A 57,259-nucleotide genomic window follows, 5' to 3' on the forward strand; every position below is an offset into this window, starting at 1 on the left:
GGCAGCTCAAAACAACACACATTTCTTATCACAGTGTTTATGAGTGAGGAGTCCAGGCACAGCTTAGCAGGTCCTCTGCTCAGGGGCCCCCCTGAGGCTGTAATCTGGGTGTCTGATAGGCTGGACGAGGGAAGAAGCTGTTGTTGGCAGAATTTCAGTTCCACGGACTGAAGGACTGAGGGCCTCAATTTCCACTGTCTCTTGACAAGAGGCTGCCCTCGGTGCCCTGCCCTTTGGGCATGTGGACCCTCTAAGTTCAGTGCAGTGAGTAGGAGCAGACATGTGAGCACTGGAGTGCTTTAGAGAGGTATTCCTGGATAAAAAGCACTGATGTCTAAAGACGGAATTATCGTTCTCAACAGAGCAACATCGGTACTGAGAAGGCAAATTCATTATCTACTGGTACATACTTCTATGCCTGCAATAGCTATTTTTGTCTCAATTTTTTTCTTTTCTTTTCTTTTCTTTTATTATTATTATACTTTAAGTTTTAGGGTACATGTGTACAATGTGCAGGTTAGTTACATATGTATACATGTGCCATGCTGGTGTGCTGCACCCATTAACTCGTCATTTAGCATTAGGTATATCTCCTAATGCTATCCCTCCCCCCTCCCCCCACCCCACAACAGTCCCCAGAGTGTGATGTTCCCCTTCCTGTGTCCATGTGTTCTCATTGTTCAATTCCCACCTATGAGTGAGAATATGCAGTGTTTGGTTTTTTGTTCTTGCGATAGTTTACTGAGAATGATGATTTCCAATTTCATCCATGTCCCTACAAAGGACATGAACTCATCATTTTTTATGGCTGCATAGTATTCCATGGTGTATATGTGCCACATTTTCTTAATCCAGTCTATCATTGTTGGACATTTGGGTTGGTTCCAAGTCTTTGCTGTTGTGAATAGTGCCACAATAAACATATGTGTGCATGTGTCTTTATAGCAGCATGATTTATAATCCTTTGGGTATATACCCAGTAATGGATTCTTTAGCTTCCCAGCTGCTAGAAGTGGAACAGTTATCTTTGCGAATGAAAATGACTAACCCCTCCTGACAATTCCAACTCCCTCCCAACCAAGGCTCAATATTTCTCATTTGTTTTAATTTCAAAGGAATATATATGATTGTAAGACCAGGCACCCATGGCTCACACCTTTAATCCCAGCACTTTGGAAGGTTGAGGCGGGCAGATCACCTGAGGTCAGGAGTTCGAGACCGGCCTAGCCAAAAGGGTGAAACCCCACCTCTACTAAAAATACAAAAAATTAGCCGGGTGTGGTGGTGCATGCCTGTAATCCCAGCTTACTCAAGAGGCTGAGGCAGAAGAATTACTTGAACCCGGGGGACACAGGTCACAGTGAGTCAATGTTGCTCCACTACACTCCAGCCTAAGGAACAGAGTGAGACTCTCTCAAAATATATATATATGATCATAAAATGACTTCAATACAACTGTCAATACAACAGTGTAAGGCATATTGTTAAAGAAAAAAGTGCTAAACCAAATATAATATGTACCTTATGGTGGGAAAGAAAAAGAGAGAATAAGAAGCTGTATTTCTACTTGGTTTGGTATGCATAAATATATCTGGAAGGGTGAATAAAGAAACCAACAAAGCATATTATAGGGGTGAGGGTGGAGAAGCGACCCAGATGTTTTCAAATCTTTCATTTGTTATATTTTTTTGAAGAGGTGTGGAACCAGCAACTTACCTGTTGAAAAAAAGTACTTTGTTTAAATTATGACAAAAAGGCCTGACACAGCAACTCACTCCCATAATTCCAGTGCTGTGGGAGCCTCAGGCAACAAAAATTAGCCAGATGTGGTGATGTATGCCTATAGTGCCAGCTACTCAGGAGGCTGAGGCGGGAGGATCGCTTGAGCCTGGGAGGCAGAGGATGCAGTGAGTCAAGATCGCACCACTACACTCCAGCCTGAGCAACACAGTGAGACCCTGTCTCAAATTTTAAAAATAAATAAATAATAAATAATTTTAAAAATTAAAAAATTGTTCCTTACACAGCATCCTAATGTCCCTATCAATGCTAGAGATCATTGCCAATATTCTTATAGCAATTTTCAGCCAGGGCTTCTCAGCCTCAGTCCTATTGATTTTGAAGCCAGTGAATTCTTTGTTACAAGTTGTTTATCAGCATCCCTGGCCTATTCACCCAGGCATGAAAGTCAAAAATGTCTAGTGACATTGCCAAATGTCCCCTGGTCCGAAATCTCCCCGAGTTGAAGACCACTTTACTAGACTGTCTATATGCATATTGCTACATCTGCATATCAAAATACACATATATGGTACTTTGCGGCATTTTTCACAGCTTTTCTTCATTCTTAAATTCATTCTTCCAAAAATATACTTTATTTTTGAAAATGATAAAACAAAAGCTTCAACTATGAACTGACAAAATAGAGGTGAGTTGGTACTGGTGGGCCAATTCTTAACATGGACATTTTAAAATGCTGTTTTCCATATAACATCAAAATGATTTGCAATAAGAAATTGGAAGGGGGTGCAAAGGAGAGTGCAAAGCATGTACTGAGGTCTTTCTACAGGTACGAGATAGAACGCTGATTCAGCATGATAAAATGTACTTTGCAACAGTGGCCTCCAAGGTGTGCTAGAGCAAGCGTACCCCAAGGAACCTGTGAAAATCATTTTTTAATTATTCTAAACAGAAAAAGTGGTACCCACTTAAACACAAAGTAAAACTTCATGGTAAGATCTGCTGTAAAGCTACTTGCTATAGCCCACAGATTCAGTTTGTTCAACAACCTCCCTCATTGACAGAAAAAGTCAGCAAATAAGACTTATGACAAAAATATTTTCTATCAACCTCCACATGAAAAGACCACAGCTTTAATGATTTTACAATCCTTAAGCTTAATCATTGGTCAGTACAGATTTCCAGATCAAGATCAAGTCATGAGCTGTTCACAATAGCTACACTATACTAAGATGCTAAACGTTTTCTTTCCAGTATGTCTTCCTATGAAGGAAATAAAATAGCGGGAAGTTTTCCTCTTTGCCTGTGAGGGGATTTATGAAAAGCCTTCTAATCTACAAGTGTTCTTCTGCAAAACTAAAATACATTATGAAGTCAAACAGGTAAATTAACAACAAAACCAAACTGATCTCAACAAAGTCTTGTTTCCAAAGTAAAATCTATTAAGAACAAGTAATATACAAGCACAAGAAATTACAAGAAATGAGGATCATAGTTAGTTACAGATGCAAAGTAGTATCTAGCATCCCAAGCTTTTGGACATAATGATGAAAATCAAATAAATAAGTTAGTTCAAATATTATGTACAATTTTGATAAGCTGGTCACGTGTTATTTGAATACACACCATATGTGGTAAACCTAAAAGTATATTACCTTTTCTCCTCCTTTAATATTTGTAGATACATGCCAATATGGGAAAAAAAAGTATTTCCATTTATGTACTAATAACAGAGAATAACAGAATTTCTACTGTGTATATTTCACACTGCTAAAAAAAAGTTGGCCGGGCACAGTGGCTCATGCCTGTAATCCCAGGACTTTGGGAGGCTGAGGTGGGTGGATCACAAGGTCAGGAGTTAGAGACCAGCCTGGCCAACATAGCAAAACACTGTCTCTTCTTAAAATTCAAAAATTAGCAGGACATGGTGGTGCACACCTGTAGACCTAGCTACTCAGGAGGCTGAGGCAGAAGAATCCCTTGAACCCAGGAGGCAGAGGTTATGGTGAGCTGGGATTGTGCCACTGCACTCCAGCCTGGGCAACAGAGTGAGACTCCATCTCAATAAAAACATAAATAAATAAATAAAAGGCCAGGCGTGGTGGCGCACGCCTGTAATCCCAGCACTTTGGGAGGACAAGGCAGGCGGATCACAAGATCAAGAGATCGAGACCATCCTGGCCAACATGGTAAAACCCTGTCTCTACTAAAAATACAAAAATTAGCTGGGTGTGGTGGTGTGCACCTGTAGTCCCAGCTACTCGGGAGGCTGAGGCAGGAGAATAGCTTGAACCCGGAAGGTGGAGGTCGCAGTGAGCTGCGCCACTGCACTCCGGCCTGGTGACAGAGTGAGACTCGGTCTCAAAAAAAAAAAAAAAAAAAAAAAAGTTAAGGTATATTTTCCTTTAAGAAAGAAAACAAATAAATTGCAAGAAGTTTAATTTATAAAAGTTTAATATCGACTTATTTATAAAAATGAAAAAGAGTTTTAAAACAGATCCCATACAATTATGCTGCAGTCTCCCTACTGACCGGGAACTACAGAAGACACTGCAGGAAGGGATGCTGGGTCAAAAACAAAGCCTAACCCGCGGGATGTATGTTGCTCTCAAAATCTGATTTGCAGGAAAACTAGCTGCTTGTCCTAGGTTTAAGCTAATTACAAAATCCGTTTTCTTAGTGGTCCAGATATTTTGCCAATTTTTCCATCTCAACAGAACTTCTGTTGATTTCCACATTCATTACAGTCAACAAACATTGTCATTAGTTCACCAGCACTGCAGGCTTGTACCTGTGTGAAAGTGCAATTCTGCTTTTTACATTTGCCACATGTGAGCGAATCAGGCTGAGTTCCACCTGTCTTGGCCATCTGATGCTCTCTGATGGCTTCTTTCGTCAAGTTTTTGTGCATCTCTGAGCTCATCGCTAGCCATTTCTTCTGCCGTCATTCTAGCAAGTCAGTCAGGAGGAATATTCCCACACGGTGCATTTTTCCTTAAATTTGGATTCTTTGCATCTGTAAGATTGGATATCTTACTTTGGACTCTATTTTTGTACTTCATGCCTGTGTTCCCTCTTTCTGGATCTATAGCTTCCTCAATTCGAGATCCTAATTCTTCCTCATCAGCTCCCATTTCGATGCAGTCATCTCCTGTTTGAAGAGCTGCAGGAAGCATCTCCCTGTACTTCATCTGCGCAGAATCAGAAGCGCTTCGTGCCGAGGAACACATGAAACAAATATCTCAAGCATTTGTCTTATCCTGTCTGCCGCTTACATTGCCGCTGGAGCTACTTCCTTTTGCTGTTCTGCGATGTCATTGCAGGTTCTATTCGCTTTTCGTTGGGGTCTTTCTCAGCTGACGGCTCATCTGGTAACTTTTTCCAGGATTTGACGAAAGACTTTGCTAAAGATGTAACTTCTTCATCTGTACTCTGCTTGAGACTAACATTAAGTAACATTCCAGTTCCTGTGGACCGCAGTAATTCCAGAATATTCTGAAGCGCGGTTAACAAACCCAGTGCTCCGGCCGTGTTCTTCTGCACCATCTCGTCCATCTTCTTGGCACCGCGGGCCACCTCATCCTCCGTGGCTCCGGCAGGTCTCCTCCGTGCCTCGCCCGCTGGCCAGGGGAAGTGGGCGAAGCTGGAGCAGAGGAGAGGGCGGGAAGCAGCCCCGGACGGCAAGACCCACCACCGCAGGCCGGGCCTAGGCCTCCTCCTAGACCAATCCCGCCACGGCTCTTCCTCCTCAGGCAGCGCCAACCCAGCTCCGCACCTTCCCAGCTTCATTCAAGTATGACTGACAAATAAAAATTATGTCTACTTAGGATATGCAACATGATTTTTTGTTTTAGTTGTTTTATACAAATAAGAAAACTACAGTTCAGAGAAATATTGCATTTTGAATGCCTAACTTTTCTCTCAATGCTCTTTCAACATTGCTTTTCTTTATTTTTTCTTTATTTTGATTGACAAATCATAAACATTTATGGGGTACAATGTGATGTGTGTGTGTGTGTGTATATATATATATATATATATATACACACACACACACACCCCAAATATGGGATGATGAAATCAAGCTAATTAACCTATCCATCACCTTACTTCTTTTGTTTACCACAGAACCGTCAAGTCCAAATCCCCCCGCTTTTTTTTTTTTGAGACAGGATCTCGCTCTGCTGCCCAGGCCGGAGTGCAGAGACACAATCTCGGCTTACTGCAGCCCTGACCTCCCAGGCTCAAGTGATCCTCCCACCTCAGCCTCCCGAGTAACTAGGATGACAGGCTCGTACCACAACACGCAGCTAATTTTATGTTTTATTATTTGTGTGTGTGTGTGGAGATAGGGATCCCCTATGCTGCCCAGGCTGGTCTCAAACTCTTTGGCTTTAGTGATCCACCCACCTTGGCCTCCCAAAGTGCTAGGATTACAGGTGTGAGCCACCATGCCTGGCGTCTTCTTTTTTAATGCAGGCTTTTCTTGCTATAAGTTTCCCTCTTAGAACTGCTTTTGCTGCAGCCCATATTATGTTTTGTTTCCATTTTTCTTTGTCTCAAAATGTTTCATTTTCCCTTTGAATTCTTCCTTTACCCATTGATTGCTTAGAAGCATGTTGTTTAATTTCCATGTATCTGTGAACTTTCCCATTTTTCTCCTGTTATTGATTTCCAGTTTCATACCACTGTGGTCCAAAAAGAAACTTGATATGATCTATATCTTCTCAAATTTATTAAGATTTGCTTTGTGGTCCAACATTTGCTCTGTCCTGGAGAATGTTCCATGTGTGCTTGAGAAGATGTGCATTCTGTTGTTATTGGATGGAATGTTCTATTTATGTCTGTTAAGTCCATTTGGTCTAAAGTTTAGTTCAAGTCTAATGTTTTCTTACTGTTTTCCTGTCTGAATGATCTATCCATTGTTGAAAGTGGAGTATTAAAGTCTCTTGCTATTATTGTATTGCTGTCTATTCCTCCCTTTAGATCTGTGAATATTTGCCTTATATATTTAAGTGTACCCAATATTGGGTGCATATTATTTACAACTGTTCTATCCTCTTTATGAATTGACTCCTCTATCGTTATATAATAACCATCTTTGTCCGGTTAGTTTTTGACTTAAAGCCTAGTTTGTCTAGTATAACTACCCCTGTGCTCTCTGCTTTCCATTTGCATGGAATATCTTTTCTCATCCCTTCACTTTCAGTCTGTGTGTAGCTTTAAAGGTGAAGTGAGTCCCTTGTAGCAACATATAGTTGGGTCTTGTTTTTTCTTTTCTTTTTTTTTGAGACTCAGTCTCACTCTGTCTCCCAGACTAGAGTGCAGTGGTGCAATCTCGACTCACTGCAACTCTGCCTCCCAGGTTCAAGCAATTCTCCTGCCTCAGCCTCCCTAGTAGCTGCAACCACAGGCATTCGCCACCACACCCAGCTAATTTTTGTATTTTTAGTAGAGATGGGGTTTTGCCATGTTGGCCGGGCTGGTCTCGAACTCCCAGCCTCAAGCAGTCCACCCACATCTGCCTCCCAAAGTGCTGGGATTACAGGTGTGAGCCACCAGGCCTGGCCTTGTTTTTGTATTTTTTAAATCCATAAAGCCACCCTGTGTCTTTTGATCAGCAAATTTAGTTCATTTACATTTAAAGTAATTATTGATAGAGAAGGATTGATTATTGTCATTTTGTTCATTGTTTTCTGGTTGCTTTGCAGCTCTTTTACTATTTTTTTCCTCTCTTGCTGTCTTTATTTGTGATTTGAGGATTTTCAGTTGTGGTATGCTTTGATTCCTTTCTCTTCAACTTAGTGTATCTGCTAAGTTTTTGCTTCATGATTGCTGTCAGGCATATTAAAACATCTTATAGTTATACTAGTCCATTTTAAGCTAATAACAACTTAACTTTGATCCTGTATAAAAGCTCTGCACACACACATACACATTCTGTTTTTGATATCACACTTTACAAAATCTTTTATGTTGTGTATCACTTAATGAGTTATTGTAAAGTTATTCTTAATACTTTTGACTATATATGTACCTTTACCAGTGAATTTTATACTTTCATATGTTTTCATATGATTAATTAGCAGCCTTTCATTTTCAGTTTGAAGAACTCCTTTTAGTATTTCTTGTAAGGCAAGTCTAGTGTTAATGGACTTCCTCCCTCTGTTTGTGTGAAGAAGTCTTTATCCCTCTCTTATTTATGAAGGAGAGTTTTGCCAAATAATGTATTATTATTTTGGTTTTTTAATAGGATCATACTATAAACATTGTTCTGAAGTTTGTTTTTTTGTACTTACAGTTATCCTGCACACCTTTTCATTACACACAGATACAACTATACACACAGATACAACTCATTCTGCTTAACCATCACATGTAACCATAATTTAAAATCTCATTATTGATAAACTTATAGATTCTTTTCAGGTTTTTATATTATAAATTATGCTACAGAAAAATATTTGAATATGTGAATATAATATCCATGCTTGTGTGACTACTTTTGTAGACTGTAAGTGGATTCATTGAGGCAAACAGTATGTACTTTTTTACAAAGCATAAATATTCCCAATTTTTTGGTCAACAAAATTACATCAACTTACCAGTAAATGAGGGGACCCACTTCTCCACACTCACACTAACCCTAAATATTATTTAATCTGTTTAATTTTAGAAAACTTAGAGGTTAAAAATAAGAAGTCTCAGCTTTGCAAGATGAAAAGAGTGTGAGGATGGGTGGTGGTAAAGGTAACAGAGCAATATAAATGCCTAATACCACTGAACTGCACTCTTCGGTGTATTTTGCTGCAATTTTAAAAAAATAAAAAACATGATCCTTATACAAAAATGTACCACCTCACTTTCTCAGTAAAATTATTTTAGCAAAGTTCTAGTGGTAACAAAAATCAAAACCTTAAAAACATGCATATTCTTCAAATCAGTAATTCCATTTCTAGATATGTATTCTAGAAAATCTGGCAAGGGAATAATATTATAAGGGGAATGATATCATAAGGGGAATAATATCATAAATACATTTGGCATGAAGTTTTTCAAACAATGACAAGTGGAAAACCACCTCAATGTTTCAGAATGGGGATTGATTACATATCACTGCGTATCACCACACAATTAGCTATTTACAATTACGATCTAGATGAAGAATTGAAACATGAAATTTTGTTCCAGTATTTTGTTTTGTTGAAAAAAGCAGATCAGAAAACAGTGTATGTGTGTGTGTGTGTGTGTGTGTATGTAATGCTTTTCAAGTGATTAATCTAGACAATTATCTGACAAGCATCCAGAGATCATGTTAAAACTTTACGCAGATGAAGCTTGCGGAACCTGTCTGAACATTTTATTCGCACAAAAAACTACATCCACCATCTCTGAGTGCTCATTCTGGGCCAGGCCTTTTATGTATACAGCTCATTTAGTCCTCATAGCATCCCTTCATGGTAGACACTTTCATTATTTCTGTTGTGTAAATAATGACTCAGGAAAATTGAGTGCCAGGCCCAGGCTCACAGCCAGGCCTGGACTGGGCTTGGCTTACCTAGTGGGAGATGCAAGGGCTCAGGGTGATCTCCAGAGCGGGAGATGCTACACAGATGTGGAAACCTACCGTCATTTCTCCAGAGGAAGGAAAGCACGGTACAGCCCATGCTGTCTGACAGTGGGAGGGAGAGGGAAAAAAAGGAATGAGTCCCTAACCCCTTTTGTTTCTTTATATGGCTCCCAGGAGCTTGTTTTTCAGCAAGATTGTAGGATGTTGGTTTTCAAGGCTACCATGTAGCTGGGAGGATGTGATGAGCATAGAACAAATAAGAACATTACAAATCTCACTATTCTAACCAAAATTCAGCCTATGTTCTTGAATAAATGCTCCAAGATTACAGCAAACCTTTGGATATTTTCCAGAGTTCTGAAACAGTTGCTTCTATTTTTCTGAGTTGCTTTTATGAAGACAGGAATTTTAGAAGGTTCCTAGCTTGCCATTTTTACTGACATCACTTCCAAACACATTTTTTTTTCTTTCTTTTTTTTGAGATAGAGTCTCGCTCTGTTGCCCAGGCTGGAGTGCAATGGTGCGGTCTCAGCTCACTGCAACCTCCGCCTCCCAAGTTCAAGCAATTCTCCTGCTTCAGTCTCCCTAGTAGCTGGGATTATAGGTCCACACCACCATGCCCAGCTAACTTTTGTATTTTTAGTAGAGATGGGGTTTTGCCATGTTGGCCAGGCAGGTCTCAAACTCCTGAACTCAGGTGATCCTCCCACATCAGCCTCCCAAAGTGCTGGGATCACAGGTGTGAGCCACTGCGCCCGACCCCAAATACACTTTTAAATACATTTCTGAACTCACAGAAATGTAAAGGAAGAACAAAATGATTACACACACACACACACACGCACGCACACAAACAATCTAGAGGTGAAACTAAAGTCATCAGTCAACACAGAAGCCAGAGATGCCCTGGAAGTGTGCCAAAACCAAAAACCTAGAGCTTTGTTAGGCTAGAGCTTTGTGGCTGCCTGAGGTAGTAAATAGGAATTGGGGCAATCAATAGGAAAATAAAAATACTTTCTTTTTTAAAAAGCTGGGAATGAGATGGCAATAGGGGACATCAGGGAATGAGATGTCAAGGGACACTGAAGTGCTCTGACACATTCCTGGGAATCTAGAATTTTTCTGGTTAACTGACTAACAGGATTTGAACCTGACAAAGTAGGAAACTGAATCTGAGACCTCCACATAAATCCAGGCACCAAAGTGGGCTATATATTTAGTGGAAAAGACAAAGCTGGAAGGATATGACAAGTGAACCAATAAGCAAATCAGTCTCTGCAGGTGGTGGGTTGTAAAACATTAATAATTTTAATAGTCTTCCCTAATGTTTTCTAACCAGCTTTACTTTTATGCTGGAATTTGGATTTACACCATACTCATAGTCCAAGAAAACTCAAACCAATAAATCTAAGTAGAACGGTTCCTGATTGGTCCTGCTTCCAGAGCCAAGCAGAAACCAAGCAAATCACCTCAATTTCGGTCTCTCAGGAAACCCAAAGTTAAAGTTTAGACAAATATGGGCGATTTATAAAATTTAACAAAGAGTTGAAGGGTCAGACTACCATAAGCAGGAGTCAACAGAAACCATAAAGAGAAGTACAAGACATAGAAAAATACAAATATTAAAATTATAACAAACTTTATACTCAGGAAGTAGGTTTAAAAGCATGTTTAAAGTGAAAAGATAGAGATCAACACGATGACTATGGGGAGCATTAAAGGGGCCATTGGTCCACTCTGAAACTTCAAAGTAGGTTTTCTGAAAAAGATGATGCTTGAGCTTAGGCTTGAAGGACAGTAAATAATTAACCAGGGGGAAAAGTGGTGAGGGAGTTTCAGAGAAAAAGATCGTAATGAACAAATACATGGAAGCACTGAATAGCAGAGGGACTTCAGGGGAAATTATAAATATTTACCTATTACTACAGTAACAAAGGTAGAGCAGAGAGGAACAGGAGATGCCTGTCCATTACATTAAGAAGTACAGACATTATTTAACAGGAAATAGAGAGTCAAAAAAGGATTTTAAGAAGGGAAGTCTCAGGATAATTTTGTTTTAGGTAGTCTGTGTTTCAGTGGTGAGGGCAGAGGGGCAACACTGAAGTGTCAGGGATCAGTTAGGAGGCTACTACACAGCTTAGGTGAGAGACGTTGATGGTCTGAAAACCAGGGTGATAGTAAGAATTGAGAAGAGAGACAGGTTTGAGAAACGGCAGAACACTAGCACAACTTGTGATTGACTATATATGTGGAAGACAGCCAAAGCAATCCTACGCAAAAAGAATGAAGCTGATGGCATCACACTACCCAACTTAAACCATCTGCAAGGCTACAGTGACCAAAGCAGCATGGTCCTGGTACAAAAACAGACACACAGGACAATGGAACAGAAGCTTTACTTCTGAGGAGTAAATGAGAAAACACCGGTCTGTGAATGCACACCTTGATGAACATGGGGTGCTCTACAAATGGAAGCATCACAAGTGACAACAACTACCTTTTTATGCAAATGAAGAAGTGGAGCCCCAGAAGTGACAGAGGCTTATTCAAGATCATACAGCAAGTTGACCACGGTGATAGGACTGAAAACCCCAAAAAAGGCCAATAGAGACTTACCTGCCCGTGGGGACACTGTGAAACTTGAATAACGGTGACAGCAAACCTGCAGGAATAGAAACAGAGTTTGGGGCCTTGGGGTTCCCTCTCAGCACAGCCCCAGGAGCAGCTCCTGTGAAAATGGCTCAGATCCCACCCACCCACACCTACCTGTCCCCCTTGGGAGGGCTGATTCCCGGGCCTCCATGGACATCTCTCCCCAGTCAGTCACCCTGCTTGTGCCAAAGTAGGCGCACACTAAATTCATTCATTCACCTGCCCTCACAGAGGACATAGTCTTGGAATCCGTGATGGCAGAGAAGGAGGCCCTTAGAGAGCTCATCCTCCCTCCCCTCATCATTCAGGTGGGAGCTGGAAGTCCAGGGTTGGCAAGGGATTTATCCAGGTCACACATGGGCATGGGCAGACTCAGGTCTCCTGAATCCATGGCTGAGGATCTTCCTGCCTCTATGTGACCTGTTTGTAGACTCTGCTCAGAAGTCATGAGCCTTGATGCTTTACCCCACCACACCCCCCACAGGCATTCCTGGTTCTGTTCCAGCTTGGGCCATGCTCTCATGGTGCCCAAGGTGCTGAGCGATTCCCACCACCCTGTTCTCTCCTGGGCAAACGTCTGTCAGAGGCTGATGAGATGATATTATGCCACATCTAACCCTTGGATACCCTCTGTTTAAATTTCTATGAAGCAGAACACTTACAAACTTTATGATTGTAGCCATTGGTGTATCAGTTGCTTGTGAGGCCCCTGCCCGTCATCTCTGACTAAGTGGGAGAATCTCAGCCTCACAGAAAATGCTGGATGGGGGAAAGAGCCCAGCAAAGGAGTTGGGAACAAGGAAATGAGTCTCTGCAGCTCGAGAGTAGAATTGTTGGAGGGGTTTTCAGTCAACAACTGTTCTCTGGTGCCAGCTCTGTGCTAAGTCTGGTGCCTGGCACTGAGGGCACACAGCTCAACATGAAGATCAAGCTTTCATCTGGTGGGAGTGATTGTCCTCGAAGCAGGAGTGTATACTTATCTCTAGACATGACCCACACAGGGAATGGGGACATACCAACAAAGAGGCCAGAACACCTGGTCCACGCAAGTCTGTCTTGCTCTCCAGTGTATTTCCTGGCTTGTAGTAGGGAGGCAATGGTTGTTAAATGAGTAAGTGGATGGATGAAGGAATGTGGGAGTCTTGTATGGCTGGAGGTGTATGCTAGACATTGTTGGGGGATGGAGGGAAAAGGAGAGGCCAGACTGTGATGGCCCTGAATGCACAGCTAAGGCACGGAAACTTTCTCCAAGGCTCCCGAGAGAAGCCACGGTAGCATGGATGAAAAGCCTTGAAAAGGGCTCCTGAGTCTTCCAGTGGGGCCCCCAGCAGTTTACAGAAATGAGATTTCCTCAGGAATGGAAAACAAAATACCATATTCTTACTTCTAAGTAGGAGCTGAGCTGTGGGTGCACAAAGGCACACAGAGTGGTATCATGGATGCTGGAGACTCAGAAGGGGGAAGGGTGGGAGCAGGGAGAAGGATAAAAAGCTACAGATCAGGTACAGTGTCCACTACTAGGCTGATGGGTGCGCTAAAATCTCAGACTTCACCGTGATACAATTCATCCTTGTAATCAAAAACCACTTGTACCCCAAAAGCCATTGAAGTATAAATAAATAAAATAAAATTATGATTTATTTGAAAAGAAAAGAAAGGAGTTATCCAAAATCCCTGACTTCTAATAACATTCTAATCACAAGCAGCCTTGTGTGAAGCAGATAGAATGCCAGCCTGGCCTTCTGAAGCCTCCAATGCAGTCCTCACAATGGGACCTTGGACAAGTCACTCCTGCCCTCCCTGGGCCTCAGTTCTGGGCAAAGGTATCCTCCAAGGGGAGCTCCCAGATCACCTCCAGCCCTGCGCCCAGAGTTCAGTCACACACAAGGAGTTGGGGGAGTGGGGGCAGGCAGAGACCGTCTTACCAGATCAGAGTAGCAGAAGCCCAGGATGGAGCTGACCAGCTGGAACTCCGACGAGAGGCAGGCAAAGAAGGGGAAGTGGGACAGGCCGACTTCAATGCCTCCAATCAGAAGCTCAAAGGCTGGGGAGACAGGGCCAGAGACGCTGTGAGCTTCTCTTACCACTGGGTTCGGGGGAGTCCCAGGGAAGCTGTGGTACCTCATGCTGACTTCCAGTCAGGGACCTCAGGACCCAGTGAAAAGAATGGAACATCCCCAGCTTAGGACCAGCAGGAATGCAGGAACGGCTTTCATTCGTTCATACAACAGGCCCTTCCTGGTCCCTGTTTGGCGCCAGGCACTGGGCTTACTATTGACATGAAGGAGACTTGGCCCCTGTACTTGGTGAGCTCACAGTGTGATGGATGGAGACAGACTACATAAACAGACAAATGAACGAGCAAAAATAGTGACTGCAAGTGCACCAGACTTAGAGAGAGGGGCTATGGTATGTGCAAAGCTGCTTGTCAACTACAGTGCACTTTACATATAAGGGAACAGTCATGTTAATCCTGCCACTAACTAGCTCTGAGATGGACTAACAGCATGCAGTATAATATAATCATGCATCATGATTAGATACTTTTCAAAGTGTCTACTCTGAGCTGAGTCCTGGGCCAGGCACTCAGGACAGGAGGAATGGACAAGGTTCTTGCTTTGAGATGCTGACAGTCCAACAGGGGAGACAGGTGGGAAAGTCAGTGGCATGAAATGACCTGTAAGACAGGGACATTCAGCCTGCTGCGAGGACACAAAAGATGAAGCCACTGACCTCACTTGGGGTATCAGGGAAGGCTTCCTGGAGGCAATGCAACATAAGCAGGAGACTACAATGGAGAGAAGTAGGGAAGGAAGGACATCAAAGGATGGGAGATAATTGGCTGGTCGGTACATGTGTGAATGTGAGTGCTGGAGGGCTGGTGGGAAAGATCAATACAAAAACAATAATTGTGGTGAGGATAGCAGTTGCAGCAGCAAAACATTCTAATCTCCCTGAATTCCCCCCACAGAAACAGAGCAGCTAGAAAGACAAAACTAAAGACTCACAGACAACATCTGCAACAAATCTAGGTGACAAGACCCATTTGATGTCAATGTCTGAGTAAGAGGAAGCAGAAGAAAGGCTCTTGGGTCTGAAGGCCCGAGAGCTGAAGAACTCAAAAATTTGCAGCAGATATTAATGAGAAAATGCAGCTGAAGGCCACAATTCATAGGTGAGTGTAAGCAGACCTTAGTAGGATCTGAAGATGCTGGAGTTGTCTAAGCCCCAGGAAATTCCTATACTAATAACCTAAGGCTTTTCCTAGGACAAAGCCCTTTACTGAGCATAAATTGCTAGCAGTAGAATCCAAAATGAGGAGTAGCTAGGAAATAATGTGTCTGGACAAGGGTGGAAAAGAGAGGCAGACTCAGAAAATATGAGGAGATAGATGGATGGATAGATAGATAGGTATAGAGTAGATAGATGATAGTAGATGGATGGATGATAGATATTAGGTAGATGATAAATAATAATGATAATGAGATAGATAGATAGATAGATAGAAGAAACAGAGATATAGTCACATTGTGAAAACAAAAAAGGGAACTCTAAAGCCACAAAGCAAGAAATAATGTCTGACCCAGCCTTCCTTCTTGAATTTATAAGAAAACTTATTTCACTTAAAAATGAGGCACAGATGGGTGCCTGTAGTCCCAGCTATTGGGGGACTGAAGCAGGAAAATCGCTTGAACCTGGGAGGCAGAGGTTGCAGTGAGCTGCGATCATGCCACTGCGCCCCAGCCTGGGCAACAGAGTGAGACTCCATCTCAAAAAAAAAAAATTCAAAGTTATTATTTAAAAAAAGGATAAGGAGCAGAAAAATATCACTACAGATCACAAAACCGCTCCAGAAAGAGGCCTGTAAGACAGATGGAAGCTGTAATCCAATATTTCAATATAAGCTAAAAAAATTAAGAAAATGATAGCATCTATGAACAAATAATCTATAAATCAGAATTTGAAAAACTATAAAAGGAAGTGATTAAAGAAAAGAAAGATTTGACGACAGGTTAGATAACTCAAGAAAAAATTATAAATACAAGAAAAAAATCATTTCAGAAATGAAGACCAAAGTAAAACAAACAGAAAATTGATATCCTGAATATATCAAGAGCACCTGAAAATAAAGTATATACTATATTTACACTTCACCTGAAACAAAAACCAGACAAAATATATAAAACAACTGCTTTCAAGACACTGGACTTCAGGCAGCAGAGGAAAATGATCACTGAAGGACAGGAAATAAACAAGGTGAGCCCCACAATTTCCCTACCTTAATGCAGAATGTAGTACAGGCAGGGGAAACCCAGGCAGAGCCCTGCAGTTTCCCTGAGTTGAGGAGAAAGAACTGAGACTCTGGGAAGACAAAGACAGCTAGAATTTGCAGGAGATAGTACTGGAGAGGAGGGAGCTGCACAAAGAGAGAGTTCTGGGAGACAGAGATCTGTAGAGGGTTCCCCTGAGTCTTCAGCTGAGTGCTGACCAGCACGGTTGTGTAGGAAAAAACCACTTGAAAAGATTAGAGGTGAACATGTCTGCAAGTCACACAGTGCCAGGATAGTGCCTGTTCTCACCAGTCAGACTGAAAAACTTCATGACATCAAAAGCACAAGCAAAATTTGGACTTCCTCAAAATTTAAAACTTTTATGTATTAAAGGACATTATCAAGAAAGTGAAAAGAAAACCTACAGAATAAAAAAGCATTTGCAAATCATATATCACATAAGGATTTAACATATAGAATATATAAAGAACTACAACTCAACATCAAAAAGATAAACAACTCAGTAAAAAGATGGCCACGACTTGAATAGACAAGTCCCCAGACAAGATATACAAAGGACCAATAAGCACATAAAAAGATGCTCAGCATCACTAGTCATTAGGGAAACGAAATAAAGACAACAATGAGATGCTACTGTACACCTATTAGGATGGTTATAATCAACACACACACACACACACACACACACACAGAGAGAGAGAGAGAAAGAGAGAGAACAGTAAGAGTTGGCTAGGATGTGGTGAGATTGGAACACTTGCACATTGCTAGTAAAAATATAAAATGGTACAGCCACTGTGAAAAGCAGTGTGCCAATTCCTCAAAAAGGTAAGCATAGATTTGACTTAGCAAGTGACCCAGCAATTCCACTGTCAGGTATATAACCAAAAGAATTTAAAATGGGGACACAGATACCTGTGTACCAATGTTCACTACAACATTATTAACAATAGCCAAAAGATTAAAACAACTCAAGTGCTCATCAACAGATAAATGGATTACCAGCCATAATATAATGCAGTATCAGCCATAAAAAGGAATGAGGTTCTCATCCATGCTACAACATGAATGATTCTTGAAAATATTATGCTAAGTGAAAGAAAGCCAGACACAAAAGTACAAATATTGATTGAATCTGTTTAAAAGAAATGTCTTGAAGAGGCAAATTCACAGAGATGGAAAGTATATTAGAGCTTATCAGGGTGAATCTCATCTTGAATTGTAGCTCCCATACTCCCCATGTGTGGTGGAGGGACCCAGTGGAAGGTAATTGAATCATGGGAGGGTGATTTTCCCCCATACTATTCTCATGATAGTGCGTAAGTTCTCACGAGATCTGATGGTTTTATAAAGGGCTTCCCCCGTTGCTCGGCTCTCATTCTCTCTCCTGCCACCATGTGAAGAAGGACATGTTTGCTGTTTGCTTCCCCTTCTGCCATGATTGTACGTTTCCTGAGGCTTCCCCAGCCCTGCGGAACTGTGAGTCAATTAAACCTCTTTCCTTTACAAATTACCCAGTCTCAGGTATTTCTTTATAGCAGCATGAGACTGGACTACGACACCAGGGTCTGAGGAGAGGAGGAAAGAGGAGGAGTTATTGCTTAATAATGTTTGGAGTGATGAAAAGTTTTGAAAATAGATATTTGTAATGGTTGCACAAAATTGTGAATGTAATTAATGCCACTGGGTTGTATATTTTAAAATGATTGAAATGAAAAATTTATGTTACATATATTTTACTACAATACAATTTTTTTTAAAGGAACAGAGCATCAATTAACTATGCAACAACTCCAATGCCCTAAAATTGTAGTCCTCAAGGAGGGAAAAGAGAGAAAAAATATTTAAAGAAATAATGGCCAAAATTTCTTCTTTCTTTCTCTCTCTCTTTTTTCTTTCTCCTTCCTTCCTTCCTTCTTTTTTTTCATTGAGACAGAGTCTCACTCTGTCACCCACGCTGGAGTGCAGTGGTGCGCTCTGGGCTCACTGCAACCTCTGCCTTCTGGGTTCAAGTGATTCTCCTGCCTCAGCCTCCCAAGAAGCTGGAACTACAGGTGCATGCCACCACAGCTGGCTAAATTTTTGTATTTTTAGTAGAGACAGCATTTCACCATGTGGGCCAGGCTGGTCTTGAACTCCTTACATCAAGTGATCCACCCACCTCAGCCTCCCAAAGTGCTGGGATTACAGACGTGAGCCACTGAGACTGGCCTTCCTTCCTTTTTTTTTTTTTTTTTTTTTTTTTGAGACAGGGTCTTGCTCTGTAGCCCAGGCTAGCCCAGGCTAGAATGCAGTGGCACAATCATGGCTCACTGCAGCTTTGACAACCCAAGCTCAAGTGCTTCTCCTGCCTCAGCTTTCTAAGTAGTGGGGAATACAGGCATGTGCCACCATGCCCAACTAATTTTATTTTTATTTTTGTAGAGATGGGGTCTCACTAACTTGCTCAGGCTGGTCCCAAAATCCTGAGCTCAAGAATCCTCCTGCCTCAGCCTCCAAAAGTGCAGGATTATAGCTGTGAGCCACCTTACCATGCCCAAAATTTTTCTAAATTTGAGGAAAAATCAAAATGCAGAAATCAACAAACTCCAAGCATGAGAAATATCAAGAAAATTAGACACATAGTATTATAATTGTTCAAAATCAGTGTTTTTTAAAAAACAAGCTTTCTCACTAATATGAGGAACAAGAGAAGGATGCTTGGTCTGAACACTTGTACTGAGCATTTTACTGGAAATTTCACCCTCTGCAATTGGGAAAAACAATAACAATAAAAATAAAATAAAAGACCTCCATGTTGGAAAAGAAGAAATAAAACCACTGCCTTTATTCACAGATAATATGATGTAGTATGTACAAAATACTATACAATCTACAGAAAAAGCTACTGGAACTACTAAGTGAGTTTAGCAAGGTTGTAGGATATAAGATCAACATACAAAAATCAATTGTATTTCTATATATTAGCAATGAACATTAAAAAATATAAAACAGATATAAATCTGACAGAAGAGGTGAAAGATCTATTCACTGAAGACTACAAAACACTGCTGAGAGAAAGTAATGAACTCTAAATAAAAGGAGATATATATTGTGTTTATGGGTCAGAAGACTCACTATTGTTAAAATAACAATTTTCCCAAAATGGATCTAGAAATGTACAAATGATGTAATCCCAATTTCAGCATTATTTATATAAATTGACAAATTTATTCTAAAATTCATGTAGAAATGCAAAGAATCTAGAATTGCAAAAATAACTTTGAAATAAAAATGTATCTGAAGGACTAATACCACCTGATTTCAAGACTTATTATAAATCTATAATAATGAAGACAGTATGGTATTGGTGCAAAGATAGACAGACCAATAGGAGAAAATAGACAGTCTAAGAATAGACCCATACATATGTGACCAATTGCTTTTCAACAAAGGTGCAAAGGCATATCAGTGGACAAAGGACAGGCTTTTGTAGCAAATAGTGCTGGAATACTTTTTATATGGCAATCCAAAGGCAAAAAGAACTTTAATCCACACCTCCTACTATATACTATATGCAAAAAAAATTAGCTCAAAATGTATTGTAGACCTCAAAGCAAAATTTGAGGGTATAAAACTCTGGAAAAAAAATATAGGAGAATATCTACATGACCTTATCTTAGGAAAATATTTCTTATATGACACCATAAGCCTGATCCATAAAAGAAAATAAATGAGTCAATTGGATTTCATCAAAAGTAATGTCAACTCTTCAAAAGAGTTTGTTAGGAGGATGAAAATCCAAGCCACAGATTGGGAGAAAATATTTGCAATTCATATATGTGTATGATAATGGTCTAATACCCAAAATATATTTTTAAAACTCTCAAAACTCACTAAAAAGAAAGCTAAAAAACCAATTTTTGAAAATAGGCAAATGATTTGAACAGAAGCTTCATCAAAGGAGGTATAGGAATAGCAAATAAGCACATAAAAATATGCTCAACAGCATTAGTCGCTATAAAAATGCAAATTAAAACCACAATAAGAAACCACTATACACTTCTTAGAAAATTTAAAATTTAAAAAATTAAATTAAAAAAATGAATTTAATTTTAAAAATTAAATTTTTTACATTTAGAAACTAAAATTTAAAAATTGACTGTACCAGTGTTGGAGAAACTGGAACTCTCATACCGATGGGGATAATCTAAAGTGGTACAATCACTTTGGAAAGCAGTTTGACAGTTTCTTTAAAAGTATGATCTACTATATGATCTATGTAATCCAGCCTTTAAAAATATGATCTACTATATGGTCTGTGTAATCCAACCATTCTACTCATAGGTATTTACTCAAGGAAAATTGAAGCATGGGTACGTGGAAAGATTTGTACACAAACGTTCACAGCAGTTTTATTTGCAATGGCCAAAAGTGGAAATAAATCAGATATTACTCAAGAAGTGAATGGATAAACAAATTTGTAGTCAATTTATATAGTGGAATACTACTCAGCAAGAAAAAAGGATAAACTACTAACACATGTTACATGTGTATGAATCTCAAAATAGCTATGCTGACTAAAAGAAGCCAGATCAACAAAAAAGTACATTCTGTTTGATTCCATTTGTACAAAATTCTGGAAAATGCAAACTAAGTAGATTAGTGGACATGTGACAGAAGAGGGGAGGAAAGGGGAGATTACAAAGGGGAACAAGGAAATCTCTGGGATTCCTTATCCTGATTGTGGCGATGGTTTCATTGACGTAAACATTCGCCAAAACTTCTCAAACTGTGTACTTCTCAGAGGTGTGTAATGATGCATTATTTTGGTTTTAATTTGCATTTTCTTAAAGACTAATGACCTGTTAGTGGGCATTTGATCATATAGGCTTGGAGCCCATGAGAGGGAACTGTCCTGGACAGAGAGGTTTGAGAATGATTGTGTCATGGAAAAGTGAACTTGTAGCTTAGAGTTACACTCCTTCAGATGGAGCATGAGGCATGGGGAAAGACGACGCCTCAGACTAATGGCCAAAAACATAAGCATTGTTCTTTGAGGAGGAATAGGGCTCATCAATATCAAGAAGGCAGCCACGGCTATGACACAGGGGAGCTTTTGGCAGGTAGGTGAGGAAGAACCTACTTCCTAAGACTTGATACATCATATCTAAAGGACCTCTGAACGTAACTGGGGAAAGCCCCACAAAGAAGCTTTGAATATTTGTGGGCTAGGTGTTGACCTTGTGCAAGCAATAGGCTGGCAAGAACATGACCATTCACAGAGTTTATCCCCTGATCCCAGAGAGCGTGTGCCATGTGGTCTCTGAGAGCAAGAATTTTCATGATGCAGTTTCCAGGAGGTATGAGGCATCCCCAGTACCTTGGGCCTACTGCGGGATCTGCAGGGGCTGCTAGCCTTCTGAGAACAAAACATGACCTTATTAGCTGTGGCCCCAAAGGTGATTCCATAGGACCATCGGTTACTGAAAGTGCCCATGAAGTCCAGAGGCCTGCAAACAATAGAAACAGTTTGTGAGGCCAGAAGGTGGCTCTGAGACATTCCCACAGATCATCGCCAAAGTAGTCATCCCACCCTGAGGAGGGATTATTGAATAGTCAGCTGCTTATTGCAACTGCCATTTTGTGGGGCTCTCTGTACCAGGCCTAGGGGTAAGCATGAATTCAGGGTACTGAAGAAAGGAGGACAAAACTCTTGCTCTGGAGGAGCTCCAAGATGAGTAGGAGATACAAGCAAGGACACCAGAAGCCTTGACAGCAAAATGGGATGAGTTTCATCTATAAGAGACACAGACAGAATGACTCAAGGACCAAAACAAGGTGTATGTCCAAGACAGATTTGGGGAAGCCTGCCCTCATCCAGCCACATTCTATGAGAATTCTTCCTTCCAATATACCTGATGAGGGTCTAGGTATTGTTTGCTATGTCTGTGCTTGAAGAAGTAAATAATAGGCACCCTAAAATATGCCACTCTGGCATATCAACTATTTTGAGTTAAAGACATTCAAAAAACAGCAGGTACAAGAAGATCACTCTGACCTTCATGCTATTTCTTAAAAACAGGAGATGAAATTTCTATGTAAAAAATGCTCTCCCTATACAGAAAGAAAGTAATATTCTTATCATCAGGGACATGAAGTTGAGGCCAAGAGAATTTGGTACGGACTTTATTTAAATAACCCTTGTCTTCTAGTCTCCCTGCACAACTTAGTTATTCTTCACAACTTAACTATTCTTTGTCCAATTCAATGTGTACGTATTCAACTCTAACTGTATATTTGGGTCTTCACTTCATTATAAGGGCTCCTGTGTCACCTAAAACTTATATTAAATAAATGTGTATACTTTTCTCCTATTGTCTTATATCAGTTTAATTATCAGGCCCAGCTGAAAAACTTAAGAGGGTAGAGATATAATTTAGTCTCCCCTACATATTCATGCCTTCCTAGCCACAGTTGACTGGACTGTGGGCCTGTCTTTGGATGTCTTTGGAGTGTCTTTGTAGTGCCACACACATGAGGGGTTATTGCTCAGAGAAGATAGTAGGCCAAAATTATCAGACAAGCAGGGGTTTAGGTGGGAAAGTAGCCAGGGAGCACATCAATTGTGTCATCATCCATGTAATTCAAAGTAGTTGAATGTAACTGCTATGGACCTCCTACTTTACAAAGTCCTGTGCCAGCCCCTACATGCTAAATGCCTAAGGCAGAACTGAAGGTCTTTATCCACCAGCTTCAGTCTCTTTCTATGCCTCAACCAATGGGTCTCAGACCTGGCAGCTTGGAAAGTGCGGACTGCCCCAATGGGTGTTATCCAGAATGAATCTCTCACCTACAGCTCAGGTCACCCCTTGCCTCAGTTCTGACATCTGTGCTTTCTCTCTCTTCTCCAGAGCCTTGGCTGAGACCTCAGCATGTCCACAGCTTGAGCCTGCTCAGGTTATAACACTGGGGGGATTCAAAATAATATAAGGCTGATCTGGGCTAAAGGTCTTGTCACTTGTTAGCTGTGTGGCCGTGGGTAGGTCACTTAACCTCTCTAAGCTTGAGTTTCCTCATTCATTGCATGAGGGTAACAACTTCTACCATGCTAGATTGGCAAGAGGATTTGTCAGAATAATGTAGGCAAAGCAAATGGTTCATTGCTTGGGTCACAGATGGTGTGCAATAAATGTTAACTGCATGATGATGAAGATGATTATAAGAAGTGATGAAACAGATACGAACAATCAGAACTCAAGGAAGAATGTGATATGAGCTGCAGAGACTCAAAATGGCAGAGCTAGAAAAGCTCTGAAAGCTCTCCTGGTGCATGACCCATGGTGCCAACCTAACAAGAAGCTTTGCTGTTTCCATTCACAGGGAGCTCTCTCCCTCCTGCCTCCTGAGGTAGCCATAGTCTCAAGTGTGGGAAGGTCTTTTCCATAGTAGGCTGTGTCTCTGTGAGATGATTTAAGCATATTTGAGCAGCCCTGGATGCTGACAGCTGCAATGGCTTGGAAACCAATTCTGAACTCTCAGAGCTTTGGTTGGGTTGGGGCATGGAGGGGCAGGGCTGTGCACAGTGGGGTAGAGGTGGAGGAGAGGTCCTGGTAGCTATCTGGCCTCATAATTGGCATTGGCTTCAACCACAGGGTACCCCAAACTTTAGGGGTTGACTCAACTCACATAATAATGCCAAAGCAGTTCCCCAGCAGGTAAGAGGTATCATCTCTCTGTCTACAATGCTCTCATCTTTGGAGGAAGGACAAGATCAAAATGACGAAGAGCTGTAAGAAGAGAAGATGAGAGCTAGTGGGCATGTTCATTCTCAGCATGGCCTCTGAGCCCTCCCTGAAAACAAACGTGTGGGTTAGCAGAGTGCACAGAACATTAGTGACACCTCAAACTCCAGAGCCAGGGGGCTGACTGCATGCACCCTTGAGCTACCAGAACGTTCTGTACTGAGCCTTCCCTTTTGTTTCCCTGAACAGATGTAGGTTCAAATCTGGTCTCTCTCACGTCCTGGTTGAGAGGGAGATTTAACTTTCCTGTACCTCAGTTTCCTCTTCTGTCAAAAGGCAGTAATAACTGCCAGGTTGCAAAGGCTTCTTTGCTGCTTTTCTGTGGATTCAGTCATGTCCTCACAAACTTGATGCTCTCTCTCCTGCCTTTATCAGAAACTTCTTGAGAATTGTCTACACTTGTGTCTCCATTCCCTCACCTCTCACTGGCTCCTCAACCCCCAAACCTGGCTTCTACCCTCATCACTCTGCTGAAACAGCTATGGCCAAAGTCACTGATGACCGTTTTGTGGCTTGGTCCCGTGTATACTTGAAGTCCAAATCTAGTTTGATCTCCCAGTAGTATTCTACAGTGTTGACCATTCCCTCCTCTTTGAGTACTCTCTTCCCTAGGCCTTCATCAACCATGTTTTCTTGATTTTTCCCCATTATTTCTCAGCATTCTCTGCTGGATCACTCTTTACCCCAGCCCTTGCTGCAGAGTTCCTTATAGCTCAGTCCAAGGGCTACTCATCTTACCTGGTCTTCTCTTGGTGATCTCATTTATGTCGCCCAGGCCGGTCTCAAAGTCCTGGCGTCAGGTGATCCTCCCACCCTGGCCTCCCAAAGCACTGGGATTACAGGTGTGAGCCATTGTGCCTAGCCTCATGTCCATGTTTTAATAACCATAAATACGCAGAAGACTTAGATTTGAATCTCCAGCCCCGACCTTGTCCATGAGCTCCAAAACTATTTAGCCAACTACATAGTTGATATTTCTTTTTAATGTATTGAAAGCTTCTCAAAGCTTTTATCAAAAGCTTCAGTATGTGTCTTTTTATTTGAGACAGGGTCTCACTTTGTCACCCACGCTGGAGTGCAGTAGCACAATCACGGCTGACTGCAGCCTCAAACTCCCAGGCTCAGCTGATCTTCCCACCTCAGCCTCCTGGGTAGCTGGGAGCACAGGCACGTGCCACCACCCCCAGCTAATTTTTGTAGAAATGAGGTTTTGCCATGTTGCCCATCCTGTTCTCAAACTCCTAGACTCAAGTGATCTGCCTGCCTCGGCCTCCCAAAGTGCTGGGATTACAGGCAGGAGCCACTGTGCCTGGCCAAGTATGTCTTATATCTGCCCCAAACCTGGATCTCTTCTAATGTTCCTTAATGAGTAAATGGCAGCTACCATCATCCCTTCATTGTGCAAGTTAGAAACCTAAGTCATCCTCAACCTCCCCCTCTCCATAACCTTCCTATCCAGCCCATTACAAGTCCTATCGTTTTCACCTCCTGAACTTCTGGAGTTGACATCATCATCTAGGATGTGATAAAATCACGTCTCACCTGGATCCCTGCAAGTCTCCCAGTTGTTTTTCCTGCCTCATCCCTGGCCCACCTCCAACTCGATCTCCGCATTGCAACCAGAGAGATCATTTAAAAACATAAATCTGATCACACCACCTTCATGCTGGAAACACTTCCATTATTTCCTACTGTACTTAGAATGAAGGCAAAACTGAACACAGAGCCCCAAAGGGCTCTGCCTGGCCTGCACCGCCCACCTCCCCAGACCTCTCTGCCTCAATTCCTCACTCCAGCCATGGCTGAACTTCTCAGCTCTTCCCACTCTGCCTTCTCCCTCCCTCCCCAGAGCCTCTTCATGTGCTCTCCCCTTCTGTCTGCAATATCCTTAACTACATCTTCCAACTGACCTCAGAGCCATCATTACTTCATTGGAAAAGCCTGTTTCACTCTCCTGAAATTCCATATGCCTGATTCTCGGGCCCGCAAAGCTTTCTTCTGCCATATTTTTGGTATATAATGTAAGACATTTTAGAAGGAAACTCAGCTGATCTCTTTCCTCTGACCTATTCAGGTCTCTTTGGGAATCTGTGTTTGGCAGCAGCCCAGCTGCCCTTTCCTGCCCTCCTCACCCTTCCCCTGCCTTTACTTACTGATGGGATGAGGGAATAATGAAGGAAGAGCTCCATGTCCACCGAGCTGGTACAAGTGCCATTTAACTGCCTGGTCCTGCCAAATGGCCAAAAACATCACATTCATATCATCAGTCATTGCTGTTGTCATTCACCCTTTAGTATTGAACATCACTGTCAAGAAGTTTGGCCTAAGACCATCCGCTAAGACCATTTGATCTTTTCAAACTTCACTTTCTCAGAGCCAAGGCTGCTCACCTGTAGTGTGTCTTCCCTAAGTAGAATAATCTTTCATATTTTTTTCTCCAGCTTGATTAATTATCCAAATTCTCTGCTAACTGAAACTAAGTCCTTCATTTAGGGGCAGAATCCAGTTCTGTGGGGCTCAAAGCTTATATAATTTGGGCATGCTTTTAAAGTAATACTACAACATGTCTTCCTTTTTCATATTTTAAGGGAGACATATGACCATGTAAACACCTAATCAGGGTTCTTCCCACTCTCCCAGAGCCTTGGAAGGGTCCTGTGTGAGTGAGGGGCCCTGAGACTAAAGCATCCTTCACAAGAAATTAGCATTGGTCAAGGTCAAGAAACATCAGCTCACACCTGAGCCACTGCTTGGCTGTTGGGGCAAGAGAGAGATTACTGGACTACAGGCTGCAGACTCTGTCCTCTCCAGCCCCCACTATCTGCGGGACAGGACTGTCATTGTCTCATGTCTAAAACACATGGCAGTAGTGTTATGGTTTCTCTTCAAAGAGATGCCTCCTTTCTGGGACTCCCACCACACTTTGTTCTTTCTGCTCTGATCTCCACAAGGCCACCACAACACACTCTATCATATATGTCCACATTTTTGTTCATGCTTTTCCCAACTCCTACACCATCCACCAGCCAGCCAGCCAGCCATCTGCTGACCTTTTTTCCCTAGATAGCACCTACTGTTCCCTCAGACGTCTCAGAGAAGAGGACTCCTCTGGGGATTCCACAAGCTTGGCATATTCCCCAGTAAGTCATTAAAATGCCAGTGCTCCACAGTTATGTCTAACCATGGATCTGATGTATCTGATAAGTGGTGGGGAGGGGGTGGATGAGACCCAAACTGTCAGATATGTGATAGAACTGTAAAAGTCAGACTTCTGCTTTTAAGGAGGTAAACAGAGTATATATACCAGTCTCCTCATCCCATACAAAACCCTCAAAATGATAGGAAAGAAAGGAAGGAAGGAAGGAAGGAAGGAAGGAAGGAAGGAAGGAAGGAAGGAAGAAAGAAAAAGAAAGAAAGAAAGAAAGAAAAGAAGAAAAGGAAGGAAGGAAGAAAGGGAAGGAAGGAAGGAGAAAGAAAGAGAAAGAGAGAGAGAGAGAATGCATAACCATACTAGAAAGCAAGAAGGAGCTCTATCAGGGACATGGAAATTACCAGAAGACCCTGAAAGACAGAGAGCAACTGGGACTAGATCAGAGTAAAGACATTAGCCAACATGGCCACAGACTGTAGGAGCACTCAGGATGTGCTCAATACCCACAGTACAAGAAGTGGAAGCAGAATGGGGCTGGCAACAGACCACAAGAGAAGGAGGAAGAGGAGGAAAAGGAGGATAAGAGGAAGGAGGAAAAAGAATTCTGAAACTTTAACACAGGTCTTTTGAAATAAACTAGTCAGAAAAGAAAATGAGAATAAAAAAAAAAAGAAAATGAGAATAAAAAAGAATGAGAGCAGCCAAGCGGGAGGGCTCAAGATGGTGTGCCTGTTGGAGACCCCAATCTGCATGAGCTTCCTTTCAGACCATGAATGAAAGTTACTGGAACTCTCCAGTCCTGTCACTCCAAAGGAGCTACTGTTTACAGATGCCACAGTGACACCGCACCTCACGGCACTGCTTAGCAGGTTCCACTATATCCAGGAGTACATCTGTTGGATCATCTCACACTGCTGTAAAGGGGCCAGATCATCAAACAATTTTATTTAGCCACGGTGCAGTTAAGAATATTGCTCACCTACTCACCTCATTCTTCTACAAAGTTCAAATGCAAGCACTGAAATGTTTCTCAGTTTTACCCTGGTAAATGTTTTAGTTGATGGAGAATTGTTACCACAGATTTTTGTGACGATGTTACAGAGGGATAAGCATATTGAGACGCAGCTTACATCAGCAAAATGTTTAACTTACACGTATACAGCTGGAGCAATTCAGACAGATAACAACTGTATTAGAGACATTGTCTTATTCAGTTCAAATGTGCAGTAAGAAGAGATTACTAGAGGAGAGAGTTAAAGGAGCTGAGACACTTGCCTATCTGATTGAACCAGATATTGAGCTACAGAGAATCGCTAGTGTAACTGATCACCTCATTGTCATGCTTGCTGACTATTTCAAGTATCCCAACTCATTGAGTGCCATCACTGATATTAAAAGGGTTGATCATGTTTTAAAACATGCTCATGAACTCTGCCAGGCAGGATTTAATCTCTACGACTCTCTTAGAGCAAATGATGAAGACATTCAGAAGAAAAGCCCTGAGACTGAAAATATGATGGACTGAATTGTGACTGGCTTGTCTGAGTCTAGTGTCAAGGTGCGGTTTCCTGCTGTCAGATGTTTGCACCGTTTATCCAGATCTGTGCAGCAGCTTCAAAACAGTTTCTAGGATCACACTCTGTGAAAACCTTTAATGAAGGTTTTACAAAATGCACCAGATGAAATCCTAGTAGTAGCATCTTCCATGGTATACAATCTTCTTGAATTTTCTCCAAGGAAAGAGTCAATTTTAAAATCAGGAGTTGTAAAGCTACTTTGTGGATTAACCCAGAGTGAAAATCCTGCTTTACGAGTGAGCAGAATTTGGGCTTTAATGAATATGGCATTTCAGGCTGAACAAAAAATAAAAGCAGACATGTTACAAAGCTTGAGTACTGAACAGCTATTCTGGTTATTATCAGATTCAGATTTGAATGTGCTGATGAAGACACTGGGACTTCTTAGAAATCTCCTCTTGACCTGGCTTCATATAATAAAATAATGAGTACTCATGGAAAGCAAATTATGCAAGCTGTCATCCTTATTCTGGAAGGAGAACATAACTTTAAGGTCAAAGAGTAGATACTGTGCATCTTAGCCAATATAGAAGATGAGACAACAGCAAAGAATGTATTATGACCAATGATGATATCCTTCAGAAAATCAAATATTACATGGACCATTCACATGTCAAACTGCAGCTTTCAGCTATGTTTTGTACATCAAACCTCATATGGAATAAAGAGGAAGGTTCACAAGAATGCCAGGATAAATTATGAGACATGGGCATCATAGATATTCTACATAAACTGAGTCAGCCACCAGATTCAGACCTTTGTGACAAGGCAAAGATGGCACTGCAGCAGTACCTGGCAGGATGAGAGTGCCCCTAGGCACCTGTGAGCATCCTACATCCTTGTTTAAGAAAGTACAGGTGGCTCACGCCTGTAATCTCAGCACTTTGGGAGGCTGAGGCAGGCGGATCACAAGGTCAGGAGATCAAGACCATCCTGGCTAACACGGCGAAACCCTATCACTACTAAAAATACAAAAAATTAGCCGAGCGTGGTGGCAGGTGCCTGCAGTCCCAGCTCCTCGGGAGGTGGAGGCAGGAGAATGGCATGAACCCAGAAGGCAGAGGTTGCAGTGAGCTGAGATCATACCACTGCACTCCAGCCTGGGTGACAGAGCGAGACTCTGTCTCAAAAAAAAAAGAAAAAAAAGAAAAAAAAAGAAAGTACAGCAACTAGTTTCATTTGATTCCTTCTATTTGCACAAGTTGCCTTGGACTGCAGGGAGCTGTTGTGCAAAAGTAATTTAGTAGGCTTAGATCTCAAATTCACCTTGAGAACATTTTTTGAGGTAGTAATTTCCTCAGAAGATTACTGTGTTTTGTTTTAGTTTTTTCTTAGCTACATGGACTCTTTATTAGAACAATCAATCATTTTCCTTTGGACCTACAATCTTTTGCCTATGCTGCAGCCACTTTGTGAGTGAGAATGAATATGTCTGTGTGAACACACAGGTGTGTGTGTGTGTGTGTGTGTGTGTGTGTGTGTGTGTGGATGCATGTACATGGGCCAGAATGAATGTATATGTGTGTATGAGGGATACCTCACATTTTTCTTTTTCTTATTTTGTGTGAAAATCTCTTTTCTACAGATTTTCCAGGTTTTAAGCATTGCTTGCTGTATAAAAACTTTACTGAATTATATAAAGTTGGAATGAAATGTTATTTTAAATACAAAACAATTAAGTGTTCAATAAAGGTTATGCTGAATTTTGATCAGATGAATATTTGTAAGTAAAAAATATATACATGTCTGAACCTGAAAAAAAAGGAATGAAGAAAGTCAATGAGACTTAAGGGAAATCATTAAGCAAAGAAATAGCTGTACTATAGAAATGCCAGAGGGATAAGAGATAAACAAAGGCACAGAAAACCTATTCGACAAAACAATAGCTGAAAAGTTTACAAGTTTTGGGTGAGACGTGGACATCTAGATCCAGGAAGCACAAAGATCCCCAATTAGATTCAACCCAAAAAGATCCTCTCTGAGGCACATTATAATCAAATGGCCAAAAATCAAAGACAAAGAAAGAATTCTAAAAGCTATAAGACAAAAGCATCAAGTCACATATAAGGGAATCTCTATTAGAATCTCTGCAGATTTCTCGCAGAAACCCTGCAGGCAAGGAGAGAATGGGATGACATAGTCAAAGTGCTGAAAAACAAAACAAAACAAAACAAAACCCCTGTTAACCAAGAACACTATATCTAGCAAAACTCTCATCCTTCAGAAATGAAAGAGAAATAAAGACCTTCCCAGATAAGCAAAAACTGGGGGGATTTATTACCACTAGACCAGCCTTAAAAGAAATGCTTAAAGGAGTGCTGCAACTGGAAGCTAAAAATCAATAACCAGTAGAGGTACATTCATAATCAAACTGATACTGCCCCAGTGTTATAATGGTGCTATGTAAATCTTTCATTGCTTTAGTATGAAAAGTAAAAGTCAAAATGGTCAATAAGAGCTACAATTAGTGGCTAAGGAACATGCAATAAAGATATAAATTAAGGCAATGAAAATATAAATTGTGGAAGGAGAACAATAGTATGGAGTATTTTTATGCAACCAAAGTTAAATTATTATCAGCTTAAAGTTGTCTATTATAACTACAAGACTCTGTGTTAGCCCCGTAATAACTACAAAAAAAAAAAAAGATATTAAAAAAGACATACAAACAAGAAAAAGAAAGTAAACAATGTTTAATACCACAGAAAAACACTGAACCAAAGGTAAACAGTAAGGGAGGAAGAAAAAAGAATCTACCAAACAGCCAGAAAACAAATGGCAGGAGTACATCCTACTTATCAATAATAACCGTGAATATAAATGGATTAAATTATCCAATTTAAAGTGAGCTCCTGAATGGATTGAAAAACAAGACCCAACTATATGCTCCCTACAAGAGACTAGCCTCACTGGTAGACAAGCATAGACTGAAAGTAAAGGAATGGAAAAAGATATTTCATGCAAACAGATACCAAAAGTGAGCAGGAGTACTCATACTCCTGAAAGGATAAAAGAGATAGACATTTTATCAGATAAAATAGATTTTAAGTAAAAAACTATAAAAAGCAATAAAGGAGGTCATTATCTAATGACAAAGGAATCAATCCAACAAGTGGATTAACAACTGTAAATATATATGCACTCAACACTGACGCACCCTAATATGTGATGAATATGTAATATTATGAATAATATATCATGAAGCACCCTAACATAAATGAATATTATTAGAACTAAAAGGAGAGATAGATTGTAATACAGTAAAAGTGGGTTACTTCAGCATCCCCCTTTCAACAAGGGACAGATCATCTAGACAGAAAATCAAGAAAGAAACATTAGACTTAGGCCAGGCATGGTGGCTTATGCTTGTAATTCCAATGCTTTGGCAGTCCAATGCAGGAGGATCACTTGAGGCCAGGAGTTCAAGATTAGTCTGGGCAACATAGCAAGACTCCTTCTCTATAAAATTTTTTAAAAGTTAGTTGATCTCGGTGTCACATGCCCTGTCTCTATAAAACAAACAAACAAAAAACAAGAAACATCAGACTTAAACTGCTCATAGTCCAAATGGACTTAACAGACATGTACAGAACATTCCACTCAGCACTGCAGAACACACATTCTTCTCAACTGCACATGGAACATTCTCCAGGATAGATCATGTATTAGGCCACAGAATAGGTCTTAACAAATGCAAGATGTTGAAATCATTTCAAGAATTTTTATATTGACCACAAAGGTATAAAAACTAGAAATCAATAACAGAAGGAACACTACAACAGAAGTACAAATGTATGGAAATTAAACAACATGCTCCCAAATAACCACTAAGTCAATGAAGAAATTAAAGAGGGAATTTTAAAGTTTATTGAGGAAAAATAAGAGTGGAAACACACTGTACCAAAACCAACAGGACACAGCAAAAGCAGTTCTAAGGGGGAAGTGTATAGCCATAAATACCTACATCAAAAAAGAAGAAAGATTTCCAATAACCTAATGACACACCTCAAGGAACTAGAAAAACAGAAACAAACCAAACCCCAAATTGTTAGAAATAAGTAAGTAATAAAGTTGAGGTCAGAAATAAATGAAACAAGGCCAAGAAAAGCAATTTTTACTTCATTTATTTTTTATTTTTTTGTTTTTTTTGAGATGGAGTCTTGCTCTGTCACCCAGGCTGGAGTGCAATGGTGTGATCTCAGCTCACTGCAACCTCTGCCTCCCAGGTTCAAGTGATCCTCATGCCTCAGCCTCCCCAGTAGCTGGAATTATAGGCTTCCACTACCATGCCCAGCTAATTTTTGTATTTTTAGTACAGACAGGGTTTCACCATGTTGCCCAGGCTGGTCTCCAACTCCTGACCTCAGGTGATCCACCTGCCTCAGCTTCCCAACGTGATGGGATTACAGGCATGAGCCACCACACCAGGCCAAAAAAAAAGCAATTTTTAAAAACTTAGCAAAAAAGAGTTATTTTTCTGAAAAGATAAAATCAACAAACCTTTAGCTAGACTAACAATAAAGAGAGAAGATGCAAATAAAGTCAGAGATGAAAAAGGATACATTACAACTGACACCACAGAAATACAAAGGATCATAAGAGACTCATGAATAACAACTATATGCAAGCAAATTTGAAAACATAAAAGAGAAGGATAAATGCCTAGACACATATAACACCCGAAGGTTAAATTATGAAGAAATAGAAAACCTGAATAGAGGAAAAACAAGTGAGAAAATTGAGTCAGTAATAAAAAGTCTTTCATCACAAAATGTCCTTGACCCAATGGCTCTGCTGCTAAATTCTATCAGACATTTAAAGAAAAGCTAATATCAATTCTTCTCAAACTATTCCAGAAAATTGAGGAGAGGGAAATAGTTCCAAATGCATTTTACAAGGCCAGCATTATGCTGATTCCAAAACCAGATGAGGGCATACAATAAAACAAAACTGCAGGCCAATATCTCTGATAAACATAGATGCAAAAATTCTCAACAAGGTGTTGACAAACCAAATTCAATAGCGCATTAAAAATATCATTCACTATCATCAAGTGAGATTCATCCCAGGAATGGAAAAATAGTTCAATAAATGCATTTCAATACATGTGATACACCACATTAACAGAAAGAAAGACAAAAACCACATGATCACTTCATTAAATGCTGAAAAAGCATTTGACAAAATTGAATATCCTTTCAAAATAAAAACTCTCAACAAATTAGGCATAGAATATATGTACCTCGATCCAATAAAGGCCATGTATGACAAGCCCACAGCTAACATAATACTGAATGGGGAAAAGCTGAAAGATTTTTCTCTAAGATCAGGAATAAGACAAGGATGCCCACTTTCACCACTTCTATTCAACATAGTACTGGAAGTCCTGACCAGAATAATTAAGCAAGAAAAAAAAAAATAAAAGGCATTCATATTGGAAATGAGGCAGTCAAATTGTTTCTATTTGCAGATGACATAATCTTATATCTAGAAAGTCTTAAAGACTTGACAAAAAACTATTAGAACTAGCAAATGAATTCAATAAAGTGTCAGGAGGCCAAATCAAAATATAAAAATATCATTGCTATACAGGGAAGGAAGGAAGGAAGGAAGGAGGGAGGGAGGGAGGAAGGAAGGGAGGGAGGGAGAGAGGGAGGGAGGGAGGGAAGGAATGGAAGGAAGGAAGGAAAAAAGAAAGAAAGAGAGAGAAAAACCAAACAAACCCCTAGGAATAAACTTAACCAAAGAGGTGAAAGATCTCTACACTGGAAACTATAAAACATTGATAAAAGAAATTAAAGAGGACACAAATAAATAGAAAGATGGTCCATGTTCATAGATTGAAAGAATTAATGTTGTTAAAATAGCCATAAAATACCCAAAGCAATCTATAGATTTAATGCAATCCCTATCAAAACACCAATAATATTCTTCACAGAAATGTAAAAAACAATTCTAAAATGTATGTGGAATCACAAAAATCTCCAAATAGCCAAAGCAATCCTGAATAAACCTGGAGGCATCACACTATTTGACTTTAAAATATACTATTAATACAAAGCTATACTAACCCAAACAGCATAGTGTTGGCATAAAAAGAGGCACGTAGAACAATGGCACAGAACAGAGAGCCCAGAAATGAATTCATGAATCTACAACTAACCGATTTTTCACAAAGGTGCCATGAACACACACTGGGGAAAGGACACTCTCTTCAATAAACGGGGCTGGAAAAATTGGATATCCACATGCAGAAAAATGAGACACCCCCACTACCTCTCACCACATACAAAAATCAAATCAAAATGGTAAAGACTTAAATGTAAAACTTAAAACTATGAAACTATGAGAACATCAGGGAAATGCTTGATGATATTGGGCTGGGCAAGGATTTTTAAAGTAAGCCCTCAAAAGCACAGGCAACAAAAGCAAAAACGACAAATGGGATTACACCAAACTAAAAAGCTTTTGTGCAGTGAAGGAAAGAGCTGACAGAGTGACAAGACAACCTACAGAATGGGATAAAAGATTTGCAAACTATCTGACAAGGAGTTAATACCCAGAATATATAAGCAACTTAAACAACTCAACAGCACAACTAGTTATTTAACCCAACAAAAAAATGGGCTAAAGAACTTAATAGCCATTTCTCAAAAGAAGACATACAAATGGCCAACATGAAAAATTTCAACATCACTAATCATGAGGGAAATACAAATCAAAACCACAATGAGATACCACCTCACTACAGTTAGAATGGCTATTCAAAAAGACAAAACAAAACAAGTGTTGGTGAGGATGTGAAGAAAAGGGAACATTTACACACTTTTGGTGGGAACGTAAATTAGTACAGCCATTATGGAAAACAGTATAGAAGTTCCTCAAAAAAAACTGAAACTAGAACTACCATATACTCCAGCAACCCCCAGTATGGGTATTTATCCAAAGAAAATGAAATCAGTATATCAAAGAGGTATTTGCACTCCCATGTTTACTGCAGCACTATTCACAATAGCCAAGGTACAGAATCAACCCATGTGTTCAACAACAAATGAACGGATAAAGAAATTGTGGTGCATACACAGTGGAATACTATTGAGCCATAAAAAAGAATGAAATCCTATCATTTGCAACAACATGCACGAGCCCGGAGGACATTATGTTAAGTGAAATAAGCCAGACACAGAAAGACAAATATCAAATGATCTTACTCATATGCAGAATCTTTTAAAAAGGTGATACAGAAGTAGAACAGTAGTTACCAGAAACCAGGGAGGGAATGGGAGAAGGAAGAATGGGGAGAAGTTGGTGAATGGGTACAAAGTGATAATTAAAAAAGATTAATAAATTCTGGTGTTCTATTGCACAGTAGGGTAACTAGAGCTAATAGCAAGGTATTGTATACTACAAAATAGCTGAAGCAGAGGTTTTTAATGTTCTCAACATAAATAAATGATAAATGTATAAGATAATAGGTATCCTAACTATCCAGATTTGATCATTGTACAGCACTTGCATAAACCAAAACATCAAATTGTGTTCCATAAATATGTAGAATTACAATGTGTCAATTAAATTTTTATTTCAAAGGATAAATAAAATGAGGGTCAATCTGAAGAGCGACATACACCTACGTGCTGCATCTAGAACAGAGTTATCTATATTCCTCCCTCCATTCTCCAACATGTGCCACTGATTGTCTGCCGGCAGGGGCAGGGTGGCGTCTCCCACATCCTTCTGCTTTCTTTGGTCCTAACATGATCACTCTGTAGTAGTAAGTTAAACCTATGACAGTAGCTTTTACTGATTGGTGTCACTTTATTGTGTCCCTATGTCCCAGGCACTCTGCTATTTTATATTACCTAACTCAACCTTTACTAGAATCTTATGAGGTAGGTTGTATCAGCCCTTTTTTAAAATGAGGAACTGATTATATAACGAGGTGTGATGATTTACCCAGGAGGAAGCAAGAGTGGGAGTCAGGTTCCCCTTCACATCCCCTTCCTCTGTCCCAGTCCTTGGCTCACTCAGGTGGTTTCTTGGAGCTCCAGAGTTTCCTGGCTTTCCAGGCTGTGGCCAACTCACCTCTGTCCTCAGAGACCAGTCCAGTGCCTGGCAAAGAGGCTCAGGGAATGGTGATTAATTCCATGGGACTCTCTGCCAGGGAACTGAGGCCCAGAGAGCAGAGAGCAGAAGCATCAGCTGCCCAGGACTTTTGAGGTCCCTCACTGTGCTCATTGAGCAGGGCGCTGACCACCTTGCGGGCACAGAAGAAACGGTTCCCACTTCTCAGTGCAGAGTGGGTTAGGGAAGGAGGAAGGGGTGTGTGCAGAGTGCGTGTGAGTGTGTATGCACGTGATGCCTTCTGCAATGCAGCCATGTGTACTTTGGGATGTCTGATCCTGCACCAGCCCTGCCCTGCCTTTGTGAATCCCATGGATCCCCTAGTTCATTCCCCAGTATCCTGCCTTGGAGGTCTGAGGTAGATGTAGAGGTGCTGAGGCTGGCTTGTGCCAAATTGGAAGAACCAGTTGTCATGCTCTAAGGAATTCTGCAAGCCAGTTGTGAAGCACCACCATTATTTTTAAAAATTAAATTATATAAACCTATAATTAAATAAGTTATATTAAAAACAAAGACATAAAAAGACTCAAAACTCATCTCTTCAAGCTGGGCACAGTGGTGGGCACCGATAGTCCCAGATACTTGGGAGGATGAGGCAGGACGATTTCTTGAGCCCAGGAGTTTGACACCAGCCTGGGCAACACAGGGAAACCCTGTCTCTAAACAACAAAATTCATCACTTCCCTATTGTTTGCTACCTTTTACTATCATCTATGCTCTTGGGATTATTTACATCTGTTGCATCTGTATAATGTAAACACTGTTATGATGTGCTGTTGTGCATCGCTTTCCAACTCCATATTCAGTGACATCATCTCGCTTGACATCAGCCATGGGGGGAGTGTTTATATCATGGCAACAGGCAAACACTACAAATCAGGGCTTGATTTATTGTTTTGTAGATTGCCTGTAAAGTGACAGAGAAAATGTTAATAATGCAGATTTAAAAACATGTTTGTAACTATTACAGAGTGCATAGCAGAAATAATTGAGAAAATATTCTTCCAGAATTCAAAAACGTTTACCCCACTCAGCAAAGTAGCTCCTGACAATCAACAAACAAGTCCTGACTTACATCTAGTCTCTGTTGTTTCCCATTTGTCTTGCTCATTATTATAAATAAAAATATCAACCAATAATCATGCTGAAACTATGTTCACTCATCAATTGCAATCATAGCTTGGCTACAGATGAATTCAGCAGAAATTAAGGAAAGCATTCTATGAGAATTAATTGGCTGAATGGAATTTGCAATAAAGATATTGTATATTTTTTATTTGTCAATTATGTAAAATGTATTATATCAGTATAATTTATAATAAGCTTATATATACATAAGCATACTTTTTCAAGAGCCAGTTATGATACATTTCCCAGCATACTACTGGGCACAAGTGACGCTGGCTCTGGCATTTCCTAAAATAATGAAGATGTCAGAGTTTCTAGGACCAAGGTCAACATTAACTATGCTTTAGAGGAAAGACAACAAGGTTAAATAAAAGAACTCAAGAGAAAGCCAGCACTCCACCCTATGCTCTTCTCTACGCTCTGCATTGCACAAATCCTTTTTCCCTACTTTGTAAAATGAGGACATTGGACCAGACAAAATTTTTTAATTACAAGTCACAATTGTATGTGTTACATATGTAACACACGACTCATAGTTACAACTATGACCCAGTTGAGATGTGTGTGTGCACACATGCATGTTTAACAAATTTCTGTGCATGCGTGTTTAATGAATTTTCACAAAACAATACCCTTACCATGCTTAGTGCCCTTTGGTAGTCCTAATTTGGTTCAAGTCATTTGTACTCTGTCCCATTCATTTTGTACAACGCTGGTCATAAACACTAAATTGATTTTACAACCCACTAATGGCTTGCAACCAAGTGTTTGGAAAAAGAAAACACAAACAAACTTGACTCTTAGATGATGCTAGGGGGCCATCTGTCCATGAAGGCCTCTGACGCATTCTGCAAAAATGTGTCTTCACACTGCAGGATCCTAAACACTTGCGACCTGCTCAGATGTGTAAACAGCAAGTGAGGTCAGGTGGAAACTTTAGCTCAGACCTTATCGCCTCTCTGGGCCCTCCTGCTCAATCCTCCCTGACCCAAAGTCATTCCCTCCTCCCTCCCGCTTCTCCTCTCCTAGCCCCACTGAACTTGGCTGAGGGTCCTCTCTAGCACTCATCACATCTTCTTCATGCTATAGGGACACTTTTCACATCTCATCTCTCACTTTACAGTTGTGAGGTTTTCAAAAGCTAGAAACACGTTTTATTCAACTGTGAATTCCAACCGTCCTTTACCCAACCCTTACCCTGAGCTTCTGGACTTCAGGCAAGGTACATAATAAATCCAAGTAAGTGCTTGCTGAATGAATGAGTGAGTGAAGGAAGGAAGGAGAAAATGCAGGAAGGGCAGGTGCCAGGGAGACACACACTCTGCACTGTGTGTACTTGGCCTGCATACAGCTGAGCTGTCTCCTGGCCCCTCATCCACTCGAAGTAGTGGCATCACAGACTAGCATCCACCCATGGGAAGTGTGAATGCCTCCGCACTCTCTGTCACTCTCCCTCCCCACAGGGCAGCCCTGAAGCTCCATTTGGGCACTTTCAGGGGTAGGAACCCTGTATCTCCCAGGCCGACCCGGCCATCTTGCTGAGTGAGCCAGGCTCAGTGGAAAAGCGTGGGCTTTGGAGCCAGGAGAGTGAGTCCCAGCTCCAACACGCACCAGCTGTGTGACTGTGGGCAAGCCGTGCCCCTCTCTGGGTCTTACTCTTCTCATCCTGAAAATGGATCCAGTGTCCCCCTTCCAGGGCTCTGTGTGGATGAGATACAATAAGAGTTGAGTGCCCGGCCTCGTGCCCGAAGAGTAGTGCTTCTTTTCTCAATCTTTTCCCCGCTTTTGGACAGCTCTGACAAAAGAAACGTGTTTTTCCTTTCACAGAACTGAAAGGGGACTGTCAGTGGTTGCATTTCTACCCCCTCGGAGCCTGGACCCTGTCTACTCCTCTGTCCCCAGAGCATCTGGTAAGCAGTGGCAACCTCTCCCATTCCCCACAGGCTCTGCCTTCCACCCCCCAGCCCCAGTCCAGTGCCACGAATGGCTGTGCTCAGCCGGGCTGGCATCCCTGGCCTTCTGCTAGGGCTAAAAGTGCCAAGGACTCCACTACCTTTGGGCCCCTGACCGTGCAGTGAATTGCAGTCCCCACCTGGTTAACCAGTAGCCAGAGCGGCTGCCCACGCCTGGCCCCATGACCAATCTTACCCTTCCCTACTGCAGGAAGGCTGACCCAAAGCCCAGCACCTTTGCCCAGCATGGGCCAGGTGCCCTCCTGAGCCACCGGCCTCCTTTGAAGCCCTCATGTGAAGAGGCCCAGTCAGGAAAATCCACTTTGAGTCCATCCCAGCTCCGCTGCTAAGCACTGTGGCTCCTTAGGCTCAGGGGCCCCATAGGTCTTTGTTTGCTCACTTCTGAATTGAGGGGATGGGATGGACTGCTTGGGACACAGCCCAGTTTCACAGCCACCAGTCCACTGTTTGGAGCTAACTTTTCATAGGCCTGTGTCCCCCACTGGATGGGGAGCTCTTCGAGGGCAGAGGCCCTTCTCATTTAGCTCCCTGTGCCCAGCTCCTGCCCATATCTCTGGCAACAGTTGGCACTCCCTCATGTTTCCTAAATGGGTGGATGGAAAGCTAACATCCCTCAAGGGTCTACTATGTGCCAAGCTTTGTTTTAAACATTTAGTATATTTACCACCTCGTTTCATCCTCACAACAGCCCTATGGGAAAGGTACATTATCACCCCATTTCACAGATGACGAAACTGAGGCACTGAAAGATCTAGAATGTTGTCCAAACTTACGCAGCTAGCAAGCTGGGGAGCCAGGCATTGAATGCTAACAATCTGGATGATCATAAAAGAACTCTCTGACTGCCAAGTTTTGATTTCAATATAATTTTCAGCTCCTATGGCCAGGGCAGTCTGGGCTCTCTCAGAATCAAGATGAGAGAACGGCAGGGGCTTGTGTAGGTTTGAGAACAAACTTCTGTATCAGATCACTTGTACACCACTTTAAGAATTCCCTGGAGAAAGCAGAATTCTTTTCAAAAATGAAATCCAGGCAGGCCATGGTGGCTCGAGTCTATAATCCCAGCACTTTGGGAGGCTGACGGGGGCGGATCGCTTGAACCTAGGAGTTTGAGACCAACCAAGGAAACACAAGGAGACTCCCATCTCTACAAAAAATAAAAGGCTTAGCTGGGCTTAGAGGTGCATGTCTATGGTCCCAGCTATTCAGGAGGCCGAGGTGGGGGGATCACCTGGGCCAGGGAGACCAAGGCTGCAGAGAGCTGTGATTGCACCACTGTACTCCAGCCTGAGTGACAGAGTGAGACTCTGTCTCAAACAAAAACACAAAAATGAAATCCATGATGAAATAATAGGCTGCCTAGGAGAGGAGGAGGGGATGGGGGAGTATCAATGAAACAAGACTGGCCATATGTGTTGACAATTGTTGAAGCTGGTGGTTCATGATACTCTTCTCTTTTCTTTTGCATGGGTTTGCATATTTCCATAATAAAAAGCTTACATTTTTAAAATAAAATAAGAGGAAGTCCATGACTACCATAAACCCACATAAGTTTGCTGACTGTCTTTCTGGTTGTTTCCCAGTTTCTCCTTTTCCCCTGCAGGCCTGCCTCTGACAGCCCCTCAGAGCGTCACATGTGGCCCCCCTGCCTTTCTCTCTTTGTGTGTTGGCTTGTCTCTATGTCTGCCACTTTCTGTGACCTTCTGAGAATCAGGGAAAAGTTCTGCAATCAAGCCCACACATAAACACCCCATTTTTATTTCATTTTCTCCTGGAGCCTCTCTCTTTCTTCTCTGTGTGTCCAAATCTCTGTTCTCTTTGTCTTTGCCTTGACTTCTCCATTCATTTTGACCTTGCTGTATGGCTGGCTAGGAATGGTCAGCTCCGGCTGGCACCCTGCTTTAGAAAATGTGCATGGAGGGTGTTTTCATGCATGTCTGAAAAGTTCAGAGAGTGCTACCACGAAAAAAATTGGTTGTTGAAGAAGACAAAAACTTTTCTTTTCTACCTCCTTTCTTTCTTAACTGTCTAATAAAGCCATACTCTTTTTCATTTCTTTTCACTTAATAAAAATAATAATAATAGCCATTGTTTATTGAACATGTGCTGTGTGCTGGGCATTTGGATAAGGTTCTTATAGTTATTGTCTCACTTAACCCTTCACAACCTGTGTAACATGTATTCCCACTTCACGGATGAGAAAACTGAGGCTTTAGAGAGGTTAAGTAAAAGCCCAAAGTCACTTAGCTAGAGGCTGGCAGAGCTGGAGTTTGAACCCTTCTTATATTTTCCAAAGAGGAAACATATTCAGGCACTACAATGACATTAAGACGTTGATAAAGGTTTCATGTCTGGGGTCCTTAGTGGGAACAGTGACACCCCTCCCCCACCCCTCACTGGTAGACAAATCTGAACTACATGCTCAGGCTGGGCCCCGCCCTGTGAGAAGGACCCTGACCAGCTGAACCATACCCAGGAAGAGGACCGTGATGGAGAGGGGGCCCTGAGAGGGAGGGGTAGAAGCTCTCAGGGGCATGATGCTGACTTCAAAGGAATGTCAAGGGTCCAAGGGGCACAGCTGGCACCAAAAGGTAAGCTACATTCTCTGGGTCCATCCTGGACTTTCCCTCTAATTCCAGACCACAGGGCCAATTGTCAGTCTCCTGGTTATCTGTCTCTGGATGTCCCATGGGCACCCCAGTCCAACATGCCCCATCTGAACACCCCAACTTCCTGCTCCTCCCCTGGCATCCTCATCTCAGGAGTGGCACCACCCCTGACCCATTCATCCAAGTCAGGGACCCGAAGTCATCCTCCACTCCTTCCTCTCCAATCCCTGCCAAATCCAGACACATCTCTCGACCCTGACAGCCACCACCTTCATCTAGGCCACTGTCCCCTTTGTCTGGACTATCTCAGTAGCCTCCTGCTTGGGCTCCTACCTCCTAACCATTTTCCATCCTGTGACCAGAGGGATCTTCCTAAAAATCCTCCTCTTAGCCTTTCCCTTCTCCCAGCCCAAAGGGCCAGTTGGAGAGAGAGGGGAAAGGAATAATGCTCTCAGACCTCCCAGTTCCAGTCTTTGCCCACCTCTGGCTGCCTCCTGTGCTCCCTGTCCATTGGTCCTGCAAGCCGTCCCTCTGGTCTCTTTCCGGCCTCAGGTCTTTTCCATCCACTGCGCTCAGGTTCCCTCCCTCTTCCTGTGGGTGGGATTCTGGGAATCTCCTTTCCCAAGTGACTCTGATTATTCCTGTTGGTGTTTTCTTTTTTTTTTTTAATTTTATTATTATTATTCTACTTTAAGTTTTAGGGTACATGTGCACAACGTGCAGGTTTGTTACATATGTATACATGTGCCATGTTGGTGTGCTGCACACATTAACTCGTCATTTAGCATTAGGTATCTCCTAATGCTATCCCTCCCCCCTCCCCCCACCCCACAACAGTCCCCGGTGTGTGATGTTCCCCTTCCTGTGTCCATGTGTTCTCATTGTTCAATTCCCACCTATGAGTGAGAACATGCAATGTTTGGTTTTTTGTTCTTGCGGTAGTTTGCTGAGAATGATGGTTTCCAGTTTCATCCATGTCCCTACAAAGGACATGAACTCATCATTTTTTATGACTGCACGGTATTCCATGGTGTATATGTGCCACATTTTCTTAATCCAGTCTATCATTGTTGGACATTTAGGTTGGTTCCAAGTCTTTGCTATTGTGAATAGTGCCGCTATAAACATACGTGTGCATGTGTCTTTATAGCAGCATGATTTATAATCCTTTGGGTATATACCCAGTAATGGGATGGCTGGGTCAAATGGTATTTCTAGTTCTAGATCCCTGAGGAATCGCCACACTGACTTCCACAATGGTTGAACTAGTTTACAGTCCCACCCCTGTTGGTGTTTTCTTGGCTCATTTCCCTCTTTGATCCTCCACAGTTCTAAACAGATATTGTGACACCAGGTGACGGTTGGATTTTTTGTTATATTTTGGAGTAGGCTTTCAGTTCTTGGATCTAACACATTTGAAGGTTAGAATAAGAATTCTTAATTCCTGCCATCGGGGCAAGACTTTACAGATCTCGAATCCTTTCACATTCTTGTTCTCATACGATCTTCGCAAAGCTGTGGTTTAGGTAAGGCAGGAGGTATCACACCTGATTCAGAGATGAGGAAACTCCAGGATTTGAACCCAGGCCCCCTAACAACACATCTGGGCTCTGCCCACTCCACTCTGTCTCTGAACTGAAGATGAAAGGAAATCTATTCACTGACCAAGTAGCCTATCTATGTTATTTCCTCCATGCCAGCCTGTCTACAAATTAGCTGAAACATGCCTTTCTCCTGGTTTTCATTAATCACCAGCATCAAAGAAGACAGTTGCTAGGAACATGCCGCTATCCAGCGTGACTTGTCTGAGATCTGCCTCTTAAAGCTTACCTGGTGTTTTTGGGAAGCATCTTGGAGCAGGGGTACCATGTGCAGCCCTGGTGGGCAACGCATTGGCAAAGGAGGCTTCTCTCAATTGTTCTTCAGGTTCCTCCGGGCTCTTGGATGTCACTGCTTCTGATGAGCTGATGTTCTGCCCAGTTCTCGTCACAGCATCGAAAAACTCAGAGAAAAGGCAAACTTCCAGCAAATATTTACCTAAGAAATGAAAGCAAGCAGGCAGCCCACTTCCTCATTCCAGAACACTGCTGACTATTCAGCTCTTCCTCCCCTTCTCCTGCTGCAAATGTAGGACTTACACTCCTATTTCCTCTCTCCTGGGCTCTTGCTGGCACTTTCAAGCTCCTGCTGTGGGCACCATCCCCCTGAGCTGTTGGAGCTTTGCCCAGCAGTCATGGCCCCTTTGGTTAGCTGTAAAAATTATTACAGGCAATAAACTAGAACTCTGCCTTAAGGCAATACACTAGGACCATGGGCTTCCAGATTCTCTTGGAAACAAGGCAGCCCATTCGCGGGGAGAAGAGGCTGGAGACAAGTTCAGAACTGAATTCCAAACACATGGCAGGACACACTAGCTGTCCACCAGGTGTTCCTGCTCCCTTTCTATAAAGTAAGGATCTTTTCATCCCAGGCCATACTTCCCAGCCACCCCAGCATCTAGGGACAGACATGGACTACGTCTCACCCGTGGAGTGTGAGCCAAAGTGATGTGTGTCACTTCTAGGCCAAGATGGCCAGGGAACAAGCGTGTCTTTCCCACCTTCTCCTTCCCCATCTGTTGGTTGGACTCTAAGGCTCTGAAGGATATAGAATCACAGGATGGAAGGCATCTGGGTCCATGAATCACCATGCAGAAAAACCTGTCCTCTACACAGGCTGTCCTCTCACAGACTAGTGCATAAGCAAGAAGCAAGTTTCTATTGTAATAAGCGGGTGAAGAGTGGGGCTTATTTGTTCTAGCAGCTGGTGTTACCATAGCAAACACAGCACAGAATGTAGAGGACTTGCAAGCACCATGTGGTCCATCCTTTATTTTAAGGATAAAGCTTCATTTTTATGTAATTACCTCTTTAAATGTCCTATCTCCAAATACAGTTACATTCTAAGGTACTGGGAGTTAGGGCTTCAACATGGGAATTCGGGAGGGAGATACAGTTCAGTCCATAACACCCCTGATTGAATCGGCCATGGTGGAGTGGGAGAGACTCATGGAGGCAGTGAACAGGCACCATAACTGACAAACCCAGGCCATTTGTGTTTGCCAACCCTGACCTCTTCGCTCCTGCCTGGAGTGGCTCCTCCCACCTCTACTGATGAGCATCACTCTTGTTCATTAAATCCTGCCTCAAGCAGAATCTGCATGAAGTATCTTCTGATCGCCGTGACGCAATATTCTGTCTGGGCTTGGCCTACATCCTTTTATGTCATATGTTTATTTGTTCATTTAACACATACTTATGGAGAAATAGTCAGGTGCAGTGGTTCCAAGTGTGGACTTGAGGGCCAACTCCATCATTTACCAGCTGTGTAACTTCAGGCAAGTTTCATTGTTAACCTCCCTGAGCCTCAGTTTTATCTAAGATAAGCGATGACCACCTTATGGACAGTGGGGCTGAAATCAGCTAGTAGACATAAAATACTTAGCAGGGTACCTGACAGACAGTAAGCACTCAGTGAACATCGGCTATCATTGGGAGCCGACTATGTGCCAGGTACTGAGCACACAGTCACAAAGTCACAGCCCCCTTCTAGGCCAGAGTGGCTTGCAAGCCACAGCTAGATCTGATTCAACATGATATCTGGGATATAGGAGAGGCCCCATACATACTTATTCTCAAAATGAAAATGATGAAAGAAAAAAGAGGATGAGAAATACAAAGATTGAGTACAACATACCTCTTTTGCTGGATGTCTAAAAGCAAAGAAACACTGTAAATGCATTTCCTCTGAAACCAGGCTGTCTCCTTCACTGATAGAAGCAGTTCTTGGTACATCTTTGTCACATGGTTCATAGAAAAGAATTGCAAAGCTCTTCTCCTTCTAGGCACACGGAGATGCTATCTCTTCCAGGAGTGCCCATCCACAACGTGCTTCCTGGCTCCATTTCCCAGACTTCAAATGGATATTTTAAATTCTTGGATGATTGTGGCAAGTTTCCTCATAATTTTACAATTCCTCTCTTCATACCGTTAAGGAAGAGTCATTATTGAGTTGTCACCAACCACTCTGGGGACATTGGGAAGGCAGCCATCTTAAAGTGGGGGAAAAAAAAAGCTAAGACATTGGTTTTAAAATGCTTAAATTCTGGACATTGGTTTTAAAATGCTTAAATTCTGGAAAATTTGGTTCATAGTAGTAAAGACTCACTTCTGAGGGGCTGCCATGCTCCAGACTTGGACCCTTTTGAAATCAGCATGATAGATTTCATTTCCCTTCTCTTGGGCTTTCTCATTTTTGTGTTGAACTCAAACATAGAACTTGACATGTATCTCCGGAACATTTCAACATTTGATTTCTCTTCACCATGCTAAGCTATGCAAGCCTTTTTGAATATTGCTTTTCCTATCCAATGTATATTAATTTCTTTGGGGGCATTTGAATACTCTGAGTTCATCTAGGTTACCGATAAAAACATTGACCAGAACAGAGCCCTATAGCACTCCACTACAGACTTTTTTCCAGGAGTTAATGCAATGGTGCTGCAGTTGGCAGAGAGTGAGGAAAGAGATTACTGACTGCACCAGACCCAGGTTAGGAAGAGTTACTGTACTGGGGCCCTGTATGTAGCAGGGTTCACAGCCTGGGTGATGTCGCAGAAGGAAATTCAACAGTGTATCACAAAGGTTGTGCTTGTTTCCTGAGTGTTGTAAGCTTATCACAGGCCAGCTTCTAGTTATTCTCTAGAGATATGGTTTAATTACTAAATTTAGAAACAAAAAAACTCAGATATCTAGAAGACCTAGTGCAATTTCTTCATTAAGTCCTGAAAGGAAAATCTATCTCGGACCCTCACTAAGCTAAAGGGAAAAGTCAAGCTGGGAACTAAGTCAGGCAAATCTACTTCCCATTTTATTTCTAAATAAGATAGCTACAAAGCTTCAATTAAAAAAAAAAAGCTACATACCTTTCTCATAATTTACCCACAAGGAAATTCTCTGTGGGCCTCGGGGTCTTTACCCTAAAACAGTTCTGTTGAATTTCACCTTGGCTATGTAAATTGATGGCTTATCTTCACACGTGCAGTACAAAGGACAGACAGAACTCAAAGTTATCCCTTTGTTCACCCCAGACAAATGCATATCTGATTGCTTCCTCTGCCCTATTGTTTATGTAAAAGTGCAGATTCACTGAGCCAGACTAAGGGATAAGTGACTATTCCTCTACCCTCCTCTCACATGTGAACTGTGTATTCGGGGAAAGGCTAATCAGACATTCAAAAGAATGCAACCATTTGTCTCTTATCTACCTATGACCGAGAAGCCCCCACTTTGGCTTGTCCCACCACACGAGACAGAACCAATGTACTTCTTACACATAATGATTGATGTCTCATCTCTCCCTAAAATGTATAAAACCAAGCTGTGCCCCGACCACGTTGGGCACATGTCGTCAGCACCTCCTCAGGCTGTATCATGGGTGTGTCCTTAACCCTGGCAAGATAAACTTTCTAAATTGATTGAAACCTGTCTCCGATATTTTTGGGTTCACAAAGTAATATCAATGGCTTTCTGGGACAGATAGAGTTTTGACTTGGGACTATTTTTCTCTCTTTGACAAGGAATGAAATCAACTTATATTCTGATCCTGCTCCTTCCTTGTTCTCTAACAGGTTTGCTTCCCCTCTGCTAGTAGAAGAAAGACAATCTTTTTAGCTGGGCATTCAGTGACCTTTGTAATCTATCCCCAACTAATCTTTCCAGACTATTCTAGAGAAGACTCAACTCTGGATAAGCCCACAAGGAGAGCTGGGACTAACATCTCAGGCCTATCCACCTCCCGTCTTCACTCATTCATTCACATCACAAATATTTACAAAGTACGTATGTACCAAGGACTATGCTAGTCCCTGAGGATAAATGCTCTTGGGACACATCTTGTTTCTTCTTCCCAGGGAGGACAAGATCCTGGCTTCAGCACAGTATTCACCCTAGTGAGAGTTTTAGTGTTTTGCAATTTCACACAGACAGAATTCAGATCACAAAGGAAGACATTACTGCATCAGAAAGCTGGCTGTGACCAATTACCATGATGGGGCCTGGGAACAGGCAGGAGCAGAAGACCAGATTCTGCAAAGGCCATTTCTAGAGCACCAGGAGTGGGACCCATTTAAACTGAAGGCCAACCACGTATAAGAAAGAGCTCTGGGCTGACATACCCAGAAACTTGGGTGCTTGCCCCAGCTCTGCCCTGAAGAGCTGTGTGACCTTGAGTGAGTCCTTTCCTATTCTGCGCTGCAGGATGGAAAGTGAATATGGCCCCCAAAGACCCCTTTTTACCTGACTCAGTGCAGGTGTCATCTCTGAAGCTTTCCATGACCTCCTTCACCAACCTATTGCTTCAGGCATACCTCTGAACATTCACTGACTTCTGTATGCATTTCTGTTCTCTCCACCTGACAGACGGCTCCTTATTCCAGCACTGTGGCTTGTAATTATTAGGAAATACATATTGAATTCAGAAATAAGGAACATCATCATTTCTAGATCTGTAATTCCAGCATTACCCACAAGGTGGCAATTTCCTACACGTGGTCCCTGCACAAACCTTACATTTGGATAGAAGCCCCCGGAAGGGCCAGGTGCAGTGGCTCATGCCTGTAATCCCAACACTTTGGGAGGCCAAGGCGGGAGGACTGCTTGAGTCCAGAAGTTCAAGGCTCCAGTGAGCTATGATTGCACCACTGCACTCCGGCCTGTGAGACAGAGGAAAGGAGAACCAGAAGGACTTTCCAAAAGGCTCATCCTCTGGCCCCTGGTGGGTACGTGCTGTCCTCTTCCCCTCCACTTGTGAAGTGTCCGTCTGTCAGAAAGCAATACAGGCCTGCTTTACTGTGGCCAAGCCTAGGTTGCACTATTTCCAAGCTTCTCAGCTGGCCAGGAAAGACTGGTGGTCTGGCTCTTACTGACCTCTCAGGCTTCCGCTCCTATGTCTCCACACCCCACACAGCACTGCAGCTGTGCTGAGCTTGCTCCTGCTCTTGACTGTGCTGTCCTCTCTCTGGTCCTCATGCCTTCCCATACACTGTTTTCTCCATGTGGATTCCCCTTCTCTATCATCCTTCCAGGCCAACACCTACTGGCTCTCTGAGATTTAATTTAGGAAGTGCTCTGTCCAGGAGCTTTCCTTGACTCTCTTTTCCCCGAATACTCTTCAATAGTAACATTCATTGCACTGAAAATGCTTCCCTATCCACCCTACCTGGGCCACCTTCTTGAGCACACAGAGCATGGCTTCCTCAGCTACTCCCCAGTGTCCAGCACAGGCCAGGTGTACAGCGAGCCTTCTGAGAGCTTGCTGGATGAAGAACAAATGAGTCAAGGCATCAGTGAATCTACAGATTAGGGATGTGATGTGGCAAGATGAACTGAGACCTGTACCCCTCCCCAGTATGGGAGAAATTTGAGAATAAGTGGGGGAAAAAGCTACAGCAGGTCCTTGAATAAAATTGTCACATTCAACATGATTTTTTTCCTTTTTGACGAGAGAAAAGGAAACCACCTCCAGCCAGGACCACTGTCTGTGTGGAGTTTGCACATTATCCTGATGTCTGTGTGGGTTTTCTCCAGGAGATGCCTGAAGATGTGCACCAGTGAGGGGAACTGGCGTGTCTGCATGGTCCCAGTGTGAGTGACTGTGGGTGTGTGTGAGTGCGCCCTGCGATGGTCAGAGTCAGTTCCTGCCTTGTGCTCTGAGCTGCTCAGATAGGGTTCAGTTTTCGCAACCCTGAGTAATAATTATCTTGTTCTTATTAATTTTTCTTAAATGCACCTATAGTTCACATTCATTTTAATGTTTATGATTAGAAGTATTTGGGGTTTTTATTTAGAAGTTTGGTAATGTTTTTATAACCAGAAAGATGCCATAGGAACTTAACCTCTTGTCTGTATCAATGAGCCTACATAAAATTGGTTTTGTTATACGTTGTCTCACTAAAAGTCAGTTTCCAAGAACCTATCCACGGTGTTAAATAACAACTTGCTGTGTAACTTTTTGCTGATCTGGATCAGAAAGCAATCAAGTGCTCTTAGCACAATAACAGTACATTATTATTTTGAAAGGAAAAGGGCCAAAGGCATGAAAAAGGGGGCAAGTGCTTTCCTCCTATGAGACTAGGCTGTGCTGCCTTCTAAGAAAGTGAATTCTCCCATTGGCAAGGTGAATTCTCTTTCAATTATTTGTGAGGAAACTGGCAGCAGATATTTTACCCTCCTGGTCAGAAAGGAAGTTCCAGGGGCTTCCACTTTGTGTCACAGAGCTGATGCTGGGATTTTGCTGGTTACCAAGTGCATCTATTCTATTTAGGAAGTGGGGAAGTAACCACAGGATGTGTGCTCTGTGATCTGAACTTGGGCCCTGAGTGCTGTATTCCTCGACTTTGACTGTGGGCTATGGTGGTTCACTCTCGTAAACGGTCAGAGGTCCCTCTGGGGAGGGCTTACAGGATGTTTTATAGGATACATTTGTAAAGAGTCCTTCTTTAAGGGGACCCAGCCGTCCTTTCAAAGAAGAGGCTCTGGGTTAATACTAGGTCTGAAAATGGACAAGAAATTCTGGCTGTCCACTGTGGTGACTGAAATCAGCTTCTAGACACCAGATATGGAGTTTTTCCTGTTACATAGAACACATAGCATTTTAATAAGATGCCCATCTCTTTCAGTCCTAGGGACACTGTGACAACTAGCCAATGACAAGATTCCTGTGAGTCAAAACACAGTGGTGTCCACCATTTTATTGCCCATTCCAGTGTATGTGCCCTGCTCTGCCCTTGGCAGTTGGATGCTACCACTTGGCCTCTGCTATTCTGGGATCCCATGATTCCCAGTGGATTAAGGAGCCCATCACAGTGGTGTCATCTCTTATCTTCATATGTGGCCAATAGAGGAGAGCCACCACCAAGTCTTCAAGGATAGTAGTGGTCCCCTCGCTAATGAATTTCCCAATGTCATAGTGAAGGGAATGTCCTCTGGGCCCCCTTGGAGAATGTAGTGGTTGGTTGGGTGGGTGGGTGTGCGAGTTGTCTATAACGAATCTATTCCAACATCTCCCTAAGCCTTTTTATCCCATCCCCTACAACACGCCAAGGATGTTCTGGCATCTCAATGTCTTTAAATACAGGTCACCATTGAGTCCCAGTTCCACTCAAACAGCTAAGTAAACTATAGAGCCCCTTCCCCCTGCACAAATCAACACACTGAATCCAGAATCTCTGATCAGTGCGCCTGTATCAATAAATTTGACTTGATGGTAAGTTCTATTCTGCCTTCCTTGGTCTAACACCCTAAGAATCTATTCATGCACATATTCTCCAGGTTTCTACAATGTAATGTATCAAAATCTTGCCATTTTTTTGGTGTAGAAGCTAAATCTTCCCAGGGTAAACCTTGTATGTGCCCTACTCAAGTACACAGAGTTCTGATGTCAGTTGAGAGTCTAGTGGCCACAAGCCCTAGGTTTTGAGGAGAAAAGGTATCCCTTGCAAGGCAACTGCCTTGGGTGATCTTAACACAGGGTCCTTAAGCAAGGGAAAGAGAGTCTTCTCAGACATGACAGGCAAGCTGCTTCCATTGGCAAAGGAAGCTCAGAATGACTCAAGGGTTCAGGATTCTCAGCTTCATCTGAGTCCACCCAGATTTCTCCATTCCGTGTCTCAGGTTCTCATTCCCTAACTTTCACATAAGAGACTGGAAAGCCTGTGAATTCAACTTATAATTATGCAACACACACAATTACATTTTTTGTGTCATTTTCAGCAATATTGACCCTGTAGCTGCAAGAAATGTATTCTTATTTATCATTTAAATAAATAATTTGTATGATTATTGAAGCATATTTATAGTTAAGCTTTCTAGTTCTCTGATTGTGACCCATCTTTGACAGTTGTTTCCCGGGACCACTCCTGGTTCTATTAGCTAGATCACTCAAGCCTAGTCAGACGACAAATAGAATTCATTTCTCTTTTTTTCTTTTTTCAGGCATGCAACAGCTCTGTTCCCCAGGCTGGAGTGCAGCGGCCTGATCACAGCTCACTGCAGTCTTGAACTTCAAGTCTCAAGTGATCCCCCCACCTCAGCCTCCTGAGTAGCTGGAGGCGTGTATCACCCCATGCCCAGCAAACTTTACATGTTTTTGCTAGTAGAAAAGAGGTCTCACTATGTTGCCCAGGCTGTTGAACTCCTGGCACAATCCTTCCCACAAACCTTGGGAGGTACAGGGATTACAGCATGAGCCACTGTGCCAAGCCTACAAATGGAATGTAATATAAAGAATTATTGGGCCAGGCATGGTGGCTCACGCCTCTAATCCCAGCACTTTGGGAGGCCGAGGCGCATTGATCACCTGAGGTCAGGAGTTTGAGACCAGCCTGACCAACATGGTGAAACCCTGTCTCTACTAAAAATACAAAAATTAGCTGGGCGTGATGGCACGCACCTGTAGTCTCAGCTACTCGAGAGGCTGAGGCAGGAGAATCGCTTGAACTCAGGAGGTGGAGGTTGCAGTGAGCCAAGATAGTGCCACTGCACTCCATCCTAGGTGACAGAGCGAGACTCCGTCTCAAAAAATAATAATTAAAAAAAGAAAGAATTATTGGCTGGGCACAGTGGCTCATGCCTGTAATCTGAGCACTTTGGGAGGCTGAGGTGGGCAGATCACTTGAGTTCAGGAGTTCAAGACCGGGCTTGACAACACGGCAAAACCCTGTCTCTACAAAAAAATACAAAAATTAGCCAGGCATAGTGGCAAATACCTGTAGTCCCAGCTACTCAGGAGGCTGAGGCAGGAGGATAGTTTGAGCACAGGAGGCAGAAGTTGCAGTAAACCAAGATCATGCTACTGCATTCCAGCCTGGGCAACAGAGCCAGACCCTGTCTCAAAAAAAAAAAAAAAAAAAAAGCAGAAGGAGAAGAGGAATTATTAACTAGGCAACTTCGAGGTAGCAACTGTGAAGCAGCTACCACCAGTAGGGCTAGGAGAACAATGGAAATGGTTGGAATGACTAAAACTTAGATGCATATAAGAGGGGTCCTTGGAGCTCAAACTCAGACCTCTGCAGGGTGTGCCACTAGGCTGACGCTAGTGTCACTGAGCCTGGAGAAAGAACCCCAGGGGGGCTGGGGCAGTTCATTCTGGGTAGGCCTGAACTCTAAAATCTTATCAGTACTGTGTGAGCCCCAAATCTCTGCTCAGCTCTCACCTCCCAGCAGCCTCCCTCAAGTCTTGCCCTGTACTTGTGCAGTACAGGGTCAGCCAAAGGTCTAAGACTTGTGGGATTCCCTCTCTGTGGTTCCTCATTTTCAGTCCTAGATCCCCAAATCTCTACCTTAGTCCTGAATTCTGATGTCTACCTCTTCTGTCCAGTGAGACCACTTGGCCTCCACCTCCCTGAAGAGTGGCCTGGAAAGTGTCCCCAGGGAGAAAGCTTGGGTAGATGTGGGGCTCACATTGTGTACCCCCTGACGCTCTCAAGGATCACAGCCCTGTATTAGAACACTGTCCAGTGCCTGTCCATAGCTGTTTTCTTTAATTTGTCCAAGTTATATAGTGGTTTACAGCAGAACAGCAAATCCTCTATCATTCTTTTTTGTCTGCTCAGTATCTGAATTCCCATCTTTGCAGAGTTCTACATCTTGCTACATCCCCTTGCATGCAACATTGAAGTGAAATCTGCCTCCCTAAAAATCCCGTCTGTCATTTATGGAACTTCCCTCTAGAAACTCACCTTGCCTTCTGCTCTGTAATGGCCCACCAGAGGTCTGGAGAAAGGGCTTTCACCTTCCCTTAGCTTGGAGAAGACTATCTATGATTGCCCTGACTGTTAAAGCTTGAGGTTCAAATCCATGGCCTGTTTATGGAGTGGCCTTTGCTCAACTGAGCTTCTGTTCTCTTCCTCTGTGCTGGAAGCTCCCCAAGGACACAGAACATCTGCCATTTATCTCTACGTTCAAGGGAGGAATTAATGGATGGGACATTCATACCCATTTCAGCAGCTGCTGGGTGGGTACACATCTGCTCTGAATGGGGGATTGGCTAGTCTCCCCTGTGTTGTGTTTGTGTTCAGGCTGGAAGCTGAAGAGGAAGAAAATCACACCTATTCTTGTTGCCTAATTACTTACCCGGGTGCATGGGATCTCTCCACCTGCCAGACAACAGAGGCACCTGAACCCCCCTTCCTGACTGGGAGAATTTGTCCCTACTTTCTCCCATCATCTTAAGGGGCCCACAGGTGTGGCCCACAGTATTAACTGGTACTCTGGGAACCAGAGAGATGAAAGAGCACAAATGCCTCTGCTGGGCTATGGGCTTGCGGGCAATTTTAAAAGGAAATAGACATGACTGATCACCTTCAAAGCTTGGGAATGTTTTCTCCACCCAGATACAGGGGCTTTGATGCCACAGGCTCAGTGTTGGAAAATGAGTCTTCTGATTTAATTCTCAAAGAGTCATTATGCATACATAATACCCTCCCTACCATTTAAAAGGAATGTAGATCATATGTAAATGTGCCTCTGTGAGACTGTGTATCCTAACCTGCATTAAGCACACATTAATTTCATTATGACACCGTTCACTTACTCCTCCTTTAATGTCTGCATAAAAAGCAGGCAAATCATTTCTCTACACATGTATTTCTCAATCATGACCATGTTTTGTCCAGTCCAGGTCTCAGGGTCGGGCACTGTACTACAGGAATGGTGGCTCAGTTTGAGGTCATCAAACCCCAACTCCCCTAACCCCTAATTCTGACCCCCTCCATACTCCTTGCCAAGACTCATTCTTAAACCCCTTCTTTGACAAGGACCTCACTATCTCTGGAGTAGCCTGATTTCTCTTTGGACAACTATGAACCATTAGAAAGTTTGAACTTACCAGCAAAGTTGTCCCTGAAAAGCAGCATGGAGTTCGCTTATCTCTTTTGTTTGCAAATCCTGCTTTGTTCATTTAACATTATAAGTGTTTTCTTCTCATAGTGAGACCCCATCTCTGAAACAAAAAAATTATTTAAATTAGCCAGGCGTGGTGGTGCTCACCTGTAGTCCTAGCTACTCAGGAGGCTGAGCGGGGGAGGATGGCTTGAGGCTCAGGAGTTCGAGGCTGCAGTGAGCTATGATCATGGCATTGCACTCCAGCCTGGGCAGCGGAATGAGGTACCATCTCTTTTTTTTTTTTAAAAAAAAAAAAAGGGTTTCCTTCACATCACTAAAACAATCTTAAATTTTTGCATGTTTACACATTCACATATTTACAAATATGCCATTACATTAGATGTGTACTTTTTAACTGCTATTTTACTAAACAATGTATTATAAACATGTTTTCATTTCTATTAACCCATATCTTCTTTCTAATTTTTAATGCCTGCATAATCCTCCATTGTTAGATGTACCATCATTTATTTAATGATTGCCTCTCAGTGGGCATTTATAGTAACCAACTCCAGGATGAAATCTTCACACATAGTAATCATTTTTTTAGGAGAGATTCCTAGAAGAGCACAGAGGGGTCAAGGGGTGAGAGCACTTTAAAAGGCCACTCCTGGTAAAGACAGCAGCCTCCAGGTTGAAGGTCACTATTGATACGTTCTGAGAGCTGCGCTGAGTGCATTACCAACATTGTTATATTTATTCCTTACCACCACCCCTTCACGGTGCCTGACCACCCCTGCTCTGTGTGGCTGATTGTAAGGTAAGGCCCGGCGTGGACCAGGTAGGTGGCCCTCCTCTGACCACCACATAAAGTGGCCTCAGAAGAGGCTCCTTTCTGGGGATAAGAAGACTGCAAACTGGAAAGGAACTGGGCTTGAAAAGCAAAAAGAACCCCACCCAAGAATGGTGTAGCTGGTCTTCCCAGGCTGCAAGAGGCTTTCTCCATCTCCAGGAGTTCAGCAAAGAAAAAACAATAGAGCACAAGACAAATGAGGGGTGGCCAGTAAAGGCAGGAAAAGTCTCCTATAAAACCTGCTCAGCGAGTCCCTCCCTCCATCCAATGCCTTTACCCGGCAACACATCAAATCCCAGCAGCCAAGACTCTCTTAGGTTTCTCGTCTGGGTGCCCTGCCAGAACTTAGGCAGGATGGTGTGCACAGAGCCTGGCCCAGAGAAGGCGCAACGGCGGCACGAATAACTGACTACAAGAAACTGCATCTTTCCAACATGCATTCCCCACTAAGCCACAGGTACACTGACGCTTGTGCACCAAGACTTCATCAAAGCATTATTCGTATTAACCAAAGCATGGAAAACAAGTGGTTAAATAACTGCAACTAAACCCTGTGGAAAGGCCACTCTGTATGAACTCCAAAATATATCACCATATCTCATCACAACAAAGTCACTGTGGACGGAGACGCACCATGACTTTATGCAGCATTAAGAAACACACTCACAGAGCCAATGAACTATGCTCCCATTGATTGTATAAGAAACCCAGTTTCACAGATGACAAGAGGTGGGGAAACTGTGAAACACTGTAAGTGCAAAAACCAAGTGCAGACTAATGTGTATGGCACGCTACTCTGTGTGTGTGAGACAGAAACAGAGTGTGTGTGTTTTAAAGGAAGGGGCTTTTTTAGGCACATGTACTTTTATAGGCATAGAGAAAATTTCAG

General features: G+C 42.3%; 2 pseudogenes; one reads left to right on the plus strand and one right to left on the minus strand.

Annotated features, from left to right (window-relative positions):
• Window positions 1–4,450: 4,450 nt before the first annotated feature.
• LOC129044443 (transcription elongation factor A protein 1-like) lies at window positions 4,451–14,088 on the minus strand (annotated as a pseudogene).
• A 14,175-nt stretch (window positions 14,089–28,263) lies between these two features.
• On the plus strand, window positions 28,264–29,567 carry LOC129044444 (armadillo repeat-containing protein 8-like; annotated as a pseudogene).
• Window positions 29,568–57,259: the final 27,692 nt, after the last annotated feature.

The sequence above is a fragment of the Pongo pygmaeus genome, chromosome 13 (assembly GCF_028885625.2).
Source record: "Pongo pygmaeus isolate AG05252 chromosome 13, NHGRI_mPonPyg2-v2.0_pri, whole genome shotgun sequence".
In the NCBI taxonomy this organism is placed as follows: domain Eukaryota; kingdom Metazoa; phylum Chordata; class Mammalia; order Primates; family Hominidae; genus Pongo; species Pongo pygmaeus.